Source organism: Acartia tonsa, chromosome 7 (genome assembly GCF_053477335.1).
Source record: "Acartia tonsa isolate MP-2025a chromosome 7, ASM5347733v1, whole genome shotgun sequence".
NCBI lineage: Eukaryota > Metazoa > Arthropoda > Copepoda > Calanoida > Acartiidae > Acartia > Acartia tonsa.
The window spans coordinates 261591-333679 of record NC_137266.1 but is presented as its reverse complement, the minus strand read 5'-3'; the positions used below and the strand labels follow the sequence as shown (position 1 = coordinate 333679).

General features: G+C 32.5%; 3 protein-coding genes across 3 annotated transcripts in view; 1 reads left to right on the top strand and 2 right to left on the bottom strand.

Moving 5' to 3' along the window:
- Positions 1-6879: 6879 nt before the first annotated feature.
- LOC145324004 (uncharacterized) lies at positions 6880-14221 on the bottom strand. Its single transcript, XM_080166641.1, has 8 exons — positions 14192-14221; positions 12561-12612; positions 12016-12103; positions 11484-11518; positions 9481-9553; positions 8988-9120; positions 8086-8197; positions 6880-7736 (listed from the first exon to the last, which is right to left on the bottom strand). Exons 1-8 carry the CDS (start codon positions 14219-14221, stop codon positions 7591-7593), a joined length of 669 nt encoding a protein of 222 aa, XP_080022767.1. The 3' UTR covers positions 6880-7590.
- Positions 14222-15689: 1468 nt separating this feature from the next.
- LOC145324637 (uncharacterized) lies at positions 15690-39557 on the bottom strand. The gene is made up of 12 exons (XM_080167218.1): positions 39498-39557; positions 25916-25967; positions 24448-24524; positions 23493-23554; positions 21880-21922; positions 21338-21389; positions 20793-20880; positions 20261-20295; positions 18291-18363; positions 17798-17930; positions 16896-17007; positions 15690-16546 (listed from the first exon to the last, which is right to left on the bottom strand). Exons 1-12 carry the CDS (start codon positions 39552-39554, stop codon positions 16401-16403), a joined length of 930 nt encoding a protein of 309 aa, XP_080023344.1. The 5' UTR covers positions 39555-39557; the 3' UTR covers positions 15690-16400.
- Positions 39558-69112: 29555 nt separating this feature from the next.
- LOC145324019 (uncharacterized) overlaps positions 69113-72089 on the top strand; it is a 19423-nt gene continuing 16446 nt past the window's right edge. Inside the window, exons 1-2 of the mRNA XM_080166653.1 lie at positions 69113-69323; positions 69751-69825. Coding sequence (XP_080022779.1) covers positions 69129-69323; positions 69751-69825 — 270 coding nt within the window. The 5' untranslated portion in view covers positions 69113-69128. The remainder of the gene's footprint in view (positions 69324-69750; positions 69826-72089) is intronic.

Below are 72089 nucleotides of genomic sequence, written 5' to 3'. Positions count from 1 at the left end.
AAAAAATAAAGAATAGTTATTTCTTTCGTCGTATTATAAATCGCTTTCCGCGGATATAGAATGAACAATTATAAGATCAAAACTAGTTTTTTAGCCCCGAGATGCCAAAGGCATGGGCTAAAAAAACTGGTTTTGATCTTATGATTGTACATTTTTATATTCTTAGAATGCGGTTTATAATACGATGCTAGACATAGTTTTTTCGTATTGATGAGAACCGGTTCCTATCCACCGGATTCGAATGAATACGAGAATAATAATTATTAGATAATAAACAAATGAAAAACTCAGGGATCTTAGGGGATAAGACAATGACTGACAAATTGATGTACATCTCCAATCATTATACACAAAATTGTTCTTACTGTGAATTACAAATAGTTGTTGAAACGTTTGGACACTCAACTTAAATTGACCCAACTAATCAAAATTCTATAAGAGTCTACAAAGTTGTTGAGCCAACAAATAAGAAAACGTTATTATAAAACATTAATAAACAGTCCGTGGCCCCCTTCTCTCTCATAAATAATATATTAAAAACTGGTCTATATTAAACTAACCTATTCCAAAGCATTTCATCATAACTTTTTTTTAAAAAATCCAATTAACTTTTTTTCAATCCAACTATCTACCTCCTAATATTTTAATGCGGTTCCCCAGATGTTAAGCTTCAGACGGACAGACAGACATACATCATCCTACTTTGTTTTTTAGATATTGTTTAAAAACTGGGCTGTATTAAACTAAGTTAACTCCCATTCCAAAGCATTTCATCATAACTTTTTTTTCAAAAATCCAATGCCAAAAAAAATAACTTTTTTTCAATCCTTCTATCTATCTATCCCAGCTTTTAATATTTTTAGATTTTAGTGTTACTTAAAATTTGTGTAGAGTTTGGACCCCCCCACAAACTCCACTCAAGAGCTCCTTGGGGTTTCTAGGGGCGTAGCCAAAAGTCTAAGTCTAAACTTAGGGAAAACATAGTTTTTTTCTTGATTTTCATAAATGATTCAAATATAATAAAACAAGAGTGACAACATCCATAAGTAGCGAAGCACAAAATCTATTATAAAATAGACTTACAAACAAAGTGAGTTATAGAACAGATTATATGTTATCATGACAAAGAAAAAAAAGAAAGAGAGATACTATGTAAAAACTTAAAATCACGAAACCTTTCTCCCTGATTTGATAATTTATAATCGACTTTAATAATATCTAGGAACTAACTATTCTTTATTTAATAAGGACCTAAATAAAACTTTCCTGTAAAGAAGAACCTAATTGGTCCAGTGGTTGGTAATCCTTGATCGATTATATAACATTTAACCTAAAATATTATAATGGTAATCACGCAACCTTCCAACAACAAAATATTTAGTATTACGACCTTATAGGCCGTTAAATAGCCTAAAACCTGACTGGGATAAGGCCTAAGAGCCTATTTTTATCTGATCCTTACCTCCCTGGGGCCCCTTTAGTATAGGGAAGCAGCCGTTCATATAAATGAGATATAAAAAATACAACATAAATTCTGTGAAAATCTTTTCCAAACATAGATAATTTTTTAGCGGCCTCTAGGGGCTCTTGAGTAATTTGAATTTGATAACCCATTTTTATTTTAGATTTAAAAAGACAAAATAGAAAACAAATTTGGAGGGGTAAATTTATTTTGGGAGGGTTATGTTACTCTCCCCCATAATAGTTAAAAACCTTCCCAGGACCTATTAAAAGCTACCCTGTAAAGGAGAACCATATTGGGTCAGCGGTTAGCAAGATTCTTTGGTACAGACAGACAAACTGGCGGCCATCCTATTACTTTTATATAAGAATACAAGAAAAATATAAATTTTAAATATTTATTTCAATGTATAACATCAAATTCTTAAAAAATAACTATTCTAATATGGGTTTCAAAATCAGATTTATTTCCGCAGTAATAAAACCGGTTCTGAACCACACTGGAAAACAAAATAATAATCATATTGTATTATAAACAATTGTCAAGGGCCACAATGCCTGGGCCAACAAAACAGATTTAATTTTCTGCGAACAATTATGTCTATAAAACATTGTGAAAACTAGTTTCTAACTGAACATTTAGCATTTTTAATATATAAATAGATCATTGGGATCATGGAAAGAAAACGAAGTTGCGGCTTTTTAAAACTGTTATTGCTCAGCCCATAGTTAACCTAAGAAATTGTTAGATATACCAATGGAAAGTTTATATATAAAGTGTTCCTTCATAATAATAACCTTTCCAATTCATGCACTTGAAATATGGTTCATAATACTGTTCCTCCAAAGCTTGATCAAATTCTTTCACACATCGATCTGGATCACAATGTTCTATAAAAGTATTGGCTCGGCCGAAGATGCATCTGATTCTCCTACAATAACTCCAGTCAACATTAGGATTGCAGTAACTGCAGGATTCACATTGATCTGCCCCTTGCATAGACACCAAGTTCACCACCAAAAGTACAAAGAGAAAAACCTGAACAACAAAAAAAAATAATAATAAACTTTCCTAATTCTAAATAAGCTTCGCTTTTTAAAAAAAAAGCATGTTGTAGTTTTATCCTTAGGGTGACATTATTACATTGGCTCCCAATTTTTTAAAAAGAGGCATTTTTTTTAGGGGGGGGGGGTCAAAATCTAAAACATGGAGAGATGGGACAATGGGCTATTTATCGCACTAGCCCCCAAAGTTTAATGATAACGTCGTTTTATCTATTAGCTCAACAAATTTGGGATTGTTTGGCTCATTTAGTTAAGTGTCCATACTTTTCAAGCACTTACTTTAATCAATAGAAGGGGTAATTTTGTGTATCATCATTTTTTTCACCATAGCCTTATCCCATAGATTCCTGTTACATCAACCATATGCAGCTCAGCACCAAAATATGTTAAAAGATGCTGGTTCAGAGCATAAGTATTACAATTGTTATATGAAATAACTTACGGTAGTCCCAAAAATCATAACGCAAAAGTGAATGAAAAAATATTTAGTGGATTAAACACTATTGAAATCAAAAGAAATACACCAAAACAAGGATGACAACATCTATTAAAGTGAAGATTTAAAATCAGAAAGAATGACAAACGAACAATAACTCTTGTAGAGTGTCAGACCTTAATTTATACTTAAATGGGCATACAGACATTCTGGTAAAATTTATAGAGTTGCTGGGCTTTCTAAATTTTACCCAAATTGTATAGGAATCATTGTGCATGTCTGTTTTAATGATTAAATTATACAAAAATTTTGTAAAAAAAGTACAGACGGACCTACCCTATTTATAAAAAAGCTTCCCTTTAAAAGAATTTATGGTATCATTTAAAGTATTTTTTTTCTTGAATAACACCTTAAGTAGTTCGATTAGAAGATCTGTATAATAGAATGAAACACTGCATAAAAAATATATAAATTATAAAACTTACACAAAAGATTTTGAACTGCATAGTACGTTCTGTTTAAAGCGGCAGCCAAAGACTAAAGAGTAAAACATCTATTTCTAGCTATAAATATACAAAACCTTGAAATCCTGTTTCCAACTTTCACCAAAAGCGCACTCATTTGAGTAAAAAGGTTTTTTTTAAAGCTAAGGCATAAGACCCAACCCAAAGACTGTACAAGGCCCTTGAAAAGGGGAAATGGTTACACAGCTATTTATCGCTCTTTATAGATTACTTTAATGACAACATCCATAACAGCAAAGCTCTGAAACAGTAGGACAAACACCCGTTAACACATGAACTGAATAATATATCAGAATATAAATTTATAAAAGTCTTAACAAAAATAAATTTGTTGAAAAACTGCTTAAATACAGAATAATGTTTAAGGACATACTTACATTTTTAGGATCTGATTATAGAGATGCTCCGCTTATAACATTGTACTTTGTTGTCCTAGGAATTAGTATGCCAAAAATAAGATCAATCTAATGATTTTATTACATAAAAATTTGCTGTTAAAAAAAAAAGGTTTAAAATCAACATGTTTAAAATGAACGTATGGATATTTTGGTAACGATTTTAGAGTTGCTAAGCTGTCTAAATGCAAAGTTATAAATCGATAGGACAATTATAACATGCATAAATTAACGCAGACAGACAGACCGCCCTAATTACAGAAAAGCTTTGCTTTTAAAAATGCGCCTTTAGAAAGTGCGCGGAATTTCCTGTTTTTTGGCGGGATGGGGGGAGGGGGGAATTACAAAAATCTTCGGGTCATTACACCAGTGATTAAGGGAACATTTGTTATTTTAACAACTTTGGGGGATTTATTAAATTGTGATTGGTTGGTTCATTTAGTTGAATGTCACAACGTTTCAACCACTAATTGTAATGTACAAAAATGGTAATTTTGTGTATGATCTATAGGGATGTGCATCAATTTAACGGCTATTGTCTTATCCCTTTAGATCCCTGGTTAACTACACACAAATTTGTATCAACAGAATGGGTAACTATGTGTATTTTTATTGGGGATGTACATCAATTTATCAGCCATTGTCTTATCCCTTTAGATCCCTGGTTAACTATACACAAGCTCAAAATTAATACTACTTTTAAAGCAAAGCTTTTCTAAATTAACTCTATTAATGATTGGTCGAATTAAAGTCAAACCCATAGAGAGAGGGGACAATGTGCTATTTATTACACTAGTCCCCATAGTTTTATAGTAATGTTTTGTTATTTGTTGGCTTAGCAATATTCAGGACTTTGGTGAATTTTGATTGGTTAGTTAATTAAGTTAAGTGTTTTTATCTACAGAAGAGGTAACTATGTGTATCATTATTGGGGATGTACATCAATTTATTGGCCATTGTCTTATCCCTTTAAATCCCTTTTTGACAACATACAAGCTTAACATTAATACTACTTTTAATTACACTAGTCCCCAAAGTTTTATAATAACGTTTTCTTATTCATTGGCTGAGCAATTTTGGGCGACTTTAGTGAATTTTGATTGTTTAGTTAATTAAGTTGAGTGTTTAAACGTTTCAACCACATTTTTTTTATCTAGAGAAGGGGTAACTATGTGTATCATCATTGGGATTGTACATCAATTTATCGGCCATTGTCTTATCCCTTTATATCCCTGAGACAAACCTCTTTTGGAGAAACAAAAAAACAAACATTTTGTCATATTTACAGACTTGAACGGACGGACGTAAATTGTAGATTTACTTTGCAATATTAACACACACTTTAATTGAGTAAATATGTTTATTATGATTAAAATAGGACTATCTATTAATATAAAGTAAATAGGTAGGTAGCAATTAAAAGGAGTAATGTTCGCAGCCTAGCTCTGTGGCTTGGGCTGCTACCTTCTTCACAAGACAACAAAAACAGAACTAGCTTACCAGCATCGATATTACCAGGAATGTTGACATCATACATTGACGTAAGAAAGAAAGCAACATCATTCATTACATCAGGAATCAAGGAACAACTGAATATCACAATTTCTTATCTAACAAAGAAAACAAAGAAGCAAAAACTCAAAGAAAGTCACAAAAATAATGTTTAGTATATGTCTTTTAAAGCATGACCGAGCGACAGACGGACAAAACATTGTAGAGATTATATGCGCATATATAATCTGATAAGTTTCTTTTTTCAATAACATATTTCTTCCATAACGTTTCCGTCTGACTGACGGACAGACAAAGTGAAGTTTTGAATAGCTTCGCTACTACAAAGTCATCAAGGACGCACAACCTTTTTTAAATTCTATGAAACTAGAAAAAATCCAAGCAAGACTTAAGAAACTAGAAAACATAGGGATCTAGAAAGATGGGACAAAAATCATTAATTATCATATAGCCCCAATGATGGTAAACATGATTACCCCTTCTGTATATTGAAATTAATGGCTGAAAAGCTCGGACACAAGTTATCGTGAGCAAATCAATATTAATTCAATAAAATATTTCCAAAATTTTAGAGCCAATGCAGGATAAAAAACAAAACTTTAGGTACCAGTGTAATTTACAGTCCAATTTGCCCTCACTACCAAAAGTAATTTCTCTCTATTGGTGATTTCTCTTGGAAAGAAGGTGGTACCCCCCCCCAAAAAAAAAAAACTTCCAAAACCTTAAAAGGCTACCCTTTACAGGAGAACCTTAACGGTTCAGCGGTTACCGAGATCCTTTGTTACAAAAATATAAAAGATATAATGAAAGAAACATAAAGAGTAAATGCTTATTAGTAAGAAATGTATATGTATATAAAAATTAAGCTACTTGTTCTTTTATCTTGGGTCACAAAAATTCCATACAAGTAATGCAAGATTTAAGTTGCTAAACATTTTGATAAATAGAGTAGCTGCGCTACTATAACAAAACATCCTGTTGTTGTCCTGGAAAAATAAGTAATAAGCGAAGCATCTCCATAATCAAAAATAAAAACGTCGTTTGTGCGGCTACGCTTACAGAGGCACTTAAGGAAAGGGTATTAGCCAATTTTCACTTTCAACAATATAAAATGTCGAGGGGCGAAAGCCATCTTCGAAATTGTTCTGACCTATTCCGTAGGAAGCTTTACTGTAAAAAAGAACCATATTGGTTCAGCGGTTACTGAGATCCAAAGCTACAGAAGACACATAGACATCCTGTCACTTTTTTAAAGTATTTAGGGGATCTATATTCAAAGGAAAAATAGCCTAAATCCATCGCAAAATTGAAAACTTACCAAAAAAGCATAAAACCATCCTTGGACCTAAGTAAGACTTTCCTAAAAAAGTCAATAACTTCAGTGGTTATCAAGATCTTAAGCTTCAGACAAAAAACCTACTATAGTACTTATATGATAGGTTGGCTATAAAACGAATATTTAAACCTCAAATAAATTTTACAAAAATAACATAAAATTTAAGATTTATTACAATTGTATTAAAAAAAATAGCATTTAGAATAATAAAAATAAACATATTTAATTAAACAAATTATTAAAAAAATCATATTTTGATATTATAGGAATATATATAGGAATTTTGTATAATTGAGGGGGAATGAGGGGGAAGACAATGGACGATAAATTAGCCTTTATACTGAGTGAAATTATTGGTGGAATGTTAGGACACAAATTCTTTGTAAATTGTTTCACAAGATATAATACAATGGCCGATAAATGTATGTACATACCCAACAATGATACACAAAATAACCCTTTTGTAGATTACATTTAGCGGTTAATGCGTTAAAACTTTAAAATTTAAAAACGAATAAGAAAGCGTTATTATAAAACTTTTTGGACTAGTTGTATAAATAGCCCAATGTCCCCTCCCTTCCTGGTAATTTATTTCCCCTCCAAACCTGAAAATTATCTCAGAGAGGGAGAGGACATTTCACTGTTTATTACACTAGTCCACAATTTTTAAAAAAAAAGTTTTTTGTATTCGTTGGCTTAACAACTTTAAAGTCTTTTATTGAGTTTTAATTGGTTGTTTCATTCAGTTCAGTGTCCAAACGTTTCAACCAATAATTGTAATCTACAGAAGGGATAATGAAGTGTTTCATTATCGGAGAATTAAATCAATTTATCTGCCATTGACCACTCCCTCCCTAATAATTATCTACCAAAATTTATGGCTGAATTATCTCTAGCCCTTTGCTGATTTATGTTAGAGTCATCTCTTAGCACTGCCCTTTGGCCGCTGAAATCATTGAATTCTCTGATTGATGTTTGAGCGGGGACTATAATTTGTCCTCTAGGTCCTGCAAATAATAGATGTATTACAATTAATTTTTACAAAAACAAGTATGAAAATATTTAGGAACAAAGCACCAAAAAGTTATGTAATTCAAAAGTAGCAAAAACCTGCATTAAAACAGTCTGACCGCCAATAATATTTTATACTTAACTATGCTCCATATTGCTGAGAATGTTGATAATAAATATCAGCTTTCTATCTTTTATGGAAGCCGTGAAACGTTTCAAACAGACAGACATTTCAACTTATAGAGTAGCTTTGCCATTTCTTCTCTCGTCTAACTTAATGAACGAACTGCCCAATAAATAATTTCCGTTAGAAACTCAAATTAAATATCCATTAAATAAACTTACTTTCAGTTGTAGTTGTAGTAGTTGTAGTAGTCGGCTGCAAAACAACTAATACTCGTTCAGTAGTTTTACTAGGAGCGGTGGTTGGATTAAACGGTGAAACGGTGTAGATATCCTTTTTCCAAAGATTTATAAGTACAAGTTGGATTTATGTATATGCAGGTAATCTAAAAGGATAAGGCAAAGGTCGATAAATTGATATAACTCCCCAATGATGACACACAAAATTTACCCTTTTGTAGATTGCATTTAGTGGTTAAAAAGTATGGACAGTGGACACTCAACTTAATGAACCAAAAAATTAAACAAAAGTCCTCAAAGTTGATAAGCCAACAAATAAGAAAATGTTATTATAAAACTTTTGGACGGTGTAAATATCCTATTTCCAAAGATTTATATGAACGAGTTAGATTTATACCCAGGGATTTATAGGAATAAGACAAAGACCGATAAATTGATGTACATCCCCAATTTTGATACACTATTTGTGCTTGAAAAATTTCCATTCTGAAGGTTGCAATTAGTAAAAAGGTGTAGATATCCTTTTTACAAAGATTTATAAGATGATTTTGGATTTATGAAAAGGGATCTAAAGGATGAGACAAAGGCCAATAAATTGATGAACATCCCCAATGATGATACACAATTAGTGTTTGAAACGTATGGACACTCAACTTAATGAACCAACCAATACAAATTCATCAAAAAACCCAAAGTTGATAGGCCAACAAATAAGAAAAAGTTATAATACAACATTTGTAGCTAGTGTAAAAACTGCCCATTGGGTGAATGAGGGTATTGTTATTTTAGCCAGCTACAAGTCACTGTATTAGTGTACAATGTACATGACAATCTGGTTTAAGACATTAGTAATAATAAATCCATTTGTATTTTGAAATCTTTGCCTCATTGAAAGTAGAATATGTTGTAGTTGTAGTGGTAGTTGTAGTGGTAGTTGTTGTTGTAGTTGTAGTTGAGGTTGTAGTAGTAGTTGTAGTTGTAGTTGAGGTCGTAGTAGTGGTTGTAGGAAATGTTGGTCTTATAAAATTTAATTTATCATACAAAAAACTTAATTGGACTCAAGATACTCTCTAATTCAATTTGTCATTCTGTAATGTAAAATGAAAATGTGATTTTTTAGTTAACTATTGAACGATTTCTCGCTTATTATCTCTTTGAATTTCTTCGCTCTTTGATTTAATTTGTGTTTTTGCTTCACTTCTTGTGGATGTTGTCATCCTTGTTTTGTTTATTACTTATTTTGTCCGTCCTTCTTTCTGTAGTGCTCATGAAAATGTGACTTTTTTGCTGTTATTACAATTTTTTGGCGTCAATTACCATACATCTCTAATCCCTTTTCTGTTCCTTTGTAGTAAAATCTCTTTTTTGTATGATAACCTTAGATCGGGTTGTCTTGGTGGAACTAATTCAGTTGTGACTCTGATTTTTTGTACTGTAACATCAATAGTATCTGTAAACAGTGGTTTGGGGATTTATATAAAATACAGAGAGGGAGGGGACATTGGACCGTAAATTGCACTGGTACATATTTTTATGTTTTTTAGCATTTTTTATTTGTTGGCTCAAAACATTGGATAACTTTTGATGAATTATTAATGGTTGGTTCCAAACAAGTAGAGTCCATCTTTTAACCAATATTTTGATCTACAGAATGGGTAATTTTGTGACTGTTTATCACCCATTGTCTTATCCTTTAAGTATCCAAAGTTATTAATCCAACGAATAAGAAAAGGTTATTATAACACTTTACTTTGAGGACTAGTGCAATAAACAGCCAAAGAAGATAAAGTATAGAATAGAATCCAGGTAGAAGATACTGCCTGGCTAGCCTGAAGTAAAATTGGACCATTTGAAAGACCAAAACGGCTATAAGGCTGTTAGTAAATAACATGATTTCAGTAATTATTCTGAAAAAATATTCAAAATAAATTCCTTTTGCAATAATTTACTAAAAGCCTTGTAGCCAAGCTTCCACCTTTCTCTTCCTTATTCACAATAGATTAAAAATGAATTTGATGTGCATTTTAAGCCTTAAAAAATTTAATCATGTAAGAAAATTTACAAAAATATTGGTCTCGTTATTTATATTATAAAAAACTAGGTTGCACTCTTATGTATGTTTTTAAACAGCTAATTTATACATGATAGCAACTACATCCATACATACTTGTGGTAGAGGGGGAGGGGGGAGGAAGGGGTTGTACCCAATTAGCTGACCCTTGAAAATTACAAATGTGGTCAATCAACCTTACCAAAATTAAAACGACATTATGTTTAGTGATTTTTCACCTTTGTCTAAACTGATCAAGCAGCTATTGCTGTCTCTACTTCAATATGGGGTATGTATCAGAGGTGTTAGGCCCAAGTCAGATACTGATGTTTATGGGGAAAGTATTACCCTTTCACTACAGAGAATGTATTTATTATTTTTAAGCTAAACGTGTTACATTACATTTAACTTAAAGCATGAAGATCAAATAAAATTTTAACAATATATATTAGATTTTGATACAAATTGAAGTTTTCTAATTTTGTCCAACTAGTCATTGTGATTTGTACTTTAGCATTATTATCATTACTGCGCAAGTCAAAGATTTCTTCTAATTTCCCAGAAATTTTTAGGGTTTTCACTTCTATTCCTCCTTATTCTATGTAAACAGCCCAATGTTCTCCCTCCCTGATTAGACAATATGTATATCCTCTAACTCCATGAATAGTCTGGAAAAGTAAGTATAAAGTCTCCTATATTCATATTTCCAGTATCTTCTACACCTTAATAATAAATATATATAAATATCTCCTATCTCCCTGAAAATATAAACATATCCCCTAACTCCCTGAATAGTCGGGAAAAGGCGGATTTAATTCAGTAGTCACTTCTATATTCATATTTCCAGTATCTTCTACACCTTAATAATAAATATATATAATTATCATACCATATGAATATCTCCCTGAAAATATAAACATATCCCCTAACTCCCTGAATAATCTGGAGATAATCCAGTAGTCACTTCTATATTTTTATTTCCAGTATCTTCTTGACCTAAATAATAAATAAATAGTCTAGAAATAAACTAGAAATAGTCAAGAAATAGTCAAGAAATGGTCTAGAAATATTCAAGAAATAGTCAAGAAATAGTCAAGAAATAGTCAAGAAATAGTCAAGAAATAGTCAAGAAATAGTCAAGAAATAGTCAAGAAATAATCTAAAACAATCTAGAAATAGTCAAGAAATAGTCTAGAAATTGTCCAGAAATGGTCTAGAAATAATCTAGTAATAGTTTAGAAATAGTCTAGAAATAGTGTAAAAATCTTACTCTGAATAGAGTTATTTGACCCCTGCCCACTCTATGCTTTCACTTCAATGTTTAACTCACCTTTATCCCAACTATTCTCACGTTCTTTAACATCTAAATGAAAAGAAAAAATATTCCAATTATATTCAATATTTACAATCATTGTATTTGCACATTTTTAGGGACCAAGACATTCAGATTATAGGCCAGATTTGAAAATGAAACTTCTAGAATATATTTTAGCCTCTGGGGGCTCTGAATTGGATGCAAGAGGGCAAGAGATACATAATCTAGCCTAAAACCATTAAAGCATTTTCAATTATTAGTTTAATAACCTAAAACCATCATGGAAGCTAAAATAATCTTGACTAAAACAGAGAACTTACAAAAAACCTAACCCTTTTTTTAAATAGGATACTTGTTGCTTTGCCTCTAGAAGCATCTAGAGTGGCACCTGGGGGAAGGAGGATAGGAAAAATTATTCTATTTTATAGGCAATTTCTCTATGAAAGTTGGAGATACAATCCCCCAAAAAGAATACTAACCTTATCAGGTCCTATGAGAAGCTTACTTTCAAATAAGATATTTAAAGATTGGTGGAATATTTTTTCCTTTTTTATTGCAGGTTCTAATTTCTGGTTCCTCTCCAAAATTTAAGGGCAGGTGGATTATTGATCTACAGCAACCATTTTCATCCTGTTTTTAAGCAATTCTTTATCTATGTTATGTCTGATTGTCCTAAAATTTCCCTTTACAAACACAATTATATGATTATAGCAACAAAATTCAAGGGAAGATGGATTATTGGCCTACAGCATCCATGTTTATCCTGAGCTGTTTATTGAAATAGTCCCCAAAGTTTTATCATTACGTTTTCTTATTTGTTGGCTTAATAACTTTGGGGACTTTATTGAATTTTGATTATTTGGTTTATTTAGTTGAGTGTCTAAACATTCCAATCGCTAATTGGAATTTACAGAAGATGATATGTTGTGTATCATCATTGGGGTTGTACATCAATTTATCTACCATGGTTTTATTCCGTTACCTCCTGTAAATTAAGCCTATTTATCCAAGATATTGTGCATTTGTATCAAATTTAACATGCATCATTGCTAGAAATGTATATCTACCAGGTTAAAGAATTGCTATCCTGTTGGTCTGCTGGACAGCCAAGATCATCAGAACAATATCTTGTACATACATATCCCTAGAACGGCAAAATAATCATATCTTGAGTTAGGCAGGTATTTAATATATTTGTTTGCCTTTTAATAGAAGAAAAAAATAATGTAACTTTATTGATAAAATGACACAAAAAATGCTTAGATAAAGTCGAGCAAATAAGACAGAAAAAATCGAGGATTTTATTACATAAAAATTTGCTGTTAAAAAAAAAAGGTTTAAAATCAACATGTTTAAAATGAACGTATGGATATTTTGGTAACGATTTTAGAGTTGCTAAGCTTTCTAAATGCAAAGTTATAAATCGATAGGACAATTATAACATGCATAAATTAACGCAGACAGACAGACCGCCCTAATTACAGAAAAGCTTTGCTTTTAAAAATGCGCCTTTAGAAAGTGCGCGGAATTTCCTGTTTTTTGGCGGGATGGGGGGAGGGGGGAATTACAAAAATCTTCGGGTCATTACACCAGTGATTAAGGGAACATTTGTTATTTTAACAACTTTGGGGGATTTATTAAATTGTGATTGGTTGGTTCATTTAGTTGAATGTCACAACGTTTCAACCACTAATTGTAATGTACAAAAATGGTAATTTTGTGTATGATCTATAGGGATGTGCATCAATTTAACGGCTATTGTCTTATCCTTTTAGATCCCTGGTTAACTACACACAAATTTGTATCAACAGAATGGGTAACTATGTGTATTTTTATTGGGGATGTACATCAATTTATCGGCCATTGTCTTATCCCTTTAGATCCCTGGTTAACTATACACAAGCTCAAAATTAATACTACTTTTAAAGCAAAGCTTTTCTAAATTAACTCTATTAATGATTGGTCGAATTAAAGTCAAACCCATAGAGAGAGGGGACAATGTGCTATTTATTACACTAGTCCCCATAGTTTTATAGTAATGTTTTGTTATTTGTTGGCTTAGCAATATTCAGGACTTTGGTGAATTTTGATTGGTTAGTTAATTAAGTTAAGTGTTTTTATCTACAGAAGAGGTAACTATGTGTATCATTATTGGGGATGTACATCAATTTATTGGCCATTGTCTTATCCCTTTAAATCCCTTTTTGACAACATACAAGCTTAACATTAATACTACTTTTAATTACACTAGTCCCCAAAGTTTTATAATAACGTTTTCTTATTCATTGGCTGAGCAATTTTGGGCGACTTTAGTGAATTTTGATTGTTTAGTTAATTAAGTTGAGTGTTTAAACGTTTCAACCACATTTTTTTTATCTAGAGAAGGGGTAACTATGTGTATCATCATTGGGATTGTACATCAATTTATCGGCCATTGTCTTATCCCTTTATATCCCTGAGACAAACCTCTTTTGGAGAAACAAAAAAACAAACATTTTGTCATATTTACAGACTTGAACGGACGGACATAAATTGTAGATTTACTTTGCAATATTAACACACACTTTAATTGAGTAAATATGTTTATTATGATTAAAATAGGACTATCTATTAATATAAAGTAAATAGGTAGGTAGCAATTAAAAGGAGTAATGTTCGCAGCCTAGCTCTGTGGCTTGGGCTGCTACCTTCTTCACAAGACAACAAAAACAGAACTAGCTTACCAGCATCGATATTACCAGGAATGTTGACATCATACATTGACGTAAGAAAGAAAGCAACATCATTCATTACATCAGGAATCAAGGAACAACTGAATATCACAATTTCTTATCTAACAAAGAAAACAAAGAAGCAAAAACTCAAAGAAAGTCACAAAAATAATGTTTAGTATATGTCTTTTAAAGCATGACCGAGCGACAGACGGACAAAACATTGTAGAGATTATATGCGCATATATAATCTGATAAGTTTCTTTTTTCAATAACATATTTCTTCCATAACGTTTCCGTCTGACTGACGGACAGACAAAGTGAAGTTTTGAATAGCTTCGCTACTACAAAGTCATCAAGGACGCACAACCTTTTTTAAATTCTATGAAACTAGAAAAAATCCAAGCAAGACTTAAGAAACTAGAAAACATAGGGATCTAGAAAGATGGGACAAAAATCATTAATTATCATATAGCCCCAATGATGGTAAACATGATTACCCCTTCTGTATATTGAAATTAATGGCTGAAAAGCTCGGACACAAGTTATCGTGAGCAAATCAATATTAATTCAATAAAATATTTCCAAAATTTTAGAGCCAATGCAGGATAAAAAACAAAACTTTAGGTACCAGTGTAATTTACAGTCCAATTTGCCCTCACTACCAAAAGTAATTTCTCTCTATTGGTGATTTCTCTTGGAAAGAAGGTGGTACCCCCCCCCAAAAAAAAAAAACTTCCAAAACCTTAAAAGGCTACCCTTTACAGGAGAACCTTAACGGTTCAGCGGTTACCGAGATCCTTTGTTACAAAAATATAAAAGATATAATGAAAGAAACATAAAGAGTAAATGCTTATTAGTAAGAAATGTATATGTATATAAAAATTAAGCTACTTGTTCTTTTATCTTGGGTCACAAAAATTCCATACAAGTAATGCAAGATTTAAGTTGCTAAACATTTTGATAAATAGAGTAGCTGCGCTACTATAACAAAACATCCTGTTGTTGTCCTGGAAAAATAAGTAATAAGCGAAGCATCTCCATAATCAAAAATAAAAACGTCGTTTGTGCGGCTACGCTTACAGAGGCACTTAAGGAAAGGGTATTAGCCAATTTTCACTTTCAACAATATAAAATGTCGAGGGGCGAAAGCCATCTTCGAAATTGTTCTGACCTATTCCGTAGGAAGCTTTACTGTAAAAAAGAACCATATTGGTTCAGCGGTTACTGAGATCCAAAGCTACAGAAGACACATAGACATCCTGTCACTTTTTTAAAGTATTTAGGGGATCTATATTCAAAGGAAAAATAGCCTAAATCCATCGCAAAATTGAAAACTTACCAAAAAAGCATAAAACCATCCTTGGACCTAAGTAAGACTTTCCTAAAAAAGTCAATAACTTCAGTGGTTATCAAGATCTTAAGCTTCAGACAAAAAACCTACTATAGTACTTATATGATAGGTTGGCTATAAAACGAATATTTAAACCTCAAATAAATTTTACAAAAATAACATAAAATTTAAGATTTATTACAATTGTATTAAAAAAAATAGCATTTAGAATAATAAAAATAAACATATTTAATTAAACAAATTATTAAAAAAATCATATTTTGATATTATAGGAATATATATAGGAATTTTGTATAATTGAGGGGGAATGAGGGGGAAGACAATGGACGATAAATTAGCCTTTATACTGAGTGAAATTATTGGTGGAATGTTAGGACACAAATTCTTTGTAAATTGTTTCACAAGATATAATACAATGGCCGATAAATGTATGTACATACCCAACAATGATACACAAAATAACCCTTTTGTAGATTACATTTAGCGGTTAATGCGTTAAAACTTTAAAATTTAAAAACGAATAAGAAAGCGTTATTATAAAACTTTTTGGACTAGTTGTATAAATAGCCCAATGTCCCCTCCCTTCCTGGTAATTTATTTCCCCTCCAAACCTGAAAATTATCTCAGAGAGGGAGAGGACATTTAACTGTTTATTACACTAGTCCACAATTTTTAAAAAAAAAGTTTTTTGTATTCGTTGGCTTAACAACTTTAAAGTCTTTTATTGAGTTTTAATTGGTTGTTTCATTCAGTTCAGTGTCCAAACGTTTCAACCAATAATTGTAATCTACAGAAGGGATAATGAAGTGTTTCATTATCGGGGAATTAAATCAATTTATCTGCCATTGACCACTCCCTCCCTAATAATTATCTACCAAAATTTATGGCTGAATTATCTCTAGCCCTTTGCTGATTTATGTTAGAGTCATCTCTTAGCACTGCCCTTTGGCCGCTGAAATCATTGAATTCTCTGATTGATGTTTGAGCGGGGACTATAATTTGTCCTCTAGGTCCTGCAAATAATAGATGTATTACAATTAATTTTTACAAAAACAAGTATGAAAATATTTAGGAACAAAGCACCAAAAAGTTATGTAATTCAAAAGTAGCAAAAACCTGCATTAAAACAGTCTGACCGCCAATAATATTTTATACTTAACTATGCTCCATATTGCTGAGAATGTTGATAATAAATATCAGCTTTCTATCTTTTATGGAAGCCGTGAAACGTTTCAAACAGACAGACATTTCAACTTATAGAGTAGCTTTGCCATTTCTTCTCTCGTCTAACTTAATGAACGAACTGCCCAATAAATAATTTCCGTTAGAAACTCAAATTAAATATCCATTAAATAAACTTACTTTCAGTTGTAGTTGTAGTAGTTGTAGTAGTCGGCTGCAAAACAACTAATACTCGTTCAGTAGTTTTACTAGGAGCGGTGGTTGGATTAAACGGTGAAACGGTGTAGATATCCTTTTTCCAAAGATTTATAAGTACAAGTTGGATTTATGTATATGCAGGTAATCTAAAAGGATAAGGCAAAGGTCGATAAATTGATATAACTCCCCAATGATGACACACAAAATTTACCCTTTTGTAGATTGCATTTAGTGGTTAAAAAGTATGGACAGTGGACACTCAACTTAATGAACCAAAAAATTAAACAAAAGTCCTCAAAGTTGATAAGCCAACAAATAAGAAAATGTTATTATAAAACTTTTGGACGGTGTAAATATCCTATTTCCAAAGATTTATATGAACGAGTTAGATTTATACCCAGGGATTTATAGGAATAAGACAAAGACCGATAAATTGATGTACATCCCCAATTTTGATACACTATTTGTGCTTGAAAAATTTCCATTCTGAAGGTTGCAATTAGTAAAAAGGTGTAGATATCCTTTTTACAAAGATTTATAAGATGATTTTGGATTTATGAAAAGGGATCTAAAGGATGAGACAAAGGCCAATAAATTGATGAACATCCCCAATGATGATACACAATTAGTGTTTGAAACGTATGGACACTCAACTTAATGAACCAACCAATACAAATTCATCAAAAAACCCAAAGTTGATAGGCCAACAAATAAGAAAAAGTTATAATACAACATTTGTAGCTAGTGTAAAAACTGCCCATTGGGTGAATGAGGGTATTGTTATTTTAGCCAGCTACAAGTCACTGTATTAGTGTACAATGTACATGACAATCTGGTTTAAGACATTAGTAATAATAAATCCATTTGTATTTTGAAATCTTTGCCTCATTGAAAGTAGAATATGTTGTAGTTGTAGTGGTAGTTGTAGTGGTAGTTGTTGTTGTAGTTGTAGTTGAGGTTGTAGTAGTAGTTGTAGTTGTAGTTGAGGTCGTAGTAGTGGTTGTAGGAAATGTTGGTCTTATAAAATTTAATTTATCATACAAAAAACTTAATTGGACTCAAGATACTCTCTAATTCAATTTGTCATTCTGTAATGTAAAATGAAAATGTGATTTTTTAGTTAACTATTGAACGATTTCTCGCTTATTATCTCTTTGAATTTCTTCGCTCTTTGATTTAATTTGTGTTTTTGCTTCACTTCTTGTGGATGTTGTCATCCTTGTTTTGTTTATTACTTATTTTGTCCGTCCTTCTTTCTGTAGTGCTCATGAAAATGTGACTTTTTTGCTGTTATTACAATTTTTTGGCGTCAATTACCATACATCTCTAATCCCTTTTCTGTTCCTTTGTAGTAAAATCTCTTTTTTGTATGATAACCTTAGATCGGGTTGTCTTGGTGGAACTAATTCAGTTGTGACTCTGATTTTTTGTACTGTAACATCAATAGTATCTGTAAACAGTGGTTTGGGGATTTATATAAAATACAGAGAGGGAGGGGACATTGGACCGTAAATTGCACTGGTACATATTTTTATGTTTTTTAGCATTTTTTATTTGTTGGCTCAAAACATTGGATAACTTTTGATGAATTATTAATGGTTGGTTCCAAACAAGTAGAGTCCATCTTTTAACCAATATTTTGATCTACAGAATGGGTAATTTTGTGACTGTTTATCACCCATTGTCTTATCCTTTAAGTATCCAAAGTTATTAATCCAACGAATAAGAAAAGGTTATTATAACACTTTACTTTGAGGACTAGTGCAATAAACAGCCAAAGAAGATAAAGTATAGAATAGAATCCAGGTAGAAGATACTGCCTGGCTAGCCTGAAGTAAAATTGGACCATTTGAAAGACCAAAACGGCTATAAGGCTGTTAGTAAATAACATGATTTCAGTAATTATTCTGAAAAAATATTCAAAATAAATTCCTTTTGCAATAATTTACTAAAAGCCTTGTAGCCAAGCTTCCACCTTTCTCTTCCTTATTCACAATAGATTAAAAATGAATTTGATGTGCATTTTAAGCCTTAAAAAATTTAATCATGTAAGAAAATTTACAAAAATATTGGTCTCGTTATTTATATTATAAAAAACTAGGTTGCACTCTTATGTATGTTTTTAAACAGCTAATTTATACATGATAGCAACTACATCCATACATACTTGTGGTAGAGGGGGAGGGGGGAGGAAGGGGTTGTACCCAATTAGCTGACCCTTGAAAATTACAAATGTGGTCAATCAACCTTACCAAAATTAAAACGACATTATGTTTAGTGATTTTTCACCTTTGTCTAAACTGATCAAGCAGCTATTGCTGTCTCTACTTCAATATGAGGTATGTATCAGAGGTGTTAGGCCCAAGTCAGATACTGATGTTTATGGGGAAAGTATTACCCTTTCACTACAGAGAATGTATTTATTATTTTTAAGCTAAACGTGTTACATTACATTTAACTTAAAGCATGAAGATCAAATAAAATTTTAACAATATATATTAGATTTTGATACAAATTGAAGTTTTCTAATTTTGTCCAACTAGTCATTGTGATTTGTACTTTAGCATTATTATCATTACTGCGCAAGTCAAAGATTTCTTCTAATTTCCCAGAAATTTTTAGGGTTTTCACTTCTATTCCTCCTTATTCTATGTAAACAGCCCAATGTTCTCCCTCCCTGATTAGACAATATGTATATCCTCTAACTCCATGAATAGTCTGGAAAAGTAAGTATAAAGTCTCCTATATTCATATTTCCAGTATCTTCTACACCTTAATAATAAATATATATAAATATCTCCTATCTCCCTGAAAATATAAACATATCCCCTAACTCCCTGAATAGTTGGGAAAAGGCGGATTTAATTCAGTAGTCACTTCTATATTCATATTTCCAGTATCTTCTACACCTTAATAATAAATATATATAATTATCATACCATATGAATATCTCCCTGAAAATATAAACATATCCCCTAACTCCCTGAATAATCTGGAGATAATCCAGTAGTCACTTCTATATTTTTATTTCCAGTATCTTCTTGACCTAAATAATAAATAAATAGTCTAGAAATAAACTAGAAATAGTCAAGAAATAGTCAAGAAATGGTCTAGAAATATTCAAGAAATAGTCAAGAAATAGTCAAGAAATAGTCAAGAAATAGTCAAGAAATAATCTAAAACAATCTAGAAATAGTCAAGAAATAGTCTAGAAATTGTCCAGAAATGGTCTAGAAATAATCTAGTAATAGTTTAGAAATAGTCTAGAAATAGTGTAAAAATCTTACTCTGAATAGAGTTATTTGACCCCTGCCCACTCTATGCTTTCACTTCAATGTTTAACTCACCTTTATCCCAACTATTCTCACGTTCTTTAACATCTAAATGAAAAGAAAAAATATTCCAATTATATTCAATATTTACAATCATTGTATTTGCACATTTTTAGGGACCAAGACATTCAGATTATAGGCCAGATTTGAAAATGAAACTTCTAGAATATATTTTAGCCTCTGGGGGCTCTGAATTGGATGCAAGAGGGCAAGAGATACATAATCTAGCCTAAAACCATTAAAGCATTTTCAATTATTAGTTTAATAACCTAAAACCATCATGGAAGCTAAAATAATCTTGACTAAAACAGAGAACTTACAAAAAACCTAACCCTTTTTTTAAATAGGATACTTGTTGCTTTGCCTCTAGAAGCATCTAGAGTGGCACCTGGGGGAAGGAGGATAGGAAAAATTATTCTATTTTATAGGCAATTTCTCTATGAAAGTTGGAGATACAATCCCCCAAAAAGAATACTAACCTTATCAGGTCCTATGAGAAGCTTACTTTCAAATAAGATATTTAAAGATTGGTGGAATATTTTTTCCTTTTTTATTGCAGGTTCTAATTTCTGGTTCCTCTCCAAAATTTAAGGGCAGGTGGATTATTGATCTACAGCAACCATTTTCATCCTGTTTTTAAGCAATTCTTTATCTATGTTATGTCTGATTGTCCTAAAATTTCCCTTTACAAACACAATTATATGATTATAGCAACAAAATTCAAGGGAAGATGGATTATTGGCCTACTGCATCCATGTTTATCCTGAGCTGTTTATTGAAATAGTCCCCAAAGTTTTATCATTACGTTTTCTTATTTGTTGGCTTAATAACTTTGGGGACTTTATTGAATTTTGATTATTTGGTTTATTTAGTTGAGTGTCTAAACATTCCAATCGCTAATTGGAATTTACAGAAGATGATATGTTGTGTATCATCATTGGGGTTGTACATCAATTTATCTACCATGGTTTTATTCCGTTACCTCCTGTAAATTAAGCCTATTTATCCAAGATATTGTGCATTTGTATCAAATTTAACATGCATCATTGCTAGAAATGTATATCTACCAGGTTAAAGAATTGCTATCCTGTTGGTCTGCTGGACAGCCAAGATCATCAGAACAATATCTTGTACATACATATCCCTAGAACGGCAAAATAATCATATCTTGAGTTAGGCAGGTATTTAATATATTTGTTTGCCTTTTAATAGAAGAAAAAAATAATGTAACTTTATTGATAAAATGACACAAAAAATGCTTAGATAAAGTCGAGCAAATAAGACAGAAAAAATCGAGGATGGGGATGGGGTAGCTTTTAACATAACCTTAAGGTCCTTAACTATTATAAAGTAAAATTGAAATGTAGAAAAAAAATTAAAAAAAAAAAAGTGTGGGGGTGTAAATTTTAACTTTTTTATCTGTAAACTAGCGTTGATTCTTCTAGAGGCCTCTAGGGGCACTTAAGGTTAAGGAAAGGAAAGTGGGAAGTGGAAACGTTTCCTATTCTTTTTAATTTAAAGATTTTTTTGGTGGGGATGGGCGAATTTTTTTTACTATAGACAAAAAAAACCGACTACTTCATATAATAGGAAATAAAAATCCCTCTATTTAAAAAAAAAAATCTATTACTTACAAATTCAATGTATTCTCTTTCTTCTCCACAACAGTAACAAAGACTGAAATTAGAAATATGTTAATAGCAAAATTTATATGAAATTCAGTTATGTTAGCTTGAAGGGCTTAAAAATAAAGGACCATATTGAGCAATGACAATAAAAGAAAAGACTTTTTTGTTTTTGTTTGTTTTCTATAGGTCAAGTTAGATTAGGTTATAATGGGTACTTATTAGGGCCCCGCAGATACAGACCACGCAGGGTTTAGGGAACCACCCCCCCAATTTTCAATTTATTCTTTGAAATATTGAAATTTTCATATAATTTTTATTGAATAAACAACAAGTTTTCATCTTAACCCTTAACGGTCGGGGGGGGGGGGGGGCGTTGAACGCCCCCCATCCGGTTTTTTCTATCTCATTTTCTGTGTGTGAAAGATAAAGAGCCCAAACTGCTTGACTTTTTAAGTATGGGTATGACACATAACTAGGAGTTGGAATTTTTTTAATATCTCCATCCTGGCGGGCACAGGATGCCAACAAACCTGGCAGGGTCATCCAGGTAAAGAACAAAAATATTTTTTTTTGACTTAAACAAAGCATTTTATCTTACCAAAATACTAAAATATCCTCTAGTAGTACATCCTCATATTAAATACAGGTGTTCAAGTCAATTTCATGTTCCAGGTATGATCCTGCAGGTCCTGATCCTCCAGGTCTCCAGAAGTCTTTAAAATGCTCCTGTGGCCGCAATTTTTGACTTAAAGACTTCAAATTTTAAACTTAAGCTTATCTGACATGTCTACATAATGTATTAAAATTTCATAAAGATCCGCCGCGGCTGGCAGCTGCCAAGTACAGCTGCGGCCGCTGAAACTTATGTTTTGATATTTCAAATATAAAATTTACATAAAAATAAACATTTTCTGAGAATAAAAATTTCTTCTAGCTTCAAAAATAAAAAAGTTACAGCCGTTTGAAATTTTTAAGTAAAAAAGGACCTAAAAACAAAGGTTGTTAAATAAAAGGGTGAAGGAAGCGAAAATTGACCTTGACTTACTTAAGGTCGGAAATTCATCATAACATAGGGGACTTGCACAAAATTTTTTAGCCCTCTAGCTCTAATAGGAACTGAGATAATGAGGGGGGGGGGGGTTGAACGCCCCCCCCCCCGACTGATTAAGGTGCGGCAAGGGGCCCGACTGTTAAGGGTTAATACTGTGTACACAACTATGAATGGCCTATGATACAAACTTAAAAACCAACCAACTATTTATAATGTATAAAAGCTATGCTATTACGATAAATACATTATTATTTGGATGTTGCACCAGTTTTTCATCTACTAAATTGATTCTTGCACCTGGCTACAATAATGATACCCCCCAGCCACCCCTTTTAACCAATCCCCTCCCCTCCTAATTTTGACTAAACTGACCAATAAATGAGATCCATGTTAGCAATCTAAATTGAAGACTAATTTACCCCTATCAAGATATCAAGTAAATTCTATATTTACTAACAAATAACTAATTATTTCAAATTCATATTTATCTGCTTGCAAAAGTAGGCCAATTCTCTGATTTTATCAGCAATTTTCAAGCAAAAACGGCTTCTGGGTCGCTATTACTTACTTTTTTTGCGGTCTTCTAGGTCTAAAGCTGCTTGAGCCCCAGTAATCAATCAATCTGCAGGACTAAAATAACAAAATAATCAGTGAGGGAGGGGACATTGGGCTGTGTATTACACTAGTCCCCAAAGTTTTTATTTGGCCACCCATGTCTTCTATTTCTGCCACAATAAGCAACCAATCTGCAAAACTAAAATAACAAAATATTTATGGAGGGAGGGGACTTTGGACTGGTAATTACTTTAGTCCCCGAAGTTTTTATTTAGTCTTCTATATGGGCTCCCAGGTCTTTTATTTTTGTCTTAATAATCAATCAATCTGCAAGACTAAAATAACAAAATAAAATGGGAGGGAGGGGACTTTGGGCTGGTAATTACACTAGTCCCCTATAAACAATCAATCTGCAAAAATAAAATAATAAAATAATTTGATTGTGTTAAAATAAGTTAAATATTCCAGGGATGAAGGGGGGATATTTATATTATATACAGCTTTCTTTGGATATAACAAAAAAATAGTTTTTCTTCATTCTAATATAGATTAGTGGGATATTGTTTCTTATGTGATACAATACATGTTTTTTTAGTATGGCCCAGAACCAGTTTTAATCCATCAGATATTCATCATACTGGCATATCATTTATTATGGTTGTACAAAAATATATACCTATCAACGCCTCTAGAGCAAGTGAGGTAAGAAGGGGGGTAAGGGGGTTGGAAGTCAAAAATATATTAAAGCTTCTAGGGGAAATTGAGGAAAGGAGGGGGGGGGGGGGCGTCAACCCATTTGTCATTTTCAATTTTCTCTTGGGGCGATTTTTTTGAGAGGGTATAGTTATACACTTTCTTAACACCTACAAGAAACTTCACTGTCAAGGAGAACCATATCAATTCAGCAGTTAGCAAGATCTTTTGCTGCAGACAAAAAAGCTCACTACTTTATATAATAATATACTCACATAATCATTTCTTTGAGTGCTATTTTGCCAACATGAATTTGTATAGACATCTTTTTTACCAATACATCTGGGGTTTACTAAATAGATAATAGTTATTTATAATTTTTATTTCAATATTCATGGAAAATTGTATTTTTCCAACATGAATTTGTGTACACTTCTTCTTTTCCAATACATCTGGGGTTTACTAAATAGATAATAGTTATTTATAATTTTTATTTTAATATTCATGGAAAATTGTATTTTTCCAACATGAATTTGTGTACAAATCTTCTTTTCCAATACATCTGGGGTTTACTAAATAGATAATAGTTAATAATGATTTTTATTTTAATATTCGTGGAAAATTGTATTTTGCCAACATGAATTTGTGTACACATCTTCTTTTCCAATACATCTGGGGTTTACTAAATAGATAATAGTTATTTATGATTTTAATTTTATTATTTGTGGAAAATTTTATTGTGCCAACATGAGTTTGTGTTCACATCTTCTTTACTAACACAGCGGGGGTTTACTAAATAGATAATAGTATTGTATTATTTTTGTTTTAATATTCGTGGAAAATTGTTTTTTGTCAACATGAATTTGTTTATACATCTTCTTTACCAACACAGCGGGGGTTTACTACATAGATAATAGTTATTTATGATTTTTATTTTAATATTTGTGGAAAATTGTTTTTTGCCAACATGAATTTGTATAGACATCTTTTTTACCAATACATCTGGGGTTTACTAAATAGATAATAGTTATTTATGATTTTTATTTTAATATTTGTGGAAAATTGTATTTTGCCAACATGAATTTGTTTATACATCTTCTTTACCAATACATCTTGGGTTTACTAAAGAGATAATAGTTAGTTATGATTTTAATTTAATATTCATGGAAAATGGAGAATCCTTTTTAATCCGGGGATATTAATCAGTTTTGAAGACATACTGGCAATAATTATATCATAGCTAAGTAGATAAATATTACTCAAACATTCTTGACCCATTAACAACCTACCCCCTAAACCCTCCCCCCCCCCCTCCCCACACTAATGTTGTTAAATTTATGGGGGAAAATGATTTATAACATATGTGTCTAACCCTTCAGGGTCCTATCCCTGTAAATTACTAGAACCTAAATAAAGCCTTTAAAATGAGTTTCTAGAAACTGTTACTAATCAATTTTTGCTTGCTTTGAAACCAATTAATATCCACTGGATTATAATGGTTCTCAGCCTTAATGAAAAATCATGCATAGCATATTTTTTTCCAGAATATTAAATGAAAATCATACAATCAATACCAATTTTATTAGGCCAGGACTTTGACCCTCCTGGGGGATAACAAAACTGGTTTTAATCTTTTTTTTCATTTTAATATCTGTGAAAAGCTGTCTTGATTAGGTTGCGATTAATAGTTACAGAAGTACAGATAAAACTAATTATATCGTAGCTGCACATTTACAAACTTACGTTTATCAAAGTTGATGTACAGCTGATTTGGTGGTAGAAGTCTTTGTGTATCCTAAACAAAATTTTAATATAATTATTGGGGCTCCCCTAAAATTATTAGGGATCTAAAGGGCTTATAAATCAAACAGCTAAAGAACAAAAGTCAATAAAATTATTTAATGTCCCCATGATTTCTATTATAAAGATTACTATACTTAAGACTCACTATTTCCTTTTTAGTAGCGAAGCTACTCTATAATTTGAAATGTCCGTCTGTCTTAACCTCTTTTCGAGGAAGCTTTGTGTTTATCAAGTTCGAAATTAATTCCTTATCATTATCCTAAAACTAAGCGCAAATGTCGTCTTTTTTGGCTTTCCTTTCATAATGTGGCGCGGCATGGATTGTTTGTATATTTTGATGCGCACGTTCGTTACTTTTGAATGAGATATGAGTGTGTGAAGATTTCGGAGAACAAAATTGGGCCTATCATTGGTCTCATAGTGTGTGAACGACCCTAGTATATCAGGGATTTGAAACCATAAGAACTTCAGGTAGAATTTGTTATTTTTATCAAGAAGAATGGTGTATAGGACGATTATATGTAGTTTTAAAAAGGCTTTAGCCAGCTAAGCATGAAACTTAATTATGATTAATATATGTTTTAGTATTTTTTATGTGCCTTTATTTTGCATTTAACAATGATTTATTAAACCAAATAATTTTCCTTTAAAGCCAAAGTTTCCAAAGATTCTTAACCGTAGAGAAAAATGATTTTTAAAAAGCAAATAAGATTACGTGGTTATAAATAACTGGAATTATGAACTAATTGATTTTGTAATTTCAGGACTTTGAAATAATTTCATCAATAAATCTATATTCAAACCTGCTGTTGAAACTTGATGGTTCCTGGTATTGGGGGTTTGTATGTTCGCCAACAGATCTCGAGAACTTCCCGCTAATTCGGAAGTCATATTCAACCAAAGTGTCATGGTTGAGACAATTTCAAAGTATCTGATGAATAGGCGTTAGCATTCATCAAGAGATCAATAGCATCCAGTGAATTATTGATGCAATAAACTGTGACAATTTTTCTGTGAAATAAGTACCTAGTGAATCAATATGCCACTAACCAAAAAGCAGAAAATTGAGCGAGCTATCGCTATTGGCAGTGAAAGGCTAGAAGTGTTTGACGAACAGTTAAAAGTGTTTTATGACAATCTAAAAGCCTGCCAAAGTTTCAGTTCATGTGAAAATGTGAATGTAAAATCAATTCGTGACATTTTTAGTGAGGTCAAGGACCAATCTGACCTAATAAAAAGTCTAAAACCTGCCGTGGAGACTAGTGAGCTGCGCGAGTTCAAGCGTGATTTGGATGAAGCTAGTGAGCAGAAAACTGTTGCAGATAAAGTTTATGCGTCGTTGGAGCAGTGTACAAAAATTCTGTACTGGCTTGACAATGATTCAGACGACGCGAGGTCAAGCACTGTCGCCAGGAACCTCGACGTCATTGAGAAGGTGAAGATGGACATGGGAGTGCTTAAAATTTCCGTGGAGTTGCACCAAGAAGTACGTGATATGTACCGAAGGCTTAGAGAGATGGAACGTCGTTCATCTAACCTGGATGAGAGTGGGACACCTGCCATGCTCTCCAGAAGTATGTCTGCCGTGGATATTCGGAGTTCCAACCCGCAGTATGGGCGCTGGGACAACAGTTTGTTGCCGTCGTTCGACGGTATTGACACGGATTACCCAAACTTTAAACAGGTCTTTAAAGATCTATGTTCTGGTTATGGATTTGCTGACCAGAGGTTAAGTCTGATGTTGTGTATGGAGAAGGTGATAACCAACCCGGAACTACGCAAGCAAGTGTCAGCGATTAGAGATCATAATGAACAATGGTCGTTTCTTGATCAGATGTTTTTATCAAACACTCGCCGGTTCATGAGGATTTTAACTAAGCTGAACAAGATGAAACCTGTGGATAAACCTGTGGACGTGGTTAGCGCAATTGCTACCTTCAAGAGCATGATGCAGGAAGTAGAAACCATCGTTGGTTCTGCAGCTAAGGATTACAATCACCTAACTCTTATTCATATTTTTAAAGACAAATGCCCTGAAAATTTGAGAGACAAAATTATGATGGAGCTAGGTAGCATGAACCAACCAGACATCCAGAAGATTGTAGAACTGCTGGAGAGGACCAGGGGTGCCATGTTGGCCGGTGATATGTCCTATGACACTAACGCCGGCAAGAGAAATCGTGACAGAGCTGCCGCCGCGCAAGTATCTGGCCGCAGCGACAATAAGAATGGAAAGGCTGGAAAGGACAAGGCTTCCAAGTGGAACAGTGCATGTCCTGTGGAGAGCTGCAAGGAGAAACACCCGATTTTCCGTTGCCTCACGTTTAAGAAGATGGATGTGGTTGACCGAAAGAAAGTTGTCCAGCAGAAGAAGTTATGTGAACTCTGCCTATGTGACGGCCATACTGCTGACAAGTGTAATAAATCGGATAAGCTTGGTGTTTGTGGTACCAATAATTGCGACAGATACCATTCTAGGTTACTCCATGAGGCCAGTGCTGGTGTGAATACAGTCTACAAGTCAAGTTCTGCACCCAGCCCCTGTACCTTCTTACTTCAGTTAGTTCCTGTTGTAGCACCTGGCGGCGGCACCTGCCACGCCACTGTGATGTTTGACTCTGGGGCAAATTTGCCACTTGTGTCTGAGAAATTATCCAACAAGTTGAAGCTGAAATCTACCGGCAGATATACAACTATTTCTGTAGCTGACGGCAGTGAGTCTTCCTGCCGCAATGTTGTGTTTTATCTGAAGGATAGGGACGGCAATTTGAGGGAGTTTGAGGCAGCTGTCATGCCTACCCTCGGCGGGGCCAACGAGATGCGCTCGGTCCACCCCGAAACTGCCGCCGAGATATTTAAAATGCCGCCAGAAAGGTTTACATATATTAGTGGAGGCTTAGATATCATCATTGGAAATACACATCCTGACGTGTTTCCTTCAACCTACCAGAAAGTGGGCCAGTCTATGTTGTGGCGAACCATTTTTGGTAGTGGTTTTATCTGTACGAGTGCTGACGGTGGAGCTGGAGATCAAAAGTCGGCTTATAAGGCTGTCAGTGTCAGTGGAGGCACCTTGCCAGACTTTCTGACGTCTGAATCGTTTGGCGTACAGCCGCAGGCACTTTGTCCAGGATGTACTGCCTGTCAAGAGTGCAAGGCTATGGCCGACGGCACTACCTGGGACCAGCGTGAGAGGCAGAGGATAATTGAGGCAGGTTTAACACTAGACTTGCAGTCCAACAAGTGGACAGGTCAATATGCTTATATTGAAGATCCTCACACTTTACCCTACAATGAGAGTTTAGCCCGCAAAATTGCTGAAAAGGATCGTGCCAAGATGGTCAAGGAAGGTACCTATGGAATGTATGTGGAGGTATTCAACGACGCCATAAAAAGAGGCGTTTTTCAAAAAGCCACGCCTGAAGAATTGCAGTATGAAGGGCCTAAGTCTTGTTCATCAATAGTGGTTGCTTTCAAGGAGGATTCAAGTTCCACACCCATGAGATTGTGTGCAAATAGTTCTCTGACGTTCAAGGGTACCAGTTTTAATAACATAATGCTGGGAGGCCCGCCGCCAATGCAGAAGATTTTTTATCATTTGATGCTTTTCCGCGGTTACAAGGTTGGTATAACCGCGGATATTTCCAAGTTTTATAACTCCATCCTGGCCACAGAGTTCGACAGCCAGATGAAGAGAGTTTTATTTTCCCCGACGCCAGATGGTCCACTTGAAATTTACCTGACTAAAGTTGTGAATTTCGGCGAGTTGGCTGCGGGAAACTTGGCAGTTACAGCCCTGAAGTTGACGTCCCGCCTGTTCGGCGGAAAGAGTGAAGCAGAGGTCAAGGAGATGTATGGAGAGGGGCAGATAAACGGTAGTGAAATTGTTGCTAAACCTGAATTATGGAAGGAGCCACAAATACCTACCTACCCTGATGAGGAATTCAAGTTACCTCAGATTCCAGTTGCAGTCAAGCTTGAGAAGCACAGCTTCATAGATGACGTTATTTCGGGAGCAGGATCGAAGCCAGAAGCCAAGGAGATGATGAAAGAGGCCGACAGAATTATCGGCAAAGGTAGTTTTTCCTTCAAACAAGTCATTTATTCTGGAGATGATTGCCAGCCTACCAAGGTTCTCGGGCTGATAAGGAAGCCAGCCACCGATGTGTTGTCCATCGCCACAAGAGTCAACCAAGATGGTAAGGTCAAGGGAAAGAAGGTGAAAGAGGATGCTGATTTGTACAACCTCCAGGACGCCTTGGACGAGAATCTGACAAAGAAGATGGTCCACAGGTTCGCCGCCCAAACCTTCGACCCAATCGGGCTTTGCAGCCCTATTCTGTTGAGAATTAAACTTGTCCTGCGGAAAACATGTTTGCTGAATTTAGGCTGGCAAGATTTCATTCCAAAAAGTCTACGGGATGAACTTGTTAAGTCGCTGGAGGACAGAGCTGAGGTCGCTAAATTGGAGTTTGACCGTTGTGTGGTCCCGGATGAACCAACTGGCCTTCCATCCTTGATGATGTTTTTGGATGGGTCATCAGAGGCTTATGCATGTAATGCATATTTGAGGTGGCCAACTAGACAAGGATTTGAAACGTTTCTGCTAGCTACCAAGTCAAGAGTTGCGCCGGTCAAGTGTGAATCAATTCCACGCCTTGAATTGATGGGGTGCCAGATGTCCACAAGGTTGTCAAAGTCCATCAGAGATGCCCTGCCCTTTGATATTGTCAGAGTGATGTACTTTACTGATTCATCGTGTGTTTTATCACAAATAGTTTCCAACAGTGCTATGTTGAACACTTTTAATTCTCATCGCATTGGAGAAATTCAATCTGCAACCAACAAGGATGACTGGAGGTGGGTCCCGGGGACACACAATGTTGCAGATTTGGGCACCAGAAGCACATGCAAGGTATCAGATTTGGGACCAGGTTCCAGGTACAGATTGGGCCCAGAATGGTTGCGCCAGGATGAAAGCGCGTGGCCGGTGAAAACTGCCGAAGAAGTCAAGCAGGTTTTACCCCCAGAGGAGTTGAATACCAAAATGGTTAAGTTATGTTCAATGAAAGTTGCCGGAGAAGCCGCTGAAGATGTCTTTAGGTTTAAGCACAGGAGATCATTTGGACAGGCCAAACGTATTATGGCAGCTGTCCTGCAAGTAGCGAACACCTGGTTGAAGAAGCTAAAGAGCAGACAAGAAGGTAAGACTACAGCCGCTGGTAGTCATGTAGCAGCCGCAGATTCTGTGTACAAGCCGTCTTTGTACAATTTTATGGCGGCGGCGGAACTTTTCATTGTGTCACGAAGCCAAGAGGATGAGTGGATAAATGACGCTAAAGGCAATTATGCGTCATTGAATCCATTAGTGCATGAAGTATCATTGACCTGGCCTGTCGTTGGTCCCGGAGGAAATTATGTGACCAGGGAGATGAGAATTCTTAAAATGGTTGGTCGTGGAGAGCCCGTCATTGACGCCATTACTGGTGGCCGTAAAATGATATTTGAAGACATGCCAGGTTTAATAATTTTGGAGCCTGGTAATTGGTTAGCTGCTGTTTTTATGAGAGAAGCGCATGTTGAGCTTCACTCTGGAGTCCGTGGAACTTTAGCTGAGAGCCGCCGTTGGTGCTGGATTGTGAAGGCAAGGAGGTTGTCCATCATGGAAGTGAAGAAGTGTTGGCCCTGCAGTGTTGAGAGGGCCAAGGAATGTCGTACTACCATGAAGGATGTGTTACCTGACAAGTTGGTCCCGAGCAGGCCTTTTGAAGCTGTGCAAGTTGACCTGATGGGTCCGCTGGTTACGAGGAGAGCTGCCGCCAAAACGAGGAGTCAGACAGCAACGAAGAAGGTGTGGGTGTTCGTGGTGGTCTGCAGGTTCTCAGGGGCGTTATGGTTAGATGCCTTGGAAAAGTATGATACCAGCAGTATCCTGTTGTCCCTGCGCAAGTTGGAAGCTGTTCATTGTCTGCCGAAGGTCATAGTAAGCGACATGGGCACACAATTATCCGGTGCTCGCAAGGTTTTAGAGCAGAAGTTGGGCAGCCAGGTAGAGTTTTCTTGGTCTCAGATCCCGGCCCGAGCCCACCATTTCATTGGGCAAGCTGAGAAAATGGTGGGATTAACCAAGAGATTGCTGTCCAAGAAGTTGGTGAATAGTTCTGTTAATTTCAACGAGCTCCTGGTGCTGTTGGCGGAGGTTAGCAAGTTGATGAATAGCAGACCCTTGACGATAGAAGCTGCGAACGACGTGGAGAATTGGCGGCTGATTACCCCTGGCCAGCTGCTGGGAAATGTTGACCGCCAGCCGTTGTGCAATGTGGCGATGAAACCGGAGGACCAAATTTCCTCCAGGTTGAAGTTGTTAGAAGATTTGTCTGCCCAGTTTTGGACTGCCTACCGCCAGGAGATCCTACCGAAGATATTACGGATGTCCAAGTGGAAGGATGAGATGGCGGAGCCACTAGCTGACGGAGATATAGTTCTGGTTACGAGTACCAATCCGCTGATGAGATGTTTGAGGATGGGCCGAGTGACGAGAATTGAAGATGGGAGAAAGACTGCAAGAGTCTTGTTCAGGCTGACAGATAAATCTCCCCTGGAACAACATGCTGTATCAGTCAGGCAGTTGTTAAAAATTATGATTAATAATTGATTCTTATTTTATGGAAATTGAGATTTTTTTTAGTAAAAAAAAAGCCACATTTTCATATGCCTATTTTTATGCCTAAAATAAGAATCAAATGAAATGCGATTAAATTTTATTCTATTTCATATGCTCAAATTTAATTTTATTGAGTTTAAATTCTTTTCAAAAGTACAATTCATTTTAAAACTTACCTGAAAAGTTTGACAAAAAGGAATAAATGTGTCGAGGTTGCGTGATTCGATATTTATTCTAAGAAAAAAATCAAGTATTTTTTTAGCAGATTTTTTAAAAATTATATATGAATTTCAATCAAGTAAAACATTTTTATTCAGAGCAAGGAATGATTGAAAATTCATATTAAAAGTCTCATATTTTTTTTTACAAAGAAAAATTGGTATTTTTTTTTCATAATTCCGATGAAAATTCTAACGAAGACATTATTATTTTGCTATTCTTTAAGTATTAAAAAGTTTTATTGTTGATTAAGATATTACAGTTCTTATTCATTAGGTTTGAAAAAACTTTCTGCCCAAGGATTTTGAAATATTTTTCTTACTACTCTTTTTGATGCTTAACAAATTTAGTTTTAAGTACCTATAAATCTTAATTTTCTTGTCTAAGATTTATTTCGTTTTATTTTACCATTATTGTTTACATTTCAACCTGATTTCGTAGGTACTTATTGATTTATTTATAATGATTTATTACCTATTGATTATGAAATGATTATTATTTAGTATAGTTGTTATATTTACAACATCATGATTAATAGGATTATCTATTTTAGGATTTGTGTATGTGATCTTGTGATTGTCATGTGCATGGAATGTTGTATGGTACAAACCAATCCCCATCCTTCTATCCTAAAATGTGAGGTATTATGAGTCCTAGTGAGGAGTATAATATTGTGTATGCATTTCACGGGGTTTCATTTAGTTAGGAGCAAAATTGTCACGTTTTCGGGATGTGGCCATTCTCATGTGATTATGGTGAGTTGAGTTTAGTGAGAAATGTTGCTAGTGCTCAGCGCAAAAAAACTTTGAATCTCGTTAAGGAAGTTAATTTGACTTTCAAACGGGGGGTGTGTCTTAACCTCTTTTCGAGGAAGCTTTGTGTTTATCAAGTTCGAAATTAATTCCTTATCATTATCCTAAAACTAAGCGCAAATGTCGTCTTTTTTGGCTTTCCTTTCATAATGTGGCGCGGCATGGATTGTTTGTATATTTTGATGCGCACGTTCGTTACTTTTGAATGAGATATGAGTGTGTGAAGATTTCGGAGAACAAAATTGGGCCTATCATTGGTCTCATAGTGTGTGAACGACCCTAGTATATCAGGGATTTGAAACCATAAGAACTTCAGGTAGAATTTGTTATTTTTATCAAGAAGAATGGTGTATAGGACGATTATATGTAGTTTTAAAAAGGCTTTAGCCAGCTAAGCATGAAACTTAATTATGATTAATATATGTTTTAGTATTTTTTATGTGCCTTTATTTTGCATTTAACAATGATTTATTAAACCAAATAATTTTCCTTTAAAGCCAAAGTTTCCAAAGATTCTTAACCGTAGAGAAAAATGATTTTTAAAAAGCAAATAAGATTACGTGGTTATAAATAACTGGAATTATGAACTAATTGATTTTGTAATTTCAGGACTTTGAAATAATTTCATCAATAAATCTATATTCAAACCTGCTGTTGAAACTTGATGGTTCCTGGTATTGGGGGTTTGTATGTTCGCCAACAGATCTCGAGAACTTCCCGCTAATTCGGAAGTCATATTCAACCAAAGTGTCATGGTTGAGACACCGTCTGTATGTCTGTATATCTGAAACGTTTTGGGGGAAACGTGATTTTCTCAGCTCCTACAAAAGATAGAAGGCTGAATTTTTTTGTCAACATTTCCATCATTATGGAGCATAATTAAGTATAAAACATCGTTAGCGGTCGGACTGCTTTTAAACAGCTTTTTAGCCGCTTTTAATTTTCAAAACTGATTTTCTTGGCTCCTGTAAATAAGAGAAGGCTGAAACTTCTTGTCAACATTTCCATCAATATGGAGCATAATTATGTATAAAACATCAATAGCGGTTGGACTGCTTTTAAGCAGCTTTTTGGCCGCTTTTATTTTTCAAAACTGATTTGGTCGGCACCTGTAAAAAAGAGAATGCTGAAACTTCTTGTCAACAATCTTATTGATATGAAGCATTATTAAGTATAAAACATCAATAGCGGTCAGACTGCTTTTAAGCACCCTTTTAGCCGCTTTTATTTTTCAAAACGGATTTGCTCAGCTCCTGTAAAAGATATAAGGCTGAAACTTCTTGTCAACATTCCTATCAATATGGAACATAATTAAGTAGGAAACAACAATAGCGGTTGGACTGCTTTTAAGCAGCGTAGAGCCGCTTTTATTTTTTAAAACTGATTTTCTCGGCTCCTGTAAAAGATAAAAGGCTGAAACTTCCTGTCAACATTCCCAACAATATGAAGCAAAATTAAGTATCCATCATCAATAGCGGCCAGACTGCTTCTAAACAGCTCTTTAACCGCTTTTACTTTTTGCAACAGATTTTCTCGGCTCCTACCAAAAAATACACTACTGAAACTTGCCAATATTACTGACTTTATGCCCCATACTTAGGTATGAAAAGTCTTTGGTAGTCTGATTGCTTTTAAGCTGCTTTTCTTTTTAAAACTTTTAGATATAAACCTTAATTTTTCAAAGTTTCATGATTTTAAGTTTTTGCATATTTATTTGCATATAAATCTCTTTCTTTTCTTTGTTATGAAAACAGTTAATCAGCTCTATAAATTACTTTGTCTGTTTGTCTATTTCATTATAGATTTTGTGCTTCGCTACTTATGGATGTTGTCATCCTTGTTTTTATAATGGCTATATGAACAATTTAACAATAGTTAAAATATCATAAATTGTCAGTTAAACATTCATACTCCCTGAATATCAAATATTTTTACTTTCAGTGCAAAGTACAGGCTTTTATTTGGGACAGTCCTATTAAATCTAAATACAGCAATAATGCTATATGCAATAATTGATATTAATTTTGCAAGAAATAATAATTTGTAAAAATTATATACAATTATTTTTTGGAATACCATTAACCTTTCACCAGTAATGTGACAAATTATTCATAATATCATATAATTTCAGACAATTATTAACCCTATTTTTAGGGGGCTGTGCTCTTTTTCAGAAGAGGGGGCAAAGTTGCTCATTTTTAAATTTAGGAAGATAAAAAATCAAAAACTTTTGCATGATAGGCCCACATAGGACATTAATTAGATGTAACTGATAGAAATATATTACAACTTTGGAGCTGGTTTTTGGATGGTCTTTCTTCAATACTAGTGCAGTGTGTTTTAGTAAAATGGATCAAAATTAGTTTTTAACAAAAGGTTTTATTAAAATGTCAGAAAATCTTATAACTGTACCTTTCATAACATTAAAATGAAATGCAAAACTTTTAAGTGGGGATTTAACCCCTTCCAAAACAGGGTTAATACTTTAATAAGTAATTTGTCAGGAAAATATTCTATTCAAATTAAAATTTTATAAATAAGTACAAATCAGTAATGCATTTATGGTTTGTGTAGAAAGTTTAAGGGTTTAATATAATATTTCTAGTATTATTCAATCTATTTTCAACAATAGATTAATGGTTTAAAATTCTAAATATTCTTTATTAAGAAACAAATGAAATTGACACTTCCTAATAGAGAAATAAATTGTTTCACTAATGTTGCAGTTATTAATAAACTCTAAATGATCAGGGTCGTGGCAATTTCTTGAAACCTAATATAAAAGTTACAACTTTAAAAAGGTCAATCTTCCCTAACCCTTTTATTTAGCAAACATTATCTGTAGATTCTTTTTTTTTACAAACCTTTTATAAATAAACCTTAAAATTATTGTGCAGCTTTCAATTTCCTATTATATCACAAAACAAAATGATCTTTTATTCAATTAGTTTTTTAAAAGAGACCTGTTTATCAACTCTTGAGGGAGATATGAATCTGAATTTTTTTCTTCTAATTGTATCTTTTAAAACAGATTTTTTAACTATAATGTATAGGTTGAAACATTTGTTGCTTTCCTTACCATTTTATTTATCAACCTTTGTCTGAAGGACTTTTTCATTTGTTTAAACATATAATCTATGATTAGGCTAGGATTACTTGAATATACTTTAGTAGCTACATTTAACTTGTAAATTTGTAAGTATATGTAACAACAGTTTATGTTTGATATTCTATTTTCCTGTGTGAATTTTATTTTTTTACAGTTGAAAGCCTAAATATTAAAATGTTCAGTGAAAGAATTTCAAGACTGACATTTCAATTCATAGCAGTTTTGTTCTTTCTTTATCAAATGCAGCAATCAATAATGAAATACAGTTATAGCCCAACAACTCTCACAAAATTGAATGTACCAACTATGGAAATGGTTTATGAACCATACATACTTGTATGTCAAACAAGCCAGTACAACTACAGTAAATCCAAAGGGTTTGGATATGAATGGGACGTACATCTTTGGGCGGGTGTCATCCAGTCAAATGAAGAAAGAAAAGTGACATGGAAAGGCCAAACAGAAAACCTTAGTTTCAGTAGGTTATTTGAAGAGCTGTATGATTATGATTACTCTGTTATTGATATCAGACATGGAAAATTAGGAAAACATTACTTCAGTCTGAACCTTGGAATGTGTGTAAAGCTTGAAGATCTGGGTACTGAATTGTTGACAGGAATGTATACAAATGGGACATTAAAGTTACTAGCAGTAGATCCAAATATTTTTAATGAAATGAGAATAGATTTTGATCCAAAAGCTAGTTACACAGTTGGTCCTACACATGATGGCATGTTTGAATGGGCTGATGTGATGGTTGAATATACTGTCACTGATAATTCTATCAATGATGGAGTAGGCTGTAGAATTTATGACAGATCAAGTAACTATGAGAAATGCGTAATTGAAACCTTGCAGGTAAATTTAAATTTTAAAGTTAAAAATAAATGATAAATTCAATTAGGCCTTAACATTCTGGACCTGTTCTTGACCTTTATCAGTATTGTTCAGGTCTCTAATTTATACAGAATTTTTGGCTATGAAAGTGCAGTCATATTTTTTTTCCTTTGCCCTTTTATAAGGAAATTACAAAATCATAAATATATTAGGTAAAAAATAATTTATTCAAGGAAAAAATGATGATTATGTATGGATGTGAAGTACCCTGGCTCAATACAAGAAGCAATAAAGCATGTGAAAGTGACTTGGACATTAAAACTATGGAGTCAGCTGAAATAGAAGAAATCTTCAATTTTGTTTATAAGCTTCAGGTTCTTGATATTTTAGAGTTTATGTCAGAATGCCCAAAACCATGTGTAACTATGGATATCAAAGTAAAATCTCTATTAACTGAAACTGGAACTAATTCTTCTTTGTTTGTTTGGAAATCAAAACAGGTTTGCTATTTGAATAAAATACAAAGTATAAACATCTTACATTTTATATTTTAATTACATAAAATTTTAAAATGTTCTTGATTTTAGGTTGACTATTACCAAGTCATTTACGTTACAGATCTGTTCACCCTTGTAGTTGACCTTGGAAGTGCCACAGGAATATGTCTTCATCTTTGTTTTATTTTCTTTTTAACTGATGAATTAAAGTTACTGATCATTTATTTATTTAAATGTCATAAAGTTCATTATAAAGGCTTGGTAGAAATTGACTTCAAAGACCATAGATTAATCTATTTTTAAATTTGATCTATAAAGAACTGTTTTTAATAGTTTGACAAAGATGGTTGGGATTATCAGTCTTAGGAATGTTTGATGGCATTCTGGATATCTTCAAAACCTTGTCTGTAAACATCACAAAATTTAGAATATTTTAAATATTTTGGGTTTAATGAAAAGGGTGGACGTTCTAATGATTTTTATTTAAGAGGAAGGAGGGAAGAATATGCTTATCTAGCCTCTGATCCAATCTCTGTGAAACTAAATATAGTTGCTCATATAGTTTTACTGTAGTATTAAATGCAATTACAAGTAAAAAAAAGAAAAATTATTTATAAACTTAATTTGCTTTAATTTTACCATGTTCACTTTGGAGAATGTAGAACGTCAAATAAAATTCCCCTCAACAAGTTAGAGATTTTTAGAAGCTCCATCAATATTTGGGGTAAATTTAATTAGTTCAATGTGATTTAATATCTTAGCTCTCAAGAGTTTTTTTTATCTAAATGTTAATAAATGCTAATTTTTTTATATGATAGGTATTTTTTGATTGGCATGTCCAATCCAGAGATGGGGTAGTAAGTGGTTAACACAAATTCATCCTCCATTGACCCTTCAGATCCCTATGTTACCCATATGTTTAACTATTAAGTTCATCTTTATGGTGGGAATGTTGACAATAAATTTCAGCCTTTTATCTTAAATCGGAGCAGAGAAAATCATGTTTCCCCCACTTCATTCCTAACAGATGGACATACAGCCAGACATATGGACTTTTGGAAATGTAGAGTAGCTTTGATACTAAAAAAGTTTAATCTTATATAGTGGGATGCTTTCAAGGTGACCGAGTTTCACATATTGATGCCACTTTCATTCTTCTGGTGAGAGACAGATTCTAAGTCCTTTATAATTTTCTCTTTCTTATACAAAAAGCTTCATATAGACACTTAAACATCTAAGATTGGTTTACTGTAGCTCTCTTGGTGACTTGGCAAAATCAGAACATGGATTTTGCATTCGGTCACCTTGAAAGCAGCCGACTGTAATTGTCCTTGTTATTTTATAAAACTTATACTGGAATATAATAAACATTTTAAAAACTCACCAACCCATCAAATATGATAAAGAATAATGTTAGAAATAAATTTATATGGATTATCATTGTTTATCTGAAAATTAGGTTAGGTTAGGAATTATAGACTTCCAAAAACAAGCTTACTGCAGGCTTTAAAGCTTTACACATTTTTTTAGGGTTAACATAATAGAAACAAGGATGACAAATTCAATCAGTAGCGAAGCAATAAGAAGTCCTGAAGAGAGTGGGAAATTTAAGAAGTGAAATAGTAATGATAATAAATAGGAAATAATGACAACTTCATCATATATAGAGGGAGGGACAATGGACTGTTTATTTTTCTAGTCTTTTATTTCTTATTAGTTAGCTTAACAACTTTGAGGACTTTTATTGAATATTGATTGGTTGGTTAATAAAAATAAGTGTCCAAACTTTTCAACTATTAATTGTAATATACAAAATGGGTAATTTTGTGTATAAAGAGAGGGGTAGGTTTCTAGTAAAATCCGAAAGGTTATGTGTTATAAGTTAAAAACAGTAGTAGAACGATAAAAACTTTTTTGTTAACTTTTAAAATTTTTTTTGTCTATAGTTCAATAAGAAATACACATATTTAGTGAATATTATCGTTATACTTCTATTTTTAAACCTTAAAACACACACCTTTACGGATTCTACCAGAAACCTACCCTCTCTTTATCGGCCATTTTCATATCCCTTTAAGATCACTGACTAAAAGTAGCATCTTTTAAAATGAAAATGTTAATGTCAATTTACATATTGATATTCTATACATATACAAAAGTGACAGCATTTGTGACAGCAGTGTGTTTGGTAAGATATCATAATGGTTTTGCTGATTAATACACCATTTGAGGGAAGTTCTATTATGGCCAAATAGCTATTTGGTAGTAGATTTCTTTATAATTTTATATTTAACAAGGATGACAACATCCATAAAAGCGAAGCTCTGAAATGGAAGGACAAATGAACACTTGTAGAGTGTCAGAACTGAATTAGCAGAATATTAATGCATCTATACAAACAATATTGTAAGTAAATTTGTTGCAAAACTGCAAAAATAGATGATACTGTTTCAGGACATACTTACATTTTTGGGACTTGTTTATAGAGATGCTTCGCTTATAACATTGTACCTTGTTGTAATAGAATCAGAAGAATCTGATAATTTTAACATACAAAAATTTGTTGTCAAAAAGTTAAAAATCGACATGTTTAAAATGGACATACGGACGTTCTAATATTGATTATAGAGATGCTACGCTGTCTTAATTGTACTTAACTACTACAGAAATCATCATGCAAAGTTTGGAATCGATATAATAATTCTAACCTGTTTAATTTAACGAAGAGCTAACTGTGACGGACGGACAGACGTACAGACGGATCAACCCTAATTATAGAAAAGCTTCGCTTTAAAAAAAAAAGTAAGTTAAAATATGCATGAAACTTATATAAAACTGATAAAAAGAAATGTATAAATAAGAAAAGAGATTATTTTTCACAATTTATATGTTTTTATTTTAACATTTATGATAGAATAATCCGCAATATTCATGCTTCTATGTAAAAAATACTAATATTCATAATTTGTTTCACTTTTTTACTGCTTACATAATAGTTAACAAACTCAAACTGGAATTTTAAATCTCTAAAAACCATTAAAGCGAAAAGTGAGCGAGGGAGAGAGAGAAAGAGAGAGATGGGGTGATAGATAGAGAGAGAGAGAGAGAGAGAGGACGAGAGAGAGAGAGAAAGTGCTTAAAGCGAGCGATAGCAAGCTACTAAAAAGCAGTTATTTCACAAAGTAGCTAAAAAAAATATTTTTATAGCTAATTTTGTAAATTGTAAGGCAATCTAAAAAGATACTAGCGGATACTAGCCTCTAGGGGCACTTTATTGTTCTTAAAATCTTAGAATCAGTAAGGGAGGGGAAATTGGTTGGTAAATTATACTTGCCCCCAAAGTTTTATCTTCTTATATGGATTAAAAAAAAAAAACTTTTATGGGTTGCACAAACTTTTCCACAATTGATTTTAATCAACAGAAGAATTTGAAATTAATAAAAGGATAATTTGGTTTATAATAATTGAGAAAGTACAATAATTAATCTTTTAATTACTTATCCCTTAAGATCCGTAAATCTAATATTATGAAAGGGGAAATTTAGTTTATCATTATTGAGAAAGTACAAAAATTTATCGTCCATTGTCTTATCCCTTTATATCCCTAAATTGTATGCAACATTTTTTTAGTGAATAATTTGCAATAATGTGGCAACGTTTCTTTGAGACAGACTTTTCAGGCATTTAAAGGGATAAGACAATGGTGGATAAATTGATGTACACATCCCAAATAAAATTAAACCTTCTGTTGATTAAACTTATTGGTTGAAAAGTTAATACACTGATAAAGATTTAATAAGTACCCAAAGTAATCCAACAAAAAAAGCCATGTGTAGTGTATAAAAACTTTGGGTACCAGTATAATTTACAGTCCCCAAATGTCCCCTCCCTTCCTCTCAGCATAATTTCTAGAATTTGAAACCAATCGTCATTAAGTTTATTGAGAATTATTTCAACAAAATATTTTATAATAATTCAAAGAAATATTTAACAAAAGGATGTCAAATATTTAATTGGGAAGGAGGGGACATTGGACTGTAAATTACACTGGTACCCAAAGTTTTATAACCACATTATCTTATTTGTTGAGTCAATCTCTTTGGGTACTTTTCTTGTATTAGTTGATTCCAAATTTAAATTTAAATCTTAATCTACAGATAGGGTTAATCATTTGGGATGTATGTCATTTATTGTCCATTGTCTTATCCCTTCAGATCCCTGAAAAAATTACACCTTTTAAACACATACAGTTACACCCACTACACTGAGAAAGTACAGAAGCGTGGTAAAAAATCTTTGCTTCAAAATTTAGATTTGATATTCTTAGAAAACCTTTTACAGCATGGCTTCAAAACCGATTATTATCTGCTGGATTAAAAAAAAGAGAGGGAGGAGACATTGGGCTGTTTGTTACACTAGTCCTCAAAATTTAATAACAACGTTTTCTTATTTGTTTGATTAACAACTTTGGGAACCTTTAACTTTTTTTTTTTTTGGTTTATTAAGTTTTGTGTCCAAACGTTTCAACCACTAATTGTAATCTACAGAAGGGGTAATTTTGTGTAATCATTGTAATCATCATTGGGGATGTACATCAATTTATTGGCCATTGTCTTATCCCTTTAGATCCCTGGAGGCAAATGGTCTACTTTGCAAGTCAAGTTTTAAAACGTTCAGACAATTCTACCAATGCAATGTAACATTTTAGCCAAAGAAAAAAAAGTATTTAGCCAAAAGTAAAGAACTTTTCAAAAGGCTTAATACAGAATTATAAATAGCCTAAAATCATATCAAAAGGCATAATACAAAAATATAATTAACCTAAAATCATATCAAAAGGTATAATACAAAAATATAAGTATACCTAAAACCATTCACAATGACATAAACGGTGAAACAAAATAGCCTAAATACGTTCTTGAATTTAAATAAAGCCTTGGTCAAATAGGATCAGTTTTTATGTGGATCCTAAATACATAAGCAAAAAACTTCTTTTTAATTGGTTGTTTTCAAAAATCTACGTAGGCTCTCAAAAAATTTGGTAAATTACTTTTAATTCATGACGTGAATTGTAACCAGTTTTTTTTAGAGAGTTGCATAGCAACTTTATACACAACTAGCGGTTTCGCCCTTAGAAGCCTCTTAGGGAAAAATTAGGTGGTGTAGGTTTGAATTAGAGTTTCTCCTCAATTTTTTTATTATTATTTTTTTTTTTTTTTTTGGGGGGGGGGGTTGGGGATTTTAGCATTCATACAAATATATATTAAATAGATTATATACATAGAATCCGTGGATATATTAACAGGGGGAAATCATTCGCCAATTTAGGTTACTCAAATTGAGCTCATTTATTGGCCAGTTCGTTCATCCAGTAGGAGGGGAGAAAATTTGATAAAGCGATGAAAGGATTTTATTGTTGTTTTAGCCAGCTTGGAGAATCACTTTATAAGAGTAAATGAAAATCTAATGCAACATCTAAGTAATAATACATCGATTGTCATGTCTATGTATACATCACTAAAACAATTAGGATGGTTGAGAGCTTTTTTTACAATTTCCTCTCCTCATTGAAAAAAAGCACCAAGTTCCTTTTTAGACACCACTTTTATTAAGGTCCAAAGGGCCAACAATTGACAAGAAAGCATTGGAAAAATGTAAATTTTGTTGTTCAAAAAGACACTACAACGTTACGTTATAAAAACTAAGTTAAAACTAATGTTAAATTTTGAAAACAAGTAGAATTTATATATGTGGTTATATGAAAAAAATACTTCACATATAATATACTGGTTATGAAATTGGGAAAACCAAATCACGAGGAAACAACGACAACCATCCATAAGTAGCAAAGCTCTAAAAATTATGAATTTTTTATGAGCAATGTCATACAATAAACTTTAAACTTGATAAATTAGGGAATCACTTTAAAATCACGAAAACTAAAAAAACTAGGAATCGATCTAGCAATGCAATTAATAGACAAATCTTAATGTAATTTGATGAAAATATGAATAATATGAGCAAATTCAATCCCTGTTAATTTCAGCCGTCAATCCTGAATAGGAATCGAGAAATCATGAAAATCTAAAAATCTAGGAATCAATCTAGCACCCGAAATAATAAACAAATCTCAATAAAACTTGATGAAAATATGTGGATGTGGAACATAACATTTCAGGTATCTATTTTGAATAGGAGCCGAGAAATTCCCCCATATTGTTACGGACTGACTGACTGACGGACGGACAGACAAAGTGAATTATAGAGTAGCTTCACTACTATAAAATGGAGCAGTGCCTATTTCAGCAGGGAGGGAGGGGACAATGGGCTGTTAATTACACTAGTCCCAAATGTTTTAAAATAACATTTTCTTTTTATTGGCTAAACAACTTTAGGGTCTTTTATTAATTAGTTGGTTCATTAAGCTGAGTGCCCAAACGTTTCAACACTAATTGTAATCTACAGAAGGGGTAATTTTGTGTATCATCATTTGGGATGTACAATAATTTATCAGCCATTGGCTTATCTCTTTAGATCCCTGCCATTTAATGGAAACAGGGCATAAGTTGTCTATTCTCTTGATTTAAAAAAAAACATCGTCTAGACCTCTTGCATTAAAGGCTTGGGCGTCTTTGACGGACGAATGTACAGATAGACCCTAATTTTAGAAAGAAGAAAAAGCTTCGCTTCAAAAATGAAACATTTGATGATATCTCTTTGGGACTTCTGTATAAAAAAATACAGAGGTTAATTGTTGAAGATCTAAAATAAAAAGTCGAACGTTGACTGTCTGTGTATTTGTACTGAAGGAACTCGCTAACCGCTGAACCAATATGGTTCTCCGTTATAGGGTAGCGACTCATAGGTCCTGGGAAGGTTTATAACTATTTTCGGAGAGGGTACCCCCAACCTCCCTAGAGAAATCACCTCTATATAGGGTTATTAAATTCAACTTCCCCCGCCTCAAGTGCCCCTAGAGGCCTCTAGTTTATAATATAGTAAACGTCATAATGGCGGGAGAAAATTTCTTCCACATACAAAAATAATGAAAATTTTTAAAAATACGGCATAGTACCCTGAAGCAGTTTAGGATTGCAATATATTTAATATATATCCATTTCAAAAATGCTTTAATTCCAAAATAAGTATATATTCCTTTAATGCATACATGCAATAAAATTAGTAAAGTTACAAATTCTTAAAATAAATAAAATTGAATTATAGTCTAATTCATGTATATTTAACATAATAAAAATAAATTTTGAGACTCCTAGTGGCGGAAAATTAAACTATATAATATACAATTATTCGAAGAAAAAATAATTTCATTATATTTTTCGCTGAAGGATCTTGGTAACCACTGAACCGATATGGTTCTCCTTTATTCATTTTTTTGAACCAAAATTACAAAATCTAGTCCTCTTTATAATTAAGTAACAGGATGTTTGTCTGTCTGTCTAATAGACCATAGCTTAATTTACTAATTTAATTTAACATAATAGCGGGAGAAACTTTCTTCCACGTACATAAAATATATGTTGTAATACATCAAATTAAGGTTATGTATACATTGGCCCACAAGGAATAGAAAGAGGAGAAAAGTTGCAGTGAAAATACAACAAAATTTCACGAAAGGGAATTTTCTTCCACAATTTCTATTTAACTATTGACTGATTGAATACAAGCTTGTGATTGGATTTTTTTTATATAAAAATGTATAAAAATCAATCTGCAATTGTCCTATCCCTCAAACAATAAGTTTATGTTGGCCTATATTCTATGTTACAACATATACATGGTACTTAAAACTTATGTTGTTGTTGTGTAATAAAAAGCATTCACTTAAGCAAAGATAACAAATAAAATTATGAAACTAATCAGGGATCTAAATAGATAAGACACATTCCTTAATATGACATGCTAAATTACCCCTTCTGTAGATTAAAATTAGTAGTTAAAATGTTTATACACTCAACTCAATAAACCATCAAAATTCAGAATAAAATGAACAAAACTGGAATTAATTTGGTGGTGCCTTAGGACCTCTAAAAATCTGTCCAATTTAACCCCCAAAAATAAAATCCTTAAAAAAATATTGGCAAACTTTTTGTGCTTTTTTACTTCCACTTTCAAGTTTTTGTACCACCACCCAAAAACAAAAGACTATATAGTTCCACCAGCTTAAAACAGTTCTAAACCATGATAAAAATGGTTTGCAATGGCCCTTTAACCCATTAGTGACAAACAGGTTTTTAAAGCCCGGTTACAGAAAATCCTAAAATTAAACTGTTTTTAACCTATTTTTTAATCATATATCAAAAATATACTATGACACCAGTAGAAACAGACTGCAGAGCCCAAATTTGAATTAAGTCCCCAATAAACTTTTTTGGGGGGATTTAAAAATTAATTTTATATGTTGCTGTGATCATTTTAACGGAAGCAAAAGCAACTTTTAGTTTGGGGTTAAATTGTTTCTTACAGAACAATTTTATATGATTCAGTTTATATCAATACAATAATAAAAAAAAACTCTACTCTGTTCGATGGAAATAATTTTTTTTCTAAAACTATCAATTTCAGTAAAAAATTTAACATAATACAATAAAACACATTTGCTAAAGTTAAACCAATAAGATTTCTTGTTTCATTTCAATTTTTTATGATTTCCGAAAGAGTGTTTTCACAAAGTGACTTATTTACAATGTAGTTAAATAATTTTTATTTAATTAAAATGAAAAGAATGAAAACTATACACGTAAAAGATACATAATTTTTAAAAATATTTAAAAAAAATAAGTTTAAATAATCTTATTTTATATCATATTTGTATATGTGTCAAAAATAATTTTGTTGTATTGCATAAACATTTGTTGACATCTTGTCATGTTGACATCAAATTTAACCCTTTACAGCCAATTTTTATGTGTTTAAAATAGGTGAACGAACACAAACATGTTAATGTTAATTCATTTGTATATTGCAAAGATTTAACTTTTTAGTGAATTTTTATAGTAAAATCATAAGGCCTAATTTTACTCTATACCAGAATACAATATTTATGAAGCAAAACACTCTAAAAGCTACGAATTTTACCCAAATAAAAAAAAGACCTTTTGCTTTGATCAAAATGACTACGGCAACAGTAAAAATTAATATTTAAATCCCGCCAAAAAAGTTTATTGGGGACTTAATTCAAATTTAGGCTCTGCAGTCTGATTTTACTGGTGTCATAGTATATTTTTTATATACGTTTTAAAAATAGGTTAAAAACAGTTTAACCGGTTCCCAGTTTCTCAATTGCATCATTCTCAGTATGAATCCCCCCTCTACTACCCTGGTTTTCATTTCCCCCTGGAGCAGGCAGTTTTGCTTACTTCCGTTTGCCAGTATAACTCAACAAAATTTAAAAACAAAGAAAAACAAGGTGATTTCAAAATACCCCTCCTAACTTTTTTGTTTATGAAGTAAAGTTGCTGATTTTTTTCGTGAAATATAAAGTTTATTGGCAAGTGCATCCATTTGTGAATTTGTTTTATTCAAATTATTATTTTTTATATGAATTTTTTATCGTTTTTTTAAGTTCTATATAGGCTTGATCGACTTGGTTAAAAAAGCCTGCTAGTTTTATTACCCTGCTCAGCTCGGTTATAATCACCCGGTTTTAACTTTTCAACCATTAGATATGAAAGTTTTAAAACTCCTAGAAACGGGCTTTTTAAACTGAAAAGGGTGGCACCTATAGCCAAAACACTAAATGTGATATAAATCGTTTCATATCTTACTTGTAGCTATATAAGTTACATGAGGTTATGTAGTTTTCAATTATGGATCGTATCGAAGTTTAGCCACTCTACAACTCATTTCTGACGTTCAAAAATTACATTTTTAATTTTTTGGGCCAAAAAACTGAGTATTTAGTAAAAATCGGGTTTGAATACTGAGGGAAACCACCCAAAAACCGGTCCCTATGCCCAATGGGTATTTATAACCAAGCCGAACCGGGTTTATTTGCAACTTTCCTGTGGACGCCACTAGAGCAAAAAAAAAATTGGAATTCCGTTTTTACCATAATAAAGCTTCCCTGAAATTTTCAGCTCGATCGGTCCATAAAAGTGGCGCTTGGCACTAATGGGTTAATTAAACAATGTACTGGGTGTGTCTAAACAATGTATAAAAAAATGTTTAAATCAAAATTCATTGTCTAGCTTCCATAAATAGATAAATCAACTCAATAATCAATAAATAAGCTTGGATGCCCTTGTGATTAATTATTACTCCTCATTATACTTCACTTCAAATGATATAAGCAACATTTACTATAAATGACTGAGGATTTATTTACTTTACCCACTTTTAACTCACAAGTCAGACCAAATTGTTGTAGATTGCTGACAAGTAAGAATTTTATATTTATGTGGCTGATCAGTAATTTACCACAAAGATGACACAATAAATAACATTTTACTTTTTTTTTGCCTACTTACACAGGGAGACATTACTAGGGATATTTATGAACATCAACACATAATTGAGCTCTTGTACTTGTGTGGGATGGCGCGTCATTTGATGAAAACAAAAAAATCGTTACTTATATCTGCCACTAACGCCGTAATTGTGCGTCTTACGTAGATTCTACAGATAACAACTTTTGTAGGGCGCTTTAAGTTCTTGAAAAAAGTATTTCTAAGTCAAGTCCTTAAAATAACTCCCAAGACTACTTTTATGGGTTGAAAAGTTTCGAACCGCGTTTACGCCGTTCAAAATTGCCGCTATTGCCGTAAAGGAGCATTGTAGGCAGGTGACACAGAATTTAACTTTGGTCAGGCTTGGTCAGTTTTACAATATTGTATTTTAAGATGACGCCCGTAAAACGACTCCATCCATGAGTTTTGTTAGCACTAAAAGTGTAAATGTACATTTAGCATTCAATGCGATGGTTGCATTAGTTTGTTTGTATATGCGTGTTTGTGTGTGTGTGTTTGTGTGTGTGTGTGTGTGTAGGAGTGTGTGTTACGCCACTGTGTGCGGGTCAGATCTTCAGTTTGGTTATACCTGCCTAAAGTGAAACATTGAGCGAGTGTTAAAGTTAAAAGTTATATCCTTAAAATCCTTAATTCAAAGCCTTGTATGTGAAAGCAAATTAATATTATTGATTTATTATGTTGACAATGCTGTAAACATTTTAAAATTCAAATATTGAATGAGATTGTTTGAGTTTTATTATGTTAATAATGCAATGTTGATAAAATCACACTTTAAAGAAATAAACCATAACAAACAAAGAAAAATACAAATATACTTGTTGCAAACTTCTTGTGTATATATAAGGTAGGGGTATATATAGGTCTAGTAAAATACTTTTCAGTATAGCTTTGAAACCGATTAATATCCGCTGGATTAAAAGCGGTTCTAAGTCATATTGAAAAATCATTTATCGTATCGTATTATATATCCGGTTTTCTAAGCATTGTTTTAAAAAATATTTTTATTCTTACAATTGTACATTTTTAAATCCACGGAAAGCTGCTTAGCGTTTATAATACGATGCTATAAATAACTATTTCGTTGTGGCTACGAATCTAATTTTTCCCTCTTGATTAATTAGGTTTTTAGTCATACAGAAAAAAATTATCCAATTATGAAATGGGACCCCTTTTGTAGATTAAAATAAGCAGTGGAAAAGTTTGGATACTGCCTGTTTGTACAGATGAAATTAAATTTTGGGTACCAGTGAAATTAAATCCCTCCCAATGTTGAAAGCTTCGCTTATAAAACATTTTTCATATAATGTAGATACACCATACCCAGGGATAATTGAAAACTAAATTACATTTATACCCAAGGAGGGAGGGTATATTGGACTATATTTTCACAGGTACCCAAAGTTTTATTACCATACTCGCTTATATTTAGCTTAAAAACTTTGGGTACTTTTATTTAATTTTGATTGGTTGTTTCCATACAAGTAGTGCCCAATTAATAATTTTAATCTACAACAGGGGATATTTTATTTTCAGTATGGCTTTGAAACCAATTTATATCCCCGGGATTAGAATCGGTTCAAAGCCATACTGGAAAAATGTGTAATGTAGACAATTTTATTTGAATATTAAAATGAAAAAAACCACAATAATAATGCTAAATTTGTAAGCTCAGGACTTCGGCCCCTCAGGGTTAACAAAACCGGAATTAATATTTGGATTTACTATCCGCGGAATGCAGTCTATTTGTAATTTAACGCTACACACACACACACACCCACATACAAAGAAAACTGGTTTTAATTTTATGATTTTTAAAAGCGAAGCTTTTCTATAATTAGGGTCGGTCCGTACGTCAGTCCCTCCGTCCGTCCGTACGTCCGTCCGAGATAGATAGCTTTTATTCGTTAATTTAGGCATGTTAGAATTGTCCTATCGATTTCAAACTTTGCATGATGATTCCTGTAGTAGTTAGGTACGATTTAGAAAGCGTAGCAACTCTATAACCATTACCAGAATGTCCGTATGTCCATTTTAAACATGTTGATTTTTCTACTTTTTTAACAACAAATTTTTATGTAATCTAATTAGCTGTTTGATCTGATTTTTTGTATATTGATTCCTGGGGCAACAAAGAACAATATTATAAGCAAAGCAACTCTATAATCAAGTCCTAAAAATGTAAGTATGTCCATAAACATTATTTTGTATCAAGCAGTTTTTCAAGAAAATTACTTACAATTTTGCTTCGACTCTTATACTTTTATATTCTGATTATTCAGTTTAGACACTGTACAAGTGTTGATGTCCGTTTGTCCCACCGTTTCAGTGCTTCGCTTTTATGGATGTTGTCATCCTTGTTAATTTAATATTCGTATGATATTATTGTAAACGATTTGGTTGTAAGGAAGGAAATAGGCGGAGTCAAAATATAAGGCTGGGGTTTGGTTAAAAGAAATAAAGTAAAGGAAATGGGATGGGATGGGATGGGGATAAAAACCTACTCATTTGTGTACTATTTGAATTTTAAAACATTGGAAAGAAATTATATCTTACATATTTTACATAAAATTACAAAAAAAACTTTAGCACTTAGAATACCACCTCCCTTTAAAAAAATACTTTTAAAAGCTATTAATCCATCTAAACCCAAGACTACTTTATCAAACTAACATCTTTGTACAGGCCAAATATATATTTTAAAAAACAGAAGTTTTCATTCTCAATTGTCCTATACACTTTTTTGACATATTAAACATATTTACACTCCCGCTACATATCTATTTTGAAAAAAATAGTAGAAGGGTTAGGTTTATCTTTAAATCTGTCTACTCGTATTCACAAACTTTAAGTTTGAATGTAATGAATTTAAAATAACAACCATTTAAAACAAGTAAGGTCGTCCAATGGGGGGAGGGGGTAAAGGGGTAATTATGAATTTGGGGGTGCAAAAATATTTTTCATTTTACCCCCCATGTAAAATTTACCCCTACCTTAGGGGTGCTGCAGGTACTTCTACCCAGTTAGGAGGGGGTAAATACCCCCCCCCCCCCAAACGACAAATTACCCCCCCCCCTTAAAAATTTTCACCCCCCCAAATTAAAAAGCATAGACACCACTGAAAACAAGTTTGGGTTTTTAACCTTAGGTTAGGGTTTGGTTTTGCTTATGACCATTTGACTTATGGATTGTTTATATTTATATTTCCACAGATAGAGACAAACATTTTAATAACTAAAATGTTAACTTTCAATGTACATTACACATTATGATCTAGTTTGTAAATCTTCGAGTCTTTGCCCAACTACACTTTATATCTAGATATTTTAAAAATGGTTCATGCTGCTGCTATGTCAGGTGCATGACTTAAAGCTATTCTAGGCTGTCCTACTGTAAAAAGCAGTAAGGTTTTTTTTGTCTCTGCCTTAAGATTTTAAAAGCAACCGAACCGATTGAGTTCTTTGTTATATGGAAGCTTCACATTTTATTTTTTTGAGGATGGTTTTATGCTATTTTGTTCCCTTCCCTACCACTTTGAATTCCGAGATACCAACCTCCCAAATGTTAAGTGCTGCCGCTAGTCAAGTAATTAATAGAGAAACAGAAATTTGTTGTTTACGTTCTTATGAAATAATTGAATTCTTACACTTTACGGCAATATTTTTTTCATTAATCTTTCCCTACTCCACTTAGATTTTTGTTATGAAAATAAACCACACTGAGATCTACGCATTTAATAAGGAATAGTTATTTATCGCATTGTATTATAGACAGCTTTCTGCGGATATTAGAATGAGAATGAGCTTTACATAATTTTCAGTTTGACTGAGAACCAGTTCTAATCCAGCGGATATTTATCGGTTTCGAAGCTATACGGGAAAATGGATTATCAATTTTTAAAAGCAAAGCTTTTCTATAATTGGGGTCCTTCCGATCGTTGGTACGTCAATATTGGTTCTTTTCGTTTAGACTTATTAGAGTTTTCCTATCGATCTAAAACTATGCACTATGACACTATAATCAAGTCCCAAAAATATAACTATGTCCTTAAAAAGTATCATGCTCATTTCAGAGCTTCGATTTTATGGTTTTTTTCTTTGATATTTATCAGGGATCTAATGGTATAAGATAATAGCCGATAAATTGATGTACATAAATTTTGATAATTATAGAGTTTTAGTTGGTTTCGAACTTGTTGTGCCCAAACTTCAATCAATTCAATTAATGATATTATTCCACAACAGGAGTAATTTTATTTGTCAGCATTGTCTAATCTCTTAAGATATCTGAATTATACCTTACCACTTAATGGCAGGATTCTCCTTTGATTTTTAAGTCATCATCTAGAGTTGTTAACCGAAAAAATATAAAAAAAATAATTATGAAACTTTGGGGACTAGTGTAATAAACAGCCCAATGTCCCATCCCTCCATGAAAAAACTCGTTTATTGGTTAGCTCAAAAACTTTGGGTACTTCTATTAAATTTTGATTGTTTGGTTTTAAAATAGGAGTTTTGACTAATAATTTATTTATTTCTTATCATTAACTGATAATTTCTCGTCCATTGCCTTATTCCTTTAGATTCCTGGTTAAAATGAAAATTTAGTTTGAAGAAAAAACAAGAAAAATACACCTATAAAAAAATTAAAAAATATAAATATTGACGCTTTCACTTGAAGTACCATTGTGAGCACTGAATTTTGGGTCCGGTTAGGTAAGATTGTATAAGGAGGTGAGGGTGTGGGGGGGGGGGGTGTTGCCATAATTACACTGGTACCCAAAGTTTTATAACAACATAACTACTTTTCAACAAATAATACTATTACCCTTATGTATCCTTATAATAAAGTAACAGGATGTGTGTTTGTCTGTGTATTTGTCTGTGTGTTTGTCTCTACCGAAGGATCTCGCCAACAACTGAACCGATCGGGTTCTCCTTTACAGGGTAGCTTTTCATAGGTCCCAGGAAAGTTTATAACTATTTTGGGGGAGGGTACAACCACCCTCCCAAGAGAAAACGCCCCTAGAAAAGAATTACCTACCCCCTCCCCCCCCCCCCCCCAAAAAAAAAACTAAATTAAAAAAATAGGTTTTGGAATTAAACTCCCCCTTCCTCAAGTGCCCCCAGAGGCCTCTAGGGGGCGTAACCGCTATCCTATTATATAAAGTAATAAGCGTTTTTTGTCTGTACCAAAGGATCTTGCTAACTGCTGAACTGATATTGTTCTCCTTTACAGTGAAGCTTCTTATAGGTCCTGGGAAGGTTTTGAACTATTTTTGGGGAGGGTGTCTTCACCCCCTCCCTCCCAAAAATATTTTTAAAAAATTTTTGAAACTGAATTTTAAATGGGATGAGATCGACGTTCCCCCTACTTCCTAAGTGCCTCTAGAGGCTTCTAGGGGCTTAGCGGCTAGTATTGTATAAAGTAATAATTTTTTTTCTTCTGAATCTTAAGTTCTAAAAAAATAATAAACCGATTGAGTTCTCTATTTCGGGTAAGCTTTACATCAGTCAACAAATGAAATACTGTATTTATAATACTTTAGGTACCAGTGTAATCAAGAGTCCAATGTCCCCTAACTCTCTGGTAAAGGCTATTACATCGTTTTTAATATAAACATGACATTACAAGATTAATCTAAGACATGTTGGCCCTGAAGGTCCCAAGCCCAGAGCTAACAAAATTTTTATTTAGCTTTCTCTTACTAAATTAGAAAAATTTGAATCTTTTATGACAAACTTGTTAAGACATTATTTTCTAATATAGTTGACCTTTTATTTGCTTTTGACACTTTTTATTTTTAGGTTTTCAATATTTTAAAATGTAACTAGCGGCTGCGCCCATAGCATCTAAGGGCTATGTATTCAAAGGTTTTGAAAAATAGATTAAAACCATCTTGAAGTCTTGAATTAGAATAATAGCTTAAAACCATCGCGGGACCATGTTATAAGCATCTTTATAAATATGTCCTAACAATGTAAGATGTCCTGGAGCAGTATCATGCTTATTCAGTTATGCCACTCTTATACAATTGTTAATGTTCATTTCAGACCTTCGATTTTATGGATGTTGACATCCTTGTTTCTCTGATATTTATCAGGGATCTAAATGGATAAGACAATGGCCGATAAATTTAAATACATCCACATTGATGGTAAACATAATTACCCATTCTGTAGATTACAATTAGGGTTGGAAACGTTTGAACACTAAAGATAATAATGATAGATTATTGAATTTTGATTAGTTAAGTTTTCAAACTTGTTTGTAAAAAGGTAATTTTCATCAAAATATCGTCCATTGTCTTAGTCTTTAAGATTCCTAGTTAAAACGAAAATTTAGTTTAAAGTAAAAACAAGAAATATAAATCCATAACTGCAATGCTCTAAAACAAAATATTGGCGCTTTCACTCGAAGTACCTTGATGAGCACTGAAACCTTCAATTTTGGGTCAGGTTAGGATAGGTTGTATAAGGAGAAGGGGGGTGGCATTTTTCTTGAAACGTTTTTAATTTGAGGCACATCTTTGAGCAAATAAAATGAAGTTTTCAACGCATTATTCTAAAATTATTTTTACTCTTACAATTATACATTTTAAAATCCACGGAATGCTGTTTAGTGTATATAATATGATGCTATAAATAACTATTTTAGTGTGACTACGAATCTAAGTTTTCCCTCTTGATTTGATAGGTTTTGAGTCAAAAAGAAAAAAAAAATATTATATTGTAGAAGAACAGAAATTTACTTGCGCGATAACTGTTTACAATATGCACAATTACAATTATAAAACGGGACCACTTTTGTAGATTAAAATAATTGGTGTAAAAGTTTGAACACTGCCTTATTGTAGACACACCATACCCAGGGATGTAGGGATCATTGAGCAGTAAATTACATTTTTACCCAAGGAGGGAGGGTACAGTGGACTATATTTTCAAAGGTACCCAAAGTTTTATTACCATCCTCGCCTATATTTAGCATAAAAACTTTGGGTACCTTATTTAATTTTGATTGGTTGGTTCCAGACAAGTATTGCCCAATCAATGATTTTAATCTACAATAGGGGTTATTTTATTTTCAGTATGGCTTTGAAACCTATTTATATCCGCAGGATTAGAACCGGTTCAAAGCCATACTAAACAATTTTATATGAATATTAAAATGAAAAAACATAACATCAATACCAGATTTGTAAGCCCAGGACTTCGGCTCCTCAGGGTTAACAAAACCGTAATTAATCTTTTAAATTTACTATCCGCGGAATGCTGTCTATAATACGATGCAATAAATAACTATTATCATCATTGGGGATGTATTTCAATTAAACATTCATTGTCTTATCCCAATTAAAATTGTAACTTTCACTCAGGATACCTTGTTGAGCACTAAATCCTAAAACCTTTGAAATTTAAAGGACAACTCTAACATGCCTAAATTAACGAAAAGGTATTGACAGACATACAGACGTAAACAGATGGACAGACAGACAGATGGAGAGACAGATAGACAAATGGGCAGATTGACGGAAAGACAGACAGACAAACTGACGGACAGACAGACGGACATATACTTTTAAGAATATTTTGAGTGTTAATTAAAATTATGCATTAAATTAAATTAAAATAGGCACGTCAGAATTTTTCTATCAATTTCAAAATTTGTATGGTGATTCTTGTGGTTGATAGGTAGACTTCAGAAATCGTAGGAACTCTATAATTGTTACCTGAATGTCCGTACGTCCATTCTAAACAGCTAATTTTTGTGTTATATAATTTTTTGATTGATCTGATTTTTGAAATACTGATTCCTAGGACAACAAAGTATAATTTTGTAAGCGTAGCATCTATAAAAATGTAAGTATGTCCTTAATCATTATTCTTTATCTAAGCAGTTTTTCAACAAATTTACTCAAAATTTTGTTTAATCTTTTAAACATTTATATTCTGATTATTTAGTTCTGACACTCTAAAAGTGTTAATGTTCATTTATCACACCTTTTCAGAGCTTCGCTTTTATGGAAGTTGTCATCCTTGTTTACCTATTTTGACCCCACCCTTTTAAATTTTTTTATGAGCAAATCATTTTGTTATTTAAATTTCCTTGTTTTAAATTAGTAAATGGGTTAATGTTTGGCTTTATTTCTTAAAATGTTTTTAAGATGCATTTGTTTGAGCAAACAAGGAGGGAGGTTTTTGACATTAATAGTTTGAGTATGGGGAATGTCTTGGTTTATAACAGGTGCAACTCATTACCATGCAGTTAGGACCTCTAGACAAAATTCGTGCAATTAAAGATTTGGCTATCTATTTGGTGTTACCTTACTTAATACCCTTGGGAGATTGAGCGCGTTACATTGCAATTTAGACACAAGTAGGTTCAAGGTGGGGTTGAGAGGACTTTTACCCAAAGCGTCACCGAGCCCCTAGAGGTAATACTGGTATAAGGACAAGTATGTTCATAAGAAGAACAGCATTATTTTACTATACTGAATTTAACATGGACAAGTATAAATATAAGTAGAGCAGCAATATTATACAATAGTGATGTTTAAGTAATGTTGAAGTATATTCATAAATAGAACGGCAAAATTATATTATGCTGTCCCTAGTAATCTCTCCTCGTGGAGTAAGCATGAAAAAAAGTAGGTTGCTTACTTAATTGTGCCATTTTTGTGGTAAATTACTGATTTTAACAAGTGCATTTATATCCACAAGTTTGTCAGCAACATTATGATAATATAAATTTAACCCTTAAAGATCAGGCCCCAATTCCCACCTTAATAGATCAGGGGGGGGGGGGTTTCATATTGACCCCCCCCTCTATCTCGGCTCCTGTTACAGTTAGAGACATAAAAATTTTTTTCTGGTGGTTCATGTGTATTTTTAGATAAAATTACTTTTTCTAGTCATAGCGGTCAGTAGTAAAAGCCGGACAAAAAACGGTCATAAAATCGGTCAGGGAGCGGTCAAACGGTCATAACACCACCTTTCTCAGAAGGTCATTGATATCTAAGTATTCACCAAAAAATTTTTAGGTTTTCCTTATACACAAAAGTCATAATGTAGAAATTAAGATTTATTTAAATTTTTTTCTAAATTTGGTGCCACCTAACTGACTTTGACTGGATGCCACAACCGATACAGACCAGATATCCTTATAAGATCAACTCTTGCCGACGTATAATTACAAAACTTTAATAGTCATGAAGTCACAACTCTCTATCTTACCTACAAAAAAAATTACATTGAAATAACTAGAGGGGGGGGGGTCAATATGACTCCCCCCCCCCCAATCTGTAAGGGTTAACAAGGACATTAGTAATGCAACATTATTCCTTCTAATGTTAACAAGGACAGTTATATACATATGTAAAACAACAACATTATACTATACTAATTTAAAACAAGGATAAGTTTATCCATAAGTAGGGCAGCAACATTAAACTATTTAACAAAGTATCCTCATTCCTCTCCCCCTCTGTTTTTTAAAAACTTTCTGAATATAATTGGTTCTTACACAAATAATTTTTTTTTTATTGCTCCCTTATCATTTCTATGGCATTGGGGTACCCAAAAATATAGGTACCCTAAAGTTTTTCTGTGTGTGTGTTTTTGTTATGCAGCAAATGCTACAATAATATTTATAATTCAGTACCAAATTTTGCCCTGGATTGTAGGGCTTGTTTTTATAGCTTGTAAGCTCATTTATTTGATTGGATCCACCTGTAAAACTGTAAAAATTGAATTTTGGGACTTTTCTTCTAGGGGCTAGTGGAACAAAAGATCCCCCAAAACACTAAAAATGTAAGTTCTGAGCTTATTTTTAAAGATATCAATCTGATTTTTTTAAAAGAAAACTTTTTTAACATAACTTAACTAATTAACCGTTACAGATTTCATTTCGGGACTTCCTTTCTAGAGGCTAGTGGAGCAAAAGACCCCCTCTAAAACTATAAATATGAGTTCTGAGCTTATTTTTAGTAGCAAAGCTATTCTATAATTAGTAGTGAAGCTACTCTATTATTTGCAATGTCTATCTGTCTGTCCGTCCATCTGTCAGAGACAGAAAGGGTGAAACATGATTTTCTCAACTCCTATAAAAGATACAGAGCTGAAATTTTTAGGGGTAATTATGGTAATAATCTTCATATTTTCATTAAGTTTCATTAAGTTTTGCCAATTGTTTGGGGTGCTAGATCGATTCTTACATTTTTAAGGACTTTCAAGCTTTTTTTTGAAAGGAATGGTAATTTCCATTTCAGGTTGTAAATCTTTTTTATTCCCAAAACTTTTAACCTTGGAACTAAAATTTGTGGGTATAAATAATCCCAATAATAGAAAAATGCTTTTAACTCTAAAAACTTAACTTTTTTCATCACAATGTGTATAATAAGGGAAAAATTCCGACATTTATTTGGCCCCCTTTTCAACATATCTCTTTAGATCTCTGGTAAATGTTTTTTGTCAATAAAGTTAGGATCATGAAAATATCATTAACCTTACAAGACTCAAAAAAATACTTTCACTTAAAACTTATTTTAACTTTTTACTTAAAACTTATGTAAGTTACTTTTTCTTAAGTTACTTTTTCAAAATTTAGGCTCTTTCTAAAATTTTTTTCTTGTGTGGAAATGTTAAGAGATCAAGAACATATGCTACTTTTTTTGATACATTAAGTAATATGGTCTGTAAACCCTGAAAAATACTTTTTGTGTGTCATGCTGTATTACATAGAAGCTCCACAATGATGTCTTAGTTCCTAAATGCCAAATTTCATTGGGGGTGGGGGTTATCATACCTGTACATCCCTCCCCCCTTAGACATCAGTGCACTTCATTGCTTGTTTTTATATATAATAGCTTTAAATTTTTTTTTGAATAAAAGTCTAATCCCAAATGACAAATACTATATTAGATATTTTACTATTATTTATTTATTCTAAATGTTAATAATAATTCATGAATATTTATTGTAAATATTAAAGAAACATATGTTAGAAAGAGTAGTTTTGTGTATTTCATATCAATATTAAATATATTTTATTTTTAGTAATTTTTTCTCAGGAGTTTACTTCATTGGAGAACAGAGTTGATAAGTCAAAATATCATTAGAGTACATTAGAATCACTCCAAAGACAGATTGTCTCAGTCTGTGGTTAGAGTGGTTTTGCTGGAACTTTATAACACAACTTTAAATCAGAAACAGAAGATTGATTTATGCAGAAAACTAGTGAATTTGATTTAAACATCTAATTTGTCAAATTTTCATCAGTCATTTTTTAAACATGAAAAGAATATAAAATTGTTGAATGTATTGTAATACTGTATAATATCATGTAGTTTAATATAATTTGACTTACAAAGTTTTTTTTTACATTAATTATAGGTTAAATTTTGCCAATTATCATCATGAAAGTAGGAAATAAATCACAAAAATGGCTTGTTTAAGTAAGGATTTTGTAGCAAAAATGGAAGATTTAAGTAAGAAATTAATCTCAAAAATGGCTTGTTTAAGTAAGAATTTTGTAACAAAAATGGAATATATAAGTGGGAGATTAATCACAAAAATGGCTTTTTGAGTAAGAATTTTGTAGCCAAAATGGAAGATATAAGTAGGAATTTAATCACAAAAATGGCTTGTTTAAGTAAGGATTTTGTAACAAAAATGGAAGATATAAGTGGGAAGTTAATCACAAAAATGGCTTATTTAAGTAAGGATTTTGCAACCAAAATGGATGATTTAAGTAAGTAATCAACCCCAAAAATGGCTTATTTAAGTAAGGGTTTTGCAACAAATATGGATGATTTAAGTAAGCAATCAACCCCAAAAATGGCTTATTTAAGTAAGGATTTTATAGCAAAAATGGATGATTTAAGTAAGCAATCAACCCCAAAAATGCCTTATTTAAGTAAGGTTTTTGCAACAAAAATGGACGATTTAAGTAAGTAATCAACCCCAAAAATGGCTTATTTAAGTAAGGTTTTTGCAACAAAAATGGATGATTTAAGTAAGCAATCAACCCCAAAAATGGCTTACTTAAATCATCCATTTTGGTTGCAAAATCCTTACTTAAATAAGCCATTTTTGGGGTTGATTGCTTACTTAAATCATCCATTTTTGCTACAAAATCCTTACTTAAATAAGCCATTTTTGGGGTTGATTACTTACTTAAATCATCCATTTTGGTTGCAAAATCCTTACTTAAATAAGCCTTTTTTGGGGTTGATTGCTTACTTAAATCATCCATTTTTGTTGCAAAAACCTTACTTAAATAAGCCATTTTTGGGGTTGATTACTTACTTAAATCATCCATTTTGGTTGCAAAATCCTTACTTAAATAAGCCATTTTTGGGGTTGATTGCTTACTTAAATCATCCATTTTTGCTACAAAATCCTTACTTAAATAAGCCATTTTTGGGGTTGATTACTTACTTAAATCATCCATTTTTGCTACAAAATCCTTACTTAAATAAGCCATTTTTGTGGTTGATTGCTTACTTAAATCATCCATTTTTGTTGCAAAAACCTTACTTAAATAAGCCATTTTTGGGGTTGATTACTTACTTAAATCATCCATTTTTGTTGCAAAATCCTTACTTAAATAAGCCATTTTTGGGGTTGATTACTTACTTAAATCATCCATTTTTGCTACAAAATCCTTACTTAAATAAGCCATTTTTGGGGTTGATTACTTACTTAAATCATCCATTTTGGTTGCAAAATCCTTACTTAAATAAGTAATCAACCCCAAAAATGGCTTATTTAAGTAAGAATTTTGCAACAAAAATGGATGATTTAAGTAAGTAATCAACCCCAAAAATGGCTTACTTAAGTAAGGGTTTTGCAGCAAAAATGGAGGATTTAAGTAAGCAATCAACCCCAAAAATGGCTTGTTTAAGTAAGGATTTTGTAGCACAAATGGAAGATATAAGTAGGACATTAATCACAAAAATTGCTTGTTTAAGTAAGGATTTTGTAGCAAAAATGGAAGATATAAGTAAGACATTAATCACAAAAATGGCTTGTTTAAGTAAGCAATCAACTACAAATATAGCCTAAATGGCTGAGAAGGGATTAAATTTTGAGGAAAAATAATCCGGATTAAAATCTTAATCTGTAAGACATTTACCTCAAAAGCGTCCGATTTTGCTGATTCTTATCAGCCACCTTTATTTTTGGGGTTTTTTAGGGGTTTATAGGGCAATAATAGTTCTTCAAGTAAGCAATTAACCTACGAAAATGGCTCGTTAGTCCGACATGTCCGATTTAAGTAAGCCACTTTTGTTGTAAAGTGCGGACTTTCCCGATGTGAGCACGTCCTACTTAAATCTGACAAAAATGCTTATATAAGCACAAAAAAAGGTAAATTGCTGAGACAGAGATTACTAGGGGTATTAATGTAATAGAGACCTGAATTATTACTATATATTAAATGTAGTTTTATGTCCAAAAATGTTTCAATTTTAAAAAAAATTTATGTTCTATTAATTCATACATTAAACATAATTAGTAAAATAGTGACACTCTAAATAGATTTGATTTGATTATTGTCTAAATTGTAATTATTACAAAAATAAAAACTATTTTTGAGACATCTAGTGGCCAAAAATTTAACTACATAATATAAAAGATTTTTTAAAAGACAGTAATTTGATGATATTTCCAATTTGTTCTCTTATTCGTTGGTTTTAACCTTTTAGTGCTTTTATCATACACTGGCGGCTACGCCCCTAGAGGCCTCTAGTGGCACTTTAAATGTTTTTTTTGATAATACGTTACCTATCTATTTTGCATTCAAGTCTGTATACTTAAACAAAATTTAGATTTTTTTGTGATTTCTCTTGGAGGGGTTGTAGTACCCACCCCGAAAATAGTTATAAACCTACCCGGGACCTATGAGAAACTACCCTGTTAGGGAGAACCTGATCGATTTAGCGGTTAGCAAGATCCTTCAGTACAAACAGCCAAACATACAAACATCCCATTACTTTATTTTAAGGATTGGTCGAATCCCTTCTTTGCCCCCCATAGTGGTGTAATTATTATTATGTACGTTATCCTATCTATAATACAAAGTAGCTGTATGTCTGTCCCTTAAGATCTTGTTAACCTGGTCCTGTGGTGGTTTTAGGCTATTTTCTTGGGGCGTGGGACAACCCAACCGCCCCAACTTTTTTTTTTAATGTTGTGGTTCCAGCACTATGTGTAATAAGTTTGTCTGTCTCTTAGGGCGTAGCTGATTTTACTTTTGTAATTATGACTTAATAGTGGGAGAATCCTTCGCCCACATACAAAAATAGGAATATTTTTTGATAATACATAGGCGTAACCAAATACAGTATAGGATTACATTATATTTGAAGTATATTTATTTTAAAAACGCTTTAATTACCAAACATCCTTATGTTTGATTAATTCATACATTAAACATATTTAGTAAAATAGCTATAAAATTAATAGATTTGATTTGATTATTGTCTAAATTGTAATTATTTAACAAAATAAAAAAAACATTTTTGAGACATCTAGTGGCTAAAAATTTAACTATATAACATAAAAGTTTTCCCAAAAAAGTAATTTTCTGATATTATTAAGGACAGTGATTTTATAATATTTTCAATATGTTTCCTCATTCAATGGTTTTAACCTTTTGGTGCTTTTATCATACACTAGCGGCCACGCCCCTAGAGGCCTCTAGTAGCTGTATTGGCTGTATTTATATTTTGAAAGATTCAGCTAATTTTGAAGACCCAACAATAAATTTATAGTATAGATGTATAAACAGATTACTAAATGATTTCCGATGGCAAAGACCTAAAGCTTAGCAGACGAGAATAATTTTGATAATCTTTGCTTTCTAAATTCAGCTGTTTAATGCTTTCTTCTGCTTTATGAAAAAGAAAGGGACAATTTTTGTGAAAAACTGTCATTTCTGTCTAAACTTAACAGAAGTATTTAAAACTGCCATTATCAATTTTAAGGTCTTTGATAAGGGTTGGTTGTCAATATACTATTTATCGCTCTATATATATTACTTTAACCCATTAGTGCAGAACCGGGCATTAAAACCCGGTTCCGAAAAATGGAAAAAAAAACGGTTTCCGGCTTCATAATTGCATCATTCTCAGTATGAATCCCCCCTCTACTACCCTGGCTTTCATTTCCCACTGGAGCAGGCAGTTTAGCTTACTTTTGTTTGCCGGTATAGCTCAACAAAATTTGAAAATCATGAAAATTCAAAATACCCCTTCTGTTTTTTTTATTAAAGTTGCTGATTTTTTTCGTGAAATCTATTGTTTATTGACAAGTACATCTATTTGTGAATTCATTTTATTCAAACTATTATTTTTTATATGATTTTTTAATCATTTTTCTTACGCCCTATTATGACCTGGTTCGGCTTGGCCATAAATACCCAACAGTTTTAACCCTTAAAGGTCGGGGGGGGGGGGGGGGGCGTTGAACGCCCCCCCATCCGGTTTTTTCTATCTCATTTTCTGTGTGTGAAAGATAAAGAGCCCAAACTGCGTGACTTTTTAAGTTTGGGTATGACACATAACTGAGAGTTGAAATTTTTTGAATATCTCCATCCTGGCGGGCACAGGATGCCAGCAAACATGGCAGGGTCATCCAGGTAAAGAGCAAAAATATTTTTTTGACTTAAAAAAAAAATTTTATCTTACCAAAATACTAAAATATCCTCTAGTAGTACATCCTCATATTAAATACAGGTGTTCAAGTCAATTTCAGGTTCCAGGTATGATCCTGCAGGTCCTGATCCTCCAGGTCTCCAGAAATCTTTAAATGGCTCCTGTGGCCACAATTTTTGACTTAGAGACTTCAAATTTTAAACTTAAGCTTTTCTTTCATGTCTACATAACGTATTTAAATTTCATAAAGATCCGCCGCCGTTTACCCGCCAACTGCCGACTGCGGCGGCTGCCAGCTGCCAAGTACAGCTGCGGCCGCTGAAATTTATATTTTGATATTTGAAATATAAAATTACATAAAGAATAACATTTTCTGCAAAAAAATTTTATTCTGGCTTTAAAAATAAAAAAATTACAGCAGTTTGAAATTTTTAAGTAAAAAAGGACCTTAAAACAAAGGTTGTTAAATAAAAGGGTGAAGAAAGCGAAAATTGACCTTGACTTACTTAAGGTCGGAAATTCATCATAACACAGGGGACTTACACAAAAAATTTTAGCCCTCTAGCTCTAATAGGAACTGAGATAACATGGGGGGGGGCGTTGAACGCCCCCCCCCCCCCGACTGATTAAGGTGTGGCAAGGGGCCCGACTGTAAAGGGTTAATTACCGGTTCACGGTTGGACCCTCAGATGTCAAAACTTTATTTTAGTGTTTGGCCAAAATGACTTAGCAATTGTATCTGTAAGAACGTCTAATAACACCCTTTGCTATTTTTAAAATCCTAAAAAATTTTTTTGCAAGAAAATTGCATAAATTCGCAACCTTTTTTAGAACCACTACATAACTCGAGTTTTAAAACTTTTTATATAAAATCCTTTTTACAAAAAATATCAATAATTACTTAAAATTAAACCTGAAAGAAAAAAATCTCATTGCACGTGTTAATTTGCATGTTTTAGGTCTTTTTTTGAGGAAAGTATAACTTCCACATTTTTCACAATAATATATTTTTTTAACATTTCAAAGTAAAATATAATAAAACTTAAACAATTTTTCTTGAATTATCAGTTGAAAATTTCATCAAACATGCAATTTAAGTGAATGTTTAGAATTACCAATTTTCTACATTTAAAACAAAATGTTAACAAAATTTAAAAACATTCAAATATATAACTTTAAAAATCAATAACATTTTATAAAATGATGTTTTAAAAAATAAATCATTAAAAGGTATTAAAATGCATTTTAAGTTGCTTAAAATTAAAACGAGAATATCTTTTTACACTTTATTCTTTGTAATAGAGAATAATCGTTATTTGCTGAAAATGAAACATTTAATAAACTAATTGAATCTTTTTGTGACCATGTTTAAACTTTTTAATTTTTACACTAAGGTGTTTTTTAATGAAAATCTTTGTTGAATTCTCTTTTGCGACAAAAAAAGAAAGGGAATTTTTTACTATTTCTAGGTTATCTTATGTAATTTAAACTATATAATATGAAATAATTTTTAATTGTCTTTCTTTTGAGCCACAAAACACTGTAAAATGTAACATATATGCAAAAATAACAATTTTTTTCATGAATATTATAATATCCTTATATGACATTGCGTCAGAGCTTATTCTTTAGATCATATGTTCATGAAAAGTAGTCATAAACTTGGAGGGTTGCGCTATTTATTAGAATATTAAATAAACTTGAATGGTAAAAATATTAGCATAGCCTTTGTCAATTCAAATGCTTTAGGTATATTATTCGGAAAGTTAGTTAAAAAAGAGAGAATTTGCTGTGTATACTGTTGAAAGACTTTCAAAAATGTAAATTACAAAGCAATCCTAAAAGATCGGGTTGTAGGCGAATCTTAGTCGGTGTTTTCTGATAGCAAATATTGCGTTATTGGTATACAATGTAAAAAAAACAACATATTAAAGAAATTCTTTAAATAAAACCCAACGTGTATTGGCAGTACAAACATCTTAATGCTAGCAGACATATGTTTATCAACATTTGCAGAAAACTATTTCCACAAGAAAAATTATTCAGGTTTCTACTTCATAATTTTAAATATTTCTTTCTGATAAAATGTTTGACATATATCGTATAATCATTTACCAAAAAAAATATTTTGATAATTTAGATTTCAGAGAAGATTAATCCTTTCAAAAAACTAAGACGACATTTTACATCTTCTGTCATGACATTTTAGAAAAAAATACAAAAAACCAAAATTTAGTATGAAAACTATTTTCATCGATTTTTCTGAAGGTATTATCGTATTCTGTGGCTTTGTTATTATCATTTACTTATATCGAAAGTGCCAAACATTGTACCCTAACTTATTCATTTAATAAAAAACCAACCGTGGGTTTTTATTACCCGGTTTTAACTTTTCAACCAATAAAAATAACAGTTTACGTCATTAGTAAGGGTTTGAGCCACCCTAATAACCCTAGTAATCTCTATATGTGTAACCCAATAGTTTTATGCTCGTTTTCTGATATGTAACACCCAAATTTTATATGTTCTTTTTTTGTAGTGTGTGTCTTTTAAACTGGTTTTTTTTAACCGAAAAGGGTGGTACCTATAGCCGAAACACTAAATTGCAATTTCTGTACTAATATATTGCAGATGTTCCCAAATTTATTTTTTGCCTGAATTTACGTTGTTTTCAATTATTTTTCTGTAAAGGGTTGAACTCTCCATGAGGTGTTGGAAAATTATCTATGTCCTTTTTTAAAACTATTGGGTTATTGTCAGTTTTATGAGATCAATAGATTATTTTCAAAATATTTTTTAACAAATGAACAGTATTTAAACAATACAAAAACGAAATTAACTAAGAAAAAATGCAGAAATCATTAAAGGTCATACATAGACGTCCAAGTACAGGGGTAAAGGGGTGTTTACCACTTTAGACTTTGAATCTCTTATTTTAAACCCCTCAAGTTTTTTAAAAATATGTTAGATTACTACCCTTAAAGGTATACAACCCCGAAGTTAACCCCCTTGCAAAGTAAAAAGCTGGGGCGTCCTTGAGTACACATTAGGTTACAATTTGCTTTGTCGAAGACCCAACCCAATATTGGTAGAAGGCCTTTGAAAAGGGGTGATTGTTACATTTACTATTTATCGCTCTATATATATTACTTTAATGATACAATACATGGTTTTTCAGTTCTAATAATGGGTTTCTAAGTTAAGTTAAAATATGTTTAATAAACATGTTGGTGCTTTCCTACCCCCCCCCCCCCCCTATCTACACTTTAATAAAAAAAAATAAGATAAGGAGATGTGAGGGACTATATCTGTAAGCTACCCTGAACTCAATATTACTTAAACTAACTTGAACATCAAGTAATAAATAAACAAGCAAAAAACTGCTTCCAATATATTTCAAATAAACATGGGAGGAATAATTTGGTGCTCAACAAGGCAATTTAAGGGAAATTACTAATTTGTCTGTTTCAAAGTTGAAAGAAACAAGGATGACAACATCCATACAAAGGAAGCTCTGAAGTGGTAGAACAAACGAACATTTACACTTGTAGAGTGTTAGAACTGAATGAGCAGAATATAGATGTATAAGTCGAAACAAAATTGTAATATCATAAATGTATATAAGACCATACTTAAATTTTTAGGACTGGGTTATAGAGATACTTCATGCATTGCACCATGTTGTAATAGAAATCAGTATTCCAAAAAACAGATAATAAGATAATTATATTATATAAAAAATGGATGCCAAAAAGGTTAACAATTCACATGTTTTAAATGTATGTACGGACTTTCTTGTAACAATTATAAAGTTGTTACACTTCTAAAGCGTACCTAACTATTATAGGAATGAACATACAAGGTTATAAATCAAAAGGACAATTCTAACATGTCTAAACTGACAAAAAGAGCAAACCATTAAGCTAATCGTTACGGACGTACGGACAGATGGACGGACCAAACCTACATACATGTATAGAAAAGCATTACCTTTTAAAAAGTATTAGAAGATTATATTGTTGGGTGTGTATGTACTTTGCATTGTAATGCAGATGGAGATTTTCCGAGACTCTCCTAACTTTCTTATGCAATATATATATATAATATATATGTATAATACATAGAATATACTTTCAGTAATACATGAAAAGGGAGAGAATATATTATTCTTAAAATTGCAGACATACATGTAACATATTTTATATTCATCATTAATTTTCATTTATTATTTTTGTTGTTGTCGTGTGAAGGCTGCTAAAATTCAATGGCTGTAGGCTTTGCTTATATTGTTCACATTAGTAAAATATTTTTTTTTACACATACCTTTTTAAATAAATTGAATATAATTTCTATAAACAGTGTTCTGATACAATTAGTAGCAAAACTAGTGGCTACAGTGGTTGGGGTAAGTGATGCAAATATTTTGGGAGTGAAGTTACTTTTTTTTCAGGGACAATTTTTCTTAGCAGGGTTGACATACCCTCACCTAAAATAACCTTTCTATGACATTTGAGAAGCTTCACTGTAAAGGAGAACCATATTGGTCCAAAGGTTAGCAAAATCTTTTGATACAGCCTAACAAATACACCAACAGACATCCTGTTATTTAAGAATAAGTTTGTGTTTTTGTATTATTACACATTGATTATCTTTGTAAAAAAATATAAAATATCCCAACCCCATTAATTTAGTTTTAAAAAATAGAAGACTAACTCAAAAGGCTTTTAACTATTCATAAGGATGGTGACTCCCCTCCTTAATTAGGACAAAGAGAGGTATTTTTTTTATAAAATTATGGAAATATGAATAATTAGGGTTTAAATATTAGACTATATATCTATAACATTTAATTTCAGATTTTGAAATTTGCCAAAGTATGAAAATATTTGTTCTCATTCTTGTAAATGTTTACATGGTGCATGGGTATGGGGAATGTTTTCCAGAGATGGTAAACAAGACCTATCTCCACCTGCCACCACAGAATGGTCCACCAGTTATTAACACCCAATCCAATGAAGAGTGCTTTCTACATTGTGTGGAAAATGTAAAGTGTATAGCTTATACATTTATGGTAAATTTGAGATAATATTTTTGTTTAAACTTGCCTTTATGAATTTCCTTAACCCTTAAAAGTCAGACCTTTTCTGCACTTTAGTCAGTTTGGGGGGAAACCCTTGATAACCCAAACAGATCAAGTAAAAGAAAAGAAGTTGCGGGTTTCACCATATTTTCACAGTAGCTTTCCTATTTAACCCTACAGGGCAGCAACCCAAAATAAGCTTTCAAAAGCTACTGTGAAAATAAGATGAAACCCACAACTTTATTTCCTTCATGCACATGACCCACCTAACCTACTTACAAGAAGAACTAGCCACTTTTTCTATTTTAAAATTTTCTGTCATCGTCTAAGCACTTATAAAAATGATTCTGTTAATTGAATTGGTAAAAATCTATGAATATCATAAAATGCGGCAAATTTAAAACAATATTTATTTTAGTATGATTCCTTTGAATGCAGCCTTTTCCACTTCATGCCAGATATTGATTTACCAGAGAATGAAATTGCATGTCAGGTAAAAATAAAACATTAACTTTAACACTAATTTTACTATAACTAATACACATTATATTATACTAGCGGCTTCGCCCCTAGCCTCTAGGGGATTTGCCCCAAAAGGTTTGATTAACATATTTTTTTGTTATTCATATTTAAAAAGAAAAATGAAAAAAAATATTTTTGGGGGTGGGGAGATTTTTTTTTTTTGGGGGGGGGGGGTGTGGTCGACCCCCCTTTTTTAATTTTAGTTTTAAAAGAAAATTTTTTTTTGGTGGGTGGGTATTTTCATTTTGGGGGGGGTTGGCCGTTTGGGGTGTCCCATCCCCCAAGAAAATAGATTAAAGCCATCACATGACCTGTAGGTATATTCCCTGAAGAGTAGAGCCCGATCAGTTCAGTGGTTACTGAGATCTTAAGCTTCAGACAGACAGACAGACATTGTACTACTTTGTATTATAGATACCTACTGATTAAAAAAAAAAAAAAAAACTTTTGTTAACCCATTAATGACAATAGGGTCTTAAACGACGCACAAATTCAAATCTATACTATCACTCTATTTTTTTATGCTGTCCTTTTTAAATGTTTGTAAATAACTGAATAGAGCTTCAAGTTTTGTCCTCTACATTGCTTGGCCTCTCACTTCATTCGATGACCAGATGAAATCATATTTTCATGGCAGAAGTGGAAAAAATAGGAAAAAATTTCCACACCAGGCCTAACTTTTTTCTTTTAAAGAATTAAAACATACTTATTTATAATTAATTATAGCATTTGTTATATATTTTTAGTTTCTGCTAAGTTTTCTTTGATTTTAGTTAGTTTACATACTTTTTTTTGATAAATTGTTGTGCGTCGTATTTGACGCATTCGGACTAATCATTTTAGCCATTGCGTCCTTTTTGACCTTATAGGACTAATCATTTTAGGATTTTACTGTATAATCTCCTATAATCTACTAGTTGCTACGATGTGTGGGGGATGTCAGGAAAATAGCTTAAAACCATCCCAAGGTATTTATAAAGCTTCCCTGATAAGTAAAACCAATTCAGACCTTCATTTTCTGTAATCTTTGGCTTGAGCCAAAAAACCTTACTACTTTATAGTATGGAATTCAATACAAGCAGTGGCCACGCCCCTAGAGGCGTCTAGGGCCCCTTAGATTGCAGGGGGAATCAAATCCCCTCTTTCAATTACAATTTTTTAAAGAAAAAGTTTTTTTTTAATTTTTATTTTTTTTTATTTTCTAGGGATGATTTCTCTTAAGGGATGGTGGTGGTACCCTCCTTCAAAATAGTTATAAACCTTACCAGGACCTAGTAGAAGCTACCATGTAACGGAGCACCATATAGGTTCAGTGGTTAGCAAGGTCCTTTGGTTCACACACAAAGACATACAATAACCTGTTACTTTATTTTAAGGATATAAAAATAGTAGCGCAGATAATCTACAACTAGGGTCTGTCTGTACGTCCACCTGTCTGTATTTCCATAATTGCATCCAAATAAATAATAGCTACCTTACAACTATGGAATGTATGTATGTCTGTCTATATATCCAAAATTACAGCCAATTAAAGACTGTAAATATGTTTATACTTCCGTAATTTTTATTGCAGCCTAGCTGTTAATATATTCATAAAAATAGCGCAAATACTCTACAATTATGGTCTGTCTGTACATCCGTCCGTCTGTATATATATAATTGCATCCAAATAATTAACAACTACGCTACAACTAAGAAATGTATTGGTTAGGGATCTAAAATAGTAAGTCAATGGCCGATAAATTGATGTACTTACTCAGGGATATTATACCATAAAATCTTTCTGTAGATTACATTTAGTGGTTGAAACATTTGGACACTTAATAAACCAACCAATCAAATTACAAATACAATTCCCCACAGTTGGTAAGACAACAAATAAGAAAAAGTTATTATAAAACTTAAAGCATTAACAGGGGCTGGGGGGGGGGGTTGAGGGGTTGTCAAGTATTGGGTTGTTCAATAATTAAAGTAATATATATAGAGCGATAAATAGTATATGTAACAACCACCTCTTGTCAAAGACCTTCTACCGACTTTTGGTTGGGTCTTCGAAATCAGCTGAATCTTTCAAAAATGTAAATACAGCCGGGTGCTGGCAAAAGAACCAAGAGCAAATTGTAAACTAATGTTAACGCAAGGACGCCCAAGCTGTTTACTTTGTATTGGGGTAAAATTAGGGGTTCTATACGTTCAAGGGGAGTAATCTAACGTACTTAAAAACAACTTGAGAGG

What these genes read in the sequence shown, in the direction of transcription:
- LOC145324004 (XM_080166641.1), bottom strand. Translation starts at nt 14,221, where the DNA reads ATGTCAACATTCCTGGTAATATCGATGCTG. An exon ending in TCCTGGTAATATCGATGCTG is followed by an intron (nt 12,613 to 14,191) that starts GTAAGCTAGTTC and finishes TTGCCGTTCTAG; the next exon opens with GGATATGTATGTACAAGATA. An exon ending in CATATTCTACTTTCAATGAG is followed by an intron (nt 8,198 to 8,987) that starts GCAAAGATTTCA and finishes CTTTGGAAAAAG; the next exon opens with GATATCTACACCGTTTCACC.
- LOC145324637 (XM_080167218.1), bottom strand. Translation starts at nt 39,554, where the DNA reads ATGATAATCCATATAAATTTATTTCTAACATTATTCTTTATCATATTT. An exon ending in ATTAGAACCTGCAATAAAAA is followed by an intron (nt 20,296 to 20,792) that starts AGGAAAAAATAT and finishes TTCTTTTCATTT; the next exon opens with AGATGTTAAAGAACGTGAGA. An exon ending in TACTACAACTACAACTGAAA is followed by an intron (nt 16,547 to 16,895) that starts GTAAGTTTATTT and finishes TATTATTTGCAG; the next exon opens with GACCTAGAGGACAAATTATA.